The sequence below is a fragment of the Salminus brasiliensis genome, chromosome 18 (genome assembly GCF_030463535.1).
Source record: "Salminus brasiliensis chromosome 18, fSalBra1.hap2, whole genome shotgun sequence".
In the NCBI taxonomy this organism is placed as follows: Eukaryota; Metazoa; Chordata; class Actinopteri; order Characiformes; family Bryconidae; genus Salminus; species Salminus brasiliensis.
In genome coordinates this window covers 21890024-21960801 of record NC_132895.1, presented here as the reverse complement: position 1 = coordinate 21960801, position 70778 = coordinate 21890024, and the positions used below count along the sequence as shown (strand labels likewise).

The window sequence follows — 70778 nt, the reverse complement described above, 5'->3', positions numbered from 1 at the left end:
CCATCTGGTTATCTGGTTAACACGTATACCAGTATTGGGGATGTTTTTGCTTGGATGACCAGCTTTTAACCATCATGACCATCAAAAGACCAGCGTAGACTTTCTAAAACCTGTGGTTCAGCATATTGCAGTTATGCTTTTTATTATTTTACCTTTAAATTCTTTAATCATCTTATTGGTAATTTAATTGAAAGAATGAAGAGATAGAAATATCATAAAATTATTTATTTATGGCCCACAAAAAGTAGACCCAAAGTCTATTACTAACCTCCCAAAAGCTCCATGGCTAATGTGATCCCACCATGCTCTTGATTTGTATTATTTTTGAACCATTTGTTTAAAAAAAACAAAACAAACTGCTTAAAATGGGAGTGTGTGTGGATGGTAGTTTTTAAAATTTTGTCTGCAATCACCTCTGTTGTGATAAATATTGTATATTGTGGCCAGCCCTATTGAACAGTGACCAGTTGGATCTAGATTAGAAAAAACTTTATTAGTTACTCCATTTTAACACTGTCCTGCCTGAAATGGCACTCGCACATTGTATGATTTAATGATGTATGCTCTCTGTTATAATAAACAGCATAAGTTGACACACTGCAACAGTAAAAGTGGTGTTATGCCATTAGTGTAGTGTAGTATAACCCACATACAGTGTGCAGGAGTCAGACCTATCAGTAGACACACTAAGGCTTCTTGTTAAGTGTAAAGCCTCCAGCAGAGGGTGAGCCAAAGTAGTTTATGAGCTGCATTTTTCATCATGTTGCTCTGTATTGCTGAGTTTCTCTGTTTAGTCTCTCTTGTACTACTTTGATCATAATCCCCCCCAGACTAGGATGGGTTCCCCCTTGGAAATTTTTTTTTGTCCCGTAGTGCTTCTTCCTCATGGACATTATCCAGATTTCTATGACACTTAAAAATGCTTTCAAATTAAAATTGAATTGGAATTGCTAGTCCTCAGGAGACGAGAAGATCATGGCTGCTCCAGGATTTTTGGCCGAAGGCTCGCAGGTTCGTGGTGGTGACCCGTACTACACAGAAGTCATCAGCCAGAGGATGCGGGTGCCAGAGCGGCTGAGAGTTGGCCACGGAGGCCTGGCAGAAGAAACAAGGCCCGAGGATCTGCTTGCTGTCTACAGCATGCATGTGCCAGACAGATTAGCCTTAACAGGTAAGACAGCTCTACACAGGTGAGTTGCAAGAAGCACGCTGGTGTTTTTCAGCCTAATATTATGCATCTGTAGCCGACTATTTTAACATATCTCTGTACTTATATATTTATAGGGTGATTTCAGCACAGGTTAGACATTCGGTAAAGTGGGCAGAATCAGCTTTGTTGCTGGTTGAGTGACAGCAGCCAGTCAAATAACAGTAACAGTCATGAACAAATAATTACCTCAGTGGTGCCAGTCAGTCGGTGTTTGTCGTTGGCTGCACTCTTCTTGGTTCTTTTGATGACTTGTTGTTTCCTTGTAAACAAGATTGCATAACGTACCATCTGCAAGAAATTGTTCTTTGAGAACCTTTGAGAGGCCCCTATTTTTCCAAAGAGTGTGAGCATCATTGTATTTCATTGGTAAATCTGCCAAAAGTGGCTGACTTCTGCTTAGTCCACCCTAATAGAAGCCAGTGGCCAGTTTTTTTCCTACATTGAAATGAATGTCAGTGATAATTGATTTATACACCGATCATCCGTAACATTGATTTGATGATTGATTTGAGCAAGATGTCTTATCTGGTATCTGGCTAAAGTGGCAGCTGTCTAGGGGTGGGTTATATTAGGCAGCAAGTGAACAGTCAGTTCTTGAAGGCATTGTGTTAAAAGCAGGAAAAATGGGCAAACCTAAGGTTTCCAGTAAGCAGTGGTCAAGATCTACGAGAAAGGGACACTGATGCAATTCATGGAGGCCCCACATCACAACTTGCAGGACAATTTATAGGTCTGTTGCCAGCGTCTTGGTACCCCCTTCAGGAGTGTTGTGGAGTCCATGCCTTGATGGGTCAGAAGTATTTTAGTGGCACTTGGGGGGGCTGCACAATATATGTACTGCAGATGTGGCACAAAAAAATTAGGCTGAAAATGCTGAAGTATTTCTGTGGTTTAAACAAAGACTCTGGATAGGGATTGAAAAAGCCAGTACCCGATCCATTACAATATGCCTGGATCAGATCAGGACAATCCTACTGATTATGCTCCTGTTAATGAACCGCTAAACAGTTCATTGTTCTTATGTACAAATAATATCCACGATTCACAGTTTATCCCAAAACCTATAAAATTTTAATCATATTTGTACTGTACTAATAATGAATAAACAAGACAATTGTTTGTTTTGTAATCATACTCATAACCAAAACAAATCACTGAAGATTGTGTTGTAGATGCTGTACCAAGATATTGTGTTTTTAACATCGACAGATGCTCCTGACCTCAGTCCACGGCCACTCTTCTCCAAGCAAAGTGCCACATCAGTGTGGGATCTGCAGCGTGAAGCGTGGGATAAGGAGGCACAGATGCGAGATGCCGTTCAGGTAACCTGACTAAGCAAATGTGAAATGTAAATCTCTCTCTGGCTCTGCTTTGTCTTAATTCAAATGACCCTTCTGAGATAAAGATCCCTTTTGTTTTTTGAGGTTGTGATTTAGAATGTCTGAAGACAATAAGCCAGTGTTTTGTAACTGATAAGCATTGTGTTTAATGATGACAGTATTTGCTTGCCGTCGTTTATCTGTTTGTATCCATTGTATTCCGAGCAGAAGGTGAGTTCGCCTCACTGGCCAGACTAGTTCTCAGACCAATAGGCCATGTACTAGATTACTGTATTGTAGGAGTGATTGTAATTAGTCTTAACAGCTGTATTACTCTGCTGTATTACTCACAGAGTCCACTACGCAGGTCATACAGTGACCAGACGTTTGGCAGAACCCCACCTGGAACCCCCACGCACTCCAAACAAGCACAAGCACTACACTCTCCTTCTGTGTAAGTATAACAAAAAAAAACATTGTTAAACTGAATGTGTTAAAAATCCTCATCCTAAAGATCTTATTCAGAGCTTAAAATGTTTGGGTTAAAAAGAAATAGAAAATTTTATTTGTTTATTTATTTATTTATTTATTTATTTTGGCTTCACCTAGGGCTTGGCAATATGGTGATATTTTATCATACTGTGATACATTTTGTTATCTTGAGGCACAATATGCTTTTCTAAGCATATCAAGGATACTGTTGGTGCTTAAAGAACACCGACCAACTGCAGGTTTCATTACAGACAGTGTAATTAGACTGCTTTAATTAGATAAAGAGCAGCAGATGTTGAAGATAAATCACTCTGTTCAGTACAGGAGAGTATCTGATTAATAGTTTTTAAGACTATGTTACTGTTACTGATGTATTTGGTATGTGGTTACATGTATTCTGATAAATATTGTGTATTGTAAAAATGTCTTTAAATGTCATGATACAGTATTTCTACCATATCACTCAGCCCTAGCTTCCCTCCTTTCCTGATCCAAAAGCAAGCAGATGTGTGTAAAAGTTACACATTTTAGGCCACAGAATTTGAAACTGTGCCTTCATTTCGTCCCAGATCGGCAGAGATGTTCACTAGCAGGAGAAGAGTATTGTAACGTGGTCCTCTGAGTTTGAATGCTATTGGTCCTTTCATTATTATACAGCCACCAGCAGAGGGCGTGAGTCAGCTGGATTAATGTGTTACAGCAGACCCACTGCTACTTTTTTCCCCCTGAGGACAAATTGTGATGTTTTTCTTTTTTTTTTGAGGCAGTTTTTATAAACAGGCTGTTCTGGACATCTGGCTGCACTGTAAAGTGTCTCGTTTAAAAATCAGCACAGGCTGAAAACACTGTGTGACTTTCTCAAACATTAGCAGAGTAAAACATCTGCAGTCTAAACAGGTGGATATATGTAAAAGCATAATACACTCCATTGGGGAGTGATGAGTCATTTTAACAGTGTTTATGTACTATATCAAACCAGTTTATTAAAAACTAAAGTAAAATTAATTATTTAAAGAATGAATTAACTAATTTATTATTTAATTAAAATTTATTATTTATTATTATTTATTTATGGTTTTTATGTAGGTTTTTTTTCCCCATTAAATAGTTTTTGTGTGCACGTCTAAGTGCATCTAAGAACAAGGTCATCTACAGCTTAAGAACACCTCTAAGTGTAGGTGTACTCAGTTCAGTCCACCGCAGTCTGGCAATTTCCCTGTTCAAACACACCTGAATAAACTCATCTCTTAATTGCTGGGTCTAGTTGGTGTGTTTAAGTAGGGAAATTGCCAGACTGTGCTGTACATCAGCCCCCTAGTGCTGGAGATCAGGTCTGTTGTGTCAGTGTTTGTGTAGCATAATACCAGTGTGTCTTAGTTTTGCACAGTTTCTTACATTCTCTGCATGACAACACAACTGATCCAGCTCCTCAACCAGGGCCTGATTTATAACTCTTTTCTAAGAACAATCTTGCAAAGAACAAAAAAGATGTTCATAACACTTTTGGGGCGTGGGCTTACTTTTCTTAAGACACACTTCATTATTTTCTTATGTAATTATGTATTTTTTACTTCTTTTTTGTTTACAGCTGATCATCAGTTTTCCCATACTCATGCACAAAAGTGTCTCATGACAGAAGTTACGTTAGTTATTTCTCAAAAAAACAACAACCAACCAACCAAACAAAAAACAATTTTCTGAACTTTCCTCTATTGGCTCTTAAATGGTCCCTTAACTTTATGATCATCTCACACTTGCACTGAGGGGAGGTCCGCTTCTAAAAGTTTAAATAGTTGGATTACTAGAATAAATGTTAATAATTTTACAGGAAAAAAAGTGGACATTGTTCTAGGAGTACTTTGTGATATTTTGTTTTATCATATTCCAAGAAGGATTTTTTTCTCTGTTGGTGGTTTCCTGCATTGATGCTTCTTGGTCTTAATAATTGACTTTACTGAATAATGGAAAATTAAAAATGCGTTGTTCATGATGGGATGTAAAATAGACCATAAAAAAACATTACATTACAAATGGCTCTATAAGAAATGAGAAATATCTCAAGAAAATCTTGATATTTAATTGATGTCATTTATTTATTTTCGGAGAATTGCATTTAAGATCACTAAGTCTGTGACGATTCATGTGTTTTAAACTGGAGAACTGTTCACCGCTCAAAGGATCCCATTGTCCTCGAAATTGAACATATCCCTAATAGGAAAACACTGGTACATGTCAGTATCTTTATGAAAACTGCGTAAACATCCTTCTTAAGAATGAGGCCCTTTCTTATGAACTCATAAAGCTGATTTCCCAGAAAGGGATTAAGTCTAGTCTGAGACAAAATTTTACTTTCAGTGGAGAATCGCCATTCAAAATGCTCTGTAGTCCAAGACTAGCCCTAATCCCTGTTCGGGAAATCGTCCCATAGTGTTTATCTTAAGATCCATCATAAGAGGTTTTTCTTATGAAAGCTTCTGTAAATCTGACCCCAGGTGTGTTGAATCTTAGAGGACTGTGTGTCCGGTAGAAGAAACACTGTATTACCTGGTTAGTCTTAAGTAACAGCGGTGCTCCTTTTGTGTGTTCTGCCCGTGCACCCCTACCCGCCCTCAGTAGCCGCAGTGCTGGAAGAGCGCCCCCTGTACACCCAGACCCACCCCTGCCCGAGCCCCTGCAGTTCTCAAACGTCCCGCCCAGCCTCCTCTCCCCACAGAGCATGCTGCAGGCGGCCAGGCAGCTGGGCCAACAGGCCTCAAAGAAACTCCTCCAGACTGTCACTCAAAAATACTCCACCAGGTGAAATGCCTCCTGACCCCACCCTCACATAAGCCCCCATCCCCACTTAAGCCACATCCCATTCTAAACCCAACCCCTTGTTGGCTTGTCCTTGTCTTGGCTGCAAGCAGGCTGTCGTGGTGTGACTGGCTTGTTGTTGTGGTGGTGCTGCTGCTGCTGCTGCTGCTGACTGTTTCAGACCTAGCTTATGCTCAGATGGTGAAGCTTGAGCCAAGCCCAACGAAAGCAAATGGCTAATTAATGCTGTGTGTGTGATGACATCATGCTGGGGAGCTTAAAGCTGTCACGTGCGATTGTTGGACCTGCTGTGTCATTCACTGCTTGCCTGGCTTTTGCTCAGTTCACTGCTCTTGCTGTCCTCTAAACAAGTCAGTATGGAGTCTGCGCAGCTTAGCTAGGTTGCTAGCCCTTTGCCTCGCTCGCTAGAGCTTGTAGTTCAACCCGTGTGGCAGACTTGTAAAAGGTTGTAGTTCAATTGAAGCCCTTTCCTCTGGGCTTTGGTCTGTCTCTTATGTTTGAAGGTTCGGTTTCCCAGAAAACCCTCCACCTCAGCCAGTCGAGGTCCACAGTGATCAGACCAGGAAAAGGTGATGGAGTCTTTTAGATCTGCATGTGGATAACTGGATGAATGTAGATGAATGTACTTATTACTATTTACAGTATACTATTTATTTATTAAAGCAATGGTTCAACTGGGGGACTATTTCTTTGTCCCCTTACCCCAAATGTAACTGATTAGCCATGTTGGTGTCTGAAGTTTGCTTGTTACGTTTAGCACTGGAGCTACAAGGCCAATGCAGCTAATAGGAGCAGGGTTGGGATGGTTACTTTAAAAGTGTATTCTGTCAGATTACTGATTACCTCTTTAACATGGTGATTATAATGTTATCCATACAGGTCTGAGATTATTAGACGAGCGCCGAATTCAGTGAAAAACCGTAGTTAACTTAGTCGCACAGACATGGTCAATCCGGATGGGAATAAACGTTAAAAAATGTAATAAAGATTGATCTTAATACAATAATAAACTTTGCCTCGGAAACAACATTAATCCCTCTTTGATTAGTGGTTCTGAGCTGTCGTGGTTTTGTATAGAACCATTGCCTTTACTAAGAGAAAACTCAATGTTGAAGGCAGGCTTTTTGTCTATTCTTTTGACCCGTGTAAAACTAAAGTAGCAAACCTTGGACACCAAACATGTCTGGCTAATTGATCACATTTGGACTCGGAGGAAACTTTTTTAATTTATTTATTTGTTACTGAACTATTGCTTTAAACCTGTGGTCATGTTGTGTTCTCTGAATGAATAGCCTGAGTGCTAGACAGCTGTGTTGGTTTCGCTGTTGGATCTTCAAAGGTTGTAGATTTTACTGTGTTCTTACTGTCTGTTGTAGTCTCACCTACCTGTGCTCCTTGATCTACTAAGTGGTCCACTAGTTCTGAAATAGAAGTAAAAGCAGTGCAGTAGTTAGCATCAGGAGATGTAAAAGAGCTTTGATCTGATTTCCAACAGCACCACGCAGGAGTCCTGGCTCAGTCCTGAGGAAGAGAGCGGGACTGCGGTCGAATTCATCGTGCTTCGCAGACAGGTCAGTTTCTACAACCTTACACAATGATGACTGCACTCGTTTTGCAGTAGTGTTGATTCACTGCCTCAAAAGCTTCGGAGCACCTAATATATGTGGACGTGCTTGCTCAATAAATAATCCCATAACCCCTACACTACACATTATCTCTTTGTTGTGAGGTCAACTGCCCAAACTTATATAGGCGTCATGAAAAATGCCAGACATGGGCTAGAGGGGTATGAAAGCCTCCAGTATTGAGCTGTGAAGCAGTGGAACTGTGTTCTCTGGAATGATGGATGGTGCTTCATCCAGTACTGTTCTGATGAGCTCTTGTCGTTGAATGCAATCAAATGCTTAAAGCAGTGCGCTAAAATCTAGTAGAAAGCCTTCCCTGGACAGTTGAGACAGTTACTCCAACAAAAGCATGATATATACATATATACACACACCTTTGATTTCAGAAGACACAATGAATAAACAGGTGTCCCGATACTTTTGTCCATATAGTATACATTTAAAGTATTATACTTTAATGATGTTTTATCAGCAATATTTGCAGTCTTAGTTACTTAAACATATAATTAATCTTAATATAATTCATAAGCAATTATTCCAGTTGACTTGCCTCTGCATGGTGTGATGCAATTGTGCGTGTGTGTGATACTCTAGGCACGCAGTTCACACAATGCTAAATGGTGGCTATAAGCTTTCATTACTGAGTAGCTCAGTTTAGGGTAAAAGTGTGTAATTGAGTTAATTTAAGTACTTTTTATTGTTATTATACTTCTACACAACAAAGTAACCATGCTGTGGCGCCTCTGAAGTAGAAAAGGTTGCACACGGGCCCAGCAGTTGCCACTTGGCAGACATGGGCCTTGATTTCACAACCCTGTGGTCAGCAACCCAGCACTCTAACCACCAAGCAAGCACTGCCATTTAAAAGTAACAGCAAAGCTAAAACATGACTCAGACTATTTCAAGGGGAGGCAAAAAGAAAGTCCACAAAGTTTTGAGGGGCTTAAGATAGTTAAGCTGGACAGTTAAATGTTGGTCCTGCAGTTCACAAAGCAGCCAGAAGAGGGTGCTAGATTATCTCTTATAGTAATATGCTGATAGCAATCTTCAAAAAAGCCTTCATAGCCTTCTCCTCGTGTTCTTCTGGCAGGTGGTGAAGATGAGCAGGCGGATAGCCGGCCTGGAGAGGCAGAACGCTGAACGCAAGCAGAACGAACTGGTGCTTCTCTCGCTGCTGCTGTCTGCCTGCCTGCTTAACGGCTGGCTGTGGATGCGCAGATAACCCCTCTGGACTCTCTGGCTGATTAACTCCACTCCTCCACTTCCTCTCCAGCAGGCAGGGCCCGGACAGAAACCCTGCTACTAAATTAAGCACTTATACAGTACATAGCGTAGGACTGCCCAGTAATGCGAGGGAGGTCTGAATCAAGATGCACCACAGGCTTGCGTAAGGGTGAGTGAAGCTTTTTCTGCAGAAGCATGAATTGTGAGGAAAGGCACACGTATACTTTCATCTCCCCTCTCCTACAGTAATATTCTCTGACAGAAAGCAGGCACTTAGTTTTCACTCATATCCGTTCATAAGCAGTGTCCATGCTCGCTCTCTGTGTGTCAGGCTGGCCTGTCCTGACTGAGGCTGTAGCAGTTGGTGTTTTGACATTTGATTTCATCAGTTGTACGAATTGGGACACATTGGGAAATTAGCAGAGGGAAGCACATGGTCATGATTATTCACACGCTCCATAGTCAGACAATCTATCTGTTTTTTTTTTTGGACTCCGGATAGCCAACGGATGCTAAAGTTTTTTTTTATATCCATGCATGAAGTTTACTGGTTGTTTTGTTTTTGTTTTTTTTTATTATTGCTGGACTGTTTGTAATGTTATAAATAGGCTATTTAATCCCGTTAAGTAGGAAAATCTTGTGCATTGGAGACTGTTGCATGCCTTCCTTGCAAAGCAGTTTTTAAAATTTCAGGCAAACAGAAACACTATCAGCTGCTCAGTATATTTATTTATTGAAAAATTAAATAAAATTTTGTCCAAAAAAAAAAAAAAGTTATTTGGAACGTGTTCAGGAGTATAAACCAAAAACATGACAACTGTATGAGATGATTTTGTAAAAACAGAATATTCGATTAAAGAGAATACAATGGAATTACACATGAACCATGATTGTACAGTAATATCATTGTCAAGCAGCAACTAAAGTACACACTTTGTGATGGAAAATACTACGGAACTGAGGGAAAAACATTCCTCACCAGGAGAAGGGGGATACAAAGGCATAAGAGATGCTGTATAAAATTCAAGACTAACAGGAAAAACAGAACCTTTTCCTAGATTGTCCTGAGCTGGACTAGAACGTTCTCCTCTTGAATCACAACAGAACATCGGAACATTGTTTTGAGCAACACTCGAGTAGCAAGACCATGAAGACGGATAACACGCAGTGACCGAACCTCAGGTGGGACCACGGGGGATTTTATTTATTTATTTATTTTTAAATAAACCTCCACCGTTTCAGGTGGTAGCAGCTAATGTCAAGGTTAGATAATTTACTGTAGCCTTATTATTTATTATTATTATGTACAGTACAAGTAGATCACATTTATAAAGGAGAGGACTTATAAAGAAGGCACTTTTCTTACAGAAATGTTGGTGTGGTTCTGTTTTTTTTTTTGTTTTGTTTTGTTTTTTTTCGTCCTGAACATACTTGTTGCTAAAAACGTACTGTGCCGTTCTAAATGTGCTCACGGTCACTGTGTCCCACCCAAGACTCAGTCCACAGCTCTTAGGTCCATTGTCCTATTTCTGTGCCCAAACAAAGTTAGAGGTGCTCTACAAAACTACTGGAAATGTTTTAGCGTGCAAGTTCTAGAAGGAGCCTAGAACGAGGCATGAGGCACATTTCAACCGGAGTTGGGTTAATTCTGCTGGAATTGTTGATATGCATCCATATTAAAACAGGAGAAAACTTCAACTCTTTACACATGACAGTCAACTACTAGGCAGGAAATGTCAAGTACCAATTTGAGTAATACAAACAGGGGGTCTCCAATTGCATACCAAGGAGCCCTTTACTGATCAGTTCCTTGCTGTAGACCTCTGTCCATCCACCCCCCCCAAAAAAAAAAAAAAAAATCAGCCAAGTAATCTGAAATCTCATCGCTATTGTGCCAATTTTTTTTTATACCCATTCAGATTGCAAGCTACCAAACCCATATACACACACACACTATCCCTGTCACATGCAATGCATCCAACAAGGAGGCTGACGCACACCTCCTCCAACACATGTGCAGCCAGCCACCCCTTTTCCCGAACTGCCACTGATGCACACTGGCCATCTAATGTGCTGTGTGTACCGGTGTACCAGCGCCGGCCAGCATTGCACTGGTGTGATGTGGGGAGAAGGCGCCATCTACCCATTTTGAAGAGAGCACGGCTAGCTGCACTCTCTCTCTCTAAACCCTGGGTCCTGATGGCTAGTAATCAGGATGACCGGGATTTGAACCTCTGATCCTGTGGTCATAATGACAGCTGGAACACGTATTAAGAAATGCTCCAAATGAATCTGGAATAAAATCTTTTACACTGAATGACCCCCCCCCCCCTTCTCCGCTAAGATTTAGAGTTTTTTGCACAATAGCGTCAATATTCAGTTTCTGGATATGATTAGTTTATGGATTTAGGTATAAGGTATTGAATATTGAATCCAGAACAACTGATAATTTAGTGTTTAGTGGTTCTTCATTTTCAGCATTTCTAACTGTCTAAATTCATAGCTGGACAGCTCAACATTGATGTTTAAAAGGTGGCAGGGAAAACTGCTCCTAAGGCACTACTTAAGCTACTTAAGGCCTTTCAAAACCTACTCTTAATGTGTGTCGAGTTACTATGCACAATAAGAGAGCGAGGTATTTCAAAATGTTGCTGAAATGTTTGAAAGTGTTTTCAGTGCCTGTGGAGAGCTGCATTAAGGCACAGCTGTATTTGCAAGTACTTACTTACTGTAATTGTGTTGGACTCTTAAATAGGCCGACCAAAATCTTCAAAACAACAACAAACACACATTTCTTTGGTCTTGTTTTTTGAAATGATGGCTTAAAAAAATACCCAAAACTTTTTAGGATGGACAGCTTCATGAATACAATTTCAACCCCCCATACTGAGCCAACAGCAGCTTTCTATATTCAAACCAAACAATACTGATCCAGTCTCACAGCATTAGTTCCATTTGGCAGACAGTGACATGCAGTGAATGGACGTCGGTTCTTGCTCAGTGGCAAAAAGTTGGGATGACACTTTTTGCCCTGAGATATTAAACAGTGATCACTGACTAACTAATGATCATATCTGCTTTAAGGCATGTATGAATTTTTCCTGTAACCTTTGGTCAGAAGCTAAACGTCTATGATGTGTTTCTTGGACAACGGAGAAAGTGAAAACACTGTGAAATACACCTCGATCTCTCATACATAACACAGCTCTGGCTACAACCAGATAATGCAGTCATAGTAAAAATGACCAAAAAAAAAAAGAGACTGAAATGGACAGAACTTAGCAAAGCATGACACATTAAGACCTGTGGTGCTTTTCATGAGAGGCAGCTCAAATGGAATGAAGGACAATTGGTAGTGCTTTGTAAACCCCAAACCCATGAATTCTCTCACATCACACACACTTACACAAGCCAACCCAAAACCAGTTGGGTCATTTGACTTTTTGCAAACACAGCAATGCAAGATCCTGGACCACAGAGCATGATCCTGTTGATCCAGTAGACCTGTCTATGCACTGCCCACAAGAGTTCAAGCTTTACAGCACTTAATAGCAAATAGCCTTTTACAGGAGGAACTGTAATGCACAAGTCTGTAATGCAGTTTTATTAATAATGCAGTGCATTGTTAATATTTCATATCATGTCAAATATGGTTCCTGTTTGTGGAAGTAATGGTAGCACTGTAGAAGACCCTGCCTGTTAGCAACACAGACTGGCTCCAGAGAAGCATTTATAAAATAAGAATAAAAATCAAGTAGAAACAATAAACAAACATTGAGAGATCGCAGGTTTTACCAATCAGCCATAACATTAAAAATACCTGCCTAACAACGTGTAGGTCCCCCTAGTCCCCTAAGACATCACTAACAATTTTATTTCAGCAGTTTGTGCTGCAGCAGCTCCTCATCAATAAGGCATGACCCTGTCGCCAGTTCACCAGTTGTCCTTCGTTGGCATGCTTTTGGTAGGTGCTGACCACCATGTACCGAGAGCACCTCACAAGACCTGCCATTTTGGAGATGCTTTGACCCTGCCTTCTAGCCGTCCCAATTTAGCTCTTGTCAAAGTTGCCCAGATCTTTACACTCTGCTTTTAGCACATCAGCTTCAAGAACTGAACGTTCACTTGCGCGCTAATATGTATATCCCACCCCTTGACAGGTGTCACTGTAACAAAACATTCAATGTTCACGCCAGAGGTTTTAAATGTTATGGCTGATCAAGTGTGATTGGCCAATCTCTCTCTGGTTGGGTAAAAAAAAATGCTAGCCAGTAGGGGTTTCGGTCAGCTGAAGTACCATAATTGGAAGTGTTCTTCTCCAAGTGTGTTCAGCTTTCCAATCATGTTGCATTAGCGGCAGTTCGGAAAGAAGAGGAAGCGGTGGCTAGCTTTATGTGACTTGGCCTTTACGCTCCGAATACTGGTGGCATCAGGTGACTGGAGGGGTCCTAGCTACTGAGTGAAAATTGAAAATGACTAAACTGGGGAAGGATCACCCCCACTTGGAGATTTTTGACTTACTGACAAATTTAACATTAAATAAATAGTGTTAACTTATTTACCTAAAAATGGAGAAAAATGAGAAAGTACATTTTCATAATTTTGATATCTGAAATGCTTACATTTTCCTCTATGAACAATAACATTTTATACTGAAGTAACACAGCCTGTACATGCTGACCCTACTCTATTGACTAAACAGAAATGTGTTCGATAATTGAATTGAATTGAAATGTCATATGCCATTGTAGGAGTGTAGGTAAGATGTGCAGAATTTGAGCATTTTTGGCAAGAACTCGATTCGTGAGCTACAGTTCATAATGAAGCCAAATCCGTTTTCGGTCAGTGTTTGGCAAACCATATTAAAAAACAAACAAACAAAAAAAAGATAGAACGCATCTGTGGGCAAAGCATAGACAGGTCAGTTCTCTTCGACGTCCCCTTCCTCCACTCTCCAGAGTGCCATTTTTAGTTCACAAGCCCCTAAACATTCAGTTCTATCTTACATGTCTTACAGTATATAGATACAGTATTTACATGCAACAAGTTCCACTAGTTACCATACCATCTTATACTCAAGTGCCAAGATTGTAACATTGGTATATGTGCACTACACAAACAAATAATCTAGTAAATTAACATCAGAAGGTAAAATGAAAAACAGAAAAAAAAGGAAGAGGCAAAAAAAAGTAGTGCAATAAATGCAAAAATCGGTTGCCAATACATTTGGTCCTAAACTCTGGAGGAAGAAATCATCACCAGAGAATACTGTACAAAACGTTAGTTAATCATAGCTGGCACTGTATACTGAGGCTTTCATCTGTACAAGGTGTAAAATAGCACTACAACTGTAGTGCATTTCAACACACCATTAGTGTCCCCCAATAAAGACTTGATAGAAGAAATCCTTCACCTGTTGTACGTATTTGTGTGTGCGTGTGTGTGTGTGTGTGTGTGTGTGTGTGTGTGTGTAAAATATATATAATGCGTGTGCTTTACACAGTTCAGATGAGTATTTCCACCATCTCAATGTCCACGTCCTGCTGTGGCAGGGGCTGAGGCAGGGGTTGCTGAGGAGGAGACTGTACAGGGGCTCTTCTCTCTAGAGTGCTGCTGTGGAACACTGGAACATCTGCAGGGACAAAAGCCACCTTTAAACTCACTCAGCTCTTGAATATTGACTAAAATATTTGATGTGTCCAACTGTGCGCCCGCTGGGGAGTCTGCGTGATGCTACGTTAAAGATGTAAACCATGCGTTACCTGCGATGCGGTCAGGGATGTACACAGGACTCGGACTAGTGATGCGGTTGTTTGCTATGCTCTGCAGTGCGGGCGTGCTGGGTTTGCTGGTCTCCTGGCTCTTATCCGTCTGAGTGCAGCTGTCCCTGCTGCCTGTCTTAGAGTGGGCGGCGGCCGGCATGGGAGTGGAGGGCAGCACGGGAGATGGAGAGGAGGAGATGGACTCGGTCCTCAACGAGTCGCCCCGGAACTCCGGCCCGAGTAACACACCTGAAACCAGCAGCGGTGCTTTTAACAGTTTGTTTAAAGAACAACATTAAGGGTCGTCACTGAACACTACTTTATCATCTACAGTACTGTTTTAGAGGTTCTGACATCCAATACTTTATGGCATTATATATATATATATATATATATATATATATATATATATATATATATATATATATATATATATATATATATACATACACACACACACACACACACACACACACACACACATACATACATACAGGGACACCTAGCTTTTCAAAAATTTGGTTAAAAGTACTCAATGTTTATTAAATTACATTTTTAGTAGGAAGAAGTTTTGCCATATTTCAGAGCTGCAACGTTACTGGAGTATCAAAAAGCACAAGGTGTGCGATACTCCGGGACATGGCCAAGGTAAGGAAGGCTGAAAAATGACCACCTTTGAACAAGAAACATAAGATAAAATGTCAGGACTGGGCCAAGAAATATCTTAAGACTGATTTTTCTAAGGTTTTATGGACTGATGAAATGCAAGTGACTCTTGATGGGCCAGATGGATAGGCCAGAGGCTGGATCAGTAAAGGGAAGAGAGCTCCACTCCGACTCAGACGCCAGCAAGGTGGAGGTGGGGTACTGGTATGGGCTGGTATCATCAAAGATGAACTTGTGGGACCTTTTCGGGTTGAGGATGGAGTGAAGCTCAACTCCCAGACCTACTGCCAGTTTCTGGAAGACACCTTCTACAAGCAGTGGTACAGAAAGAAGTCTGTATCGTTCAAGAAAAACATGATTTTCATGCAGGACAATGCTCCATCACATGCATCCAAATACTCCACAGCGTGGCTGGCCAGTAAGGGTCTAAAAGAATGAATGATAAAAAAAATGATGACATGGCCCCCTTGTTCACCTGATCTGAACCCCATAGAGAACCTGTGGTCCCTCATAAAATGTGAGATCTACAGGGAGGGAAAACGGTACACCTCTCTGAACAGTGTCTGGGAGGCTGGGGTGTCTGCTGCACGCAAAGTTGATCGTAAACAGATCAAGCAACTGACAGAATCTATGGATGGAAGGTTTTTGAGTGTCATCGTAATGAAAGGTGGCTGTATTGGTCACTGATTTGTTTTTATTTTGTTTTTGAATGTCAAATGTTTATTTCTACATTTTGTGTTATTAGTTTACCTGGTGAAAATAAACAAGTGAGATGGGTATATATTTGTTTTTTTTATTAAGTTGCCTAATAATTCTGCACAGTAATGGTTACCTGCACAAACAGATATCCTCCTAAGATAGCCAAATCTAAAAAAACCCACTCCAACTTCCAAAAATATTAAGCTTTGATCTGAGTCTTTTGGGTTGATTGAGAACATAGTTGTTGTTCATTAATAAAAAGAATCCTCTCAAATACAACTTGCCTAATAATTCTGCACACACAGTAAAGGCGCTAGCATTACTGCTACTGAGTGCTGGGGTTAAGACCAGTTACCAACACAGCTTTGTCTGGTGCTAACTATGGTCGGCAGTTAACGCCCTGGCCAGTGAATGTTGTTTATGTTTAATGAGACTACCTTTTAAAGGTAAATATGTGTATAATAAAGAAATGAGGATTGATCAAATCAGTAATACTCTCCTGTCTGCTCATAGCAGGTGCCATAAAGTGATTTGCATTCACTGACATCATTACAAAAAAAAGACACTTCTACAAAGTCTAGAACTGGACTTTTTTTTTTTTTTTTTTTTTTTAAAGCTTGGTGCTGTTCTCAGGAGCGCCCTCTAGTGTAGTCATTCTCCTCTCAAGTTCAATAAAAGCTGTTGGTTTTGTACAGTCCAAATATTTAAAAAAAGGCTGAGGTCAGGACTTTGGTATGGCCTTTCCAAAAGCTTATTGCTGGCCTGCTTTTTCAATTCCACAACCACCTTTGGGTTCATTGTCCAGTTGGAACAACTGTCTAAGCGTAAACCGTTTAGCTGATGGTTTGAGGTTACACCTCCCAAAGTAATGATTTTGAAATCTGCAGTTGTTTAAAAATGGCTCCAAGAGATCTAAATCCACAGTCCTTCTCTGATCTGCACTGAGCTCCTTGGACTGTGTGTTGGTCTATCCAATACGTCCTGCCCTTTTTTGTACTGGCACAGTGAGGCTACCAGCTGTAGTCAGGTCATGATTACTACCAAGTCGAGAGGCCTTGACAACACTTTAATTGGACATTTCAGCACCAATGAATGAATAAATAAGTGCCTATAAGCATAGTTCCCATCTCTTTCTATTACAGATGTGTATTATACACTCATTCCACCAAATGTGCAAAGAAATGATTGAAAGCCCAATATTTCCATGACATTCAAGTCCATGCTGATTGTATGTAGACTTCTGACCACAGCTGCTGTCGCTGCTGTATGTACTCTGCAGGTCCTTTTTCTTAACCTTAACAACCAATGTTAGCTACTATGAAAATGTCAAGGTCTCCTAAAATGTTGAAGAAGCAGCGTCTCTCTTTCCCCATCTGTCTAAATTTCACTAGAAATGTTCCTCAAATCACGTTCCTCAACAACTTCAGAGGACGCACTTACCCAGACTGCCCTTCCAGCTGCGATCTTCTCTGCGCTCCTCTGTGATTGGGCTGCTGCCACTCAGGCCAAGGGAATGCGAGAGCAGGCCAGAGCCACTGGAGCCACCTGTGCCCATGGCAATAGACATGAGGGATTTGGAAGGGCGCATGGTGGACGGCCCATCGACCTTGCTGCCAGGCTCCTTCCGCGAGCGCTGGTGCAGAACCTTGATCATGGCGTCCTTCTCAATGATCTGCGCGTGCAGGTTCTTGATGCGGCTCTCCATGTCCAGGCAGCGGCGGTTGGCCATCAGGATCTCTTCCTCCTCCTTCTGGATGCGTGCCTCTACCGAGGTGTCGTAGCTGCTGCTGGGCGAGTGGCTGATGATGGCTGCTGAAGTGTCCCTGCCGGAGCAAAGGGGTAAAAGCTGCAGGTGAAGAATTGTACCTAAGCTCAGCATTTAAGACAATTTATCTCGGCAATAAGACATTTCTTCTTAAAGCATCGGAACAAGACCTCCAAATCATTATGGCCGAACCACTGGGTCAGTGTCACATCACCTCATGACATACAGGACTCAACTGCTGTGTGGTCGTGTTACCTCTGTGTTGCGACGGAGGCAGCCGCATCCAGAGCAAACTGTCTCATGACGCTCTCCTCCAGGTACTTCTGCTCCCATTTGGTCATGTCAGCCTCCAGAGCCAGAATCCTCTCCTCCTTCTCCCGCAGGTGCTCCATCAGAGCTGTGGTGCTGTACTCGGGGCCCACTGGGTTTTGCGGACCCCCCTGCCTCTGTGGAGTCCAGAGAGAGAGAGAGAGAGAGAGGAATGCTTCAGAAGTGCGAGTAAAGCACTATGGCAGCTGGAGTAGCTCAGCCATTAGCATGAGGTTCATTTGGCCTCTCCGGGTTCGGAGACATTGCAGATTCATACTGGACTAAAAGCTCGTCTGAAACTACGTAATCACCAAAACCGGTTTGTAGGGCTCAAGGATCTTAAGGACCTGTTCCTCAGAAATGTTCCTAGTCCTAAAGAAAAAACAATGGCCGTGTCACATTGCAGTACATTTATCAGATACTGTACAGCTTCACACACTGCACTGGCTTGTTGGAACAAATGTCTGGAACGAATGTTGCATATCAAATGTTTCTATTTAACACAGAGCTCATCCATCTCAGTTGCTTGAATAAAAGCAATGCCATGTTTCCAGGCTTGCAGCTTTTCTCCCTAATGGAGAGCACAGCTGTTTGCTCTTCCTCTTCAATCTCTCTGTCTTAGACACACACATACACACACACAGAGGGTGAGCTGCAACCTTTACCCCAGATTATGGGTCACGTTAAAAAACACAGGTGGACGTTTGTATTGGACTCAGAGGAAGAGTGGAGTGGAACAGGGGAAATGAAACATCTCCAGCTCCTGCTGACTGCAGCTGAGCCTTTGCCATGCCTGCTGAACGGTTTAACACAGGGAAGGGGGAGGGGTGGGGTTATACCCACATTCTGTTCCACCAGAGGTTATGGAAGCCATGACCGCACTAGAGATAATGATCAATAAACGAACGATTGTTTAGCCCCAGAGGATTGTAGAGCATTGAACATATACTGTATATACACTGTATATATATATAATTTGTGAGGATGTTTTGATCTAAGAAATAAGGCAATGTTAAATTGTGCTGTGTGGTGCTTTAACTGCCTCCTTGCGGGCCTCCAGTTCTGAGATATTCGTGTCTTGCAACACAGGTTCACAGTTTAAGGTCTATGCACATATTGTGTTTGGTGAGATATTTAGGCAGGGGACCGTGTGTGCTACTGGAAAAGCTTCAGATGTTCCACCATCTCTGCTCCCAGGGCGCCGTAGCAATGGCTGCCCACCATTTCGAGCATGTGTGCACACTGTCATTGTGTGTGTTTGATCTCTGGCGTGTATGTGTGTGTATTTCTTGGCACACATCTTAAAGCTAGCTCAAGACAGAGTGCGGATTCTTAGTTATGAGTTATGCAGGTTTTGTGTGTGTGTGTGTGTGTGTGTGTGTTTATTTTTCACCTGTTGCATCCTGAGTGACTCCAACTCTCTCTCCAGTCGTGTGCGCAGCCGGTGCTCTAACTGCTCTCTCTTCTCACATGCAGCCTGCAGCTGAGCCAGAGCCTGTTGCATCCGCTCCACCTTCTCTACGTAGACCTGCTTCTTCTTCAGCTACACACACACACACACACACACAAAGAGAGCACACAGGTAAGACCCACCACTCCTTCCTCAACTCCTTCCCCACCTTACAATAACCCCCTTGTGTCCTTCAGACCCCTCCCCCTCAAAAAAGCTCCTTTCAAATCCAGCAGAAGCTATAATTGTAGCCCAAATGAATGGTCCGATTTAGCTCAGGGGGCAAAGCAACACAGAAAAAGGAGAGAAAGAGGACAAGTATGCAGCTCCTGTTTAGACAGGGCTGGCCTGGCCTGGTTGGTGTGTGGGTGGGTGGGTTTGGTGTGTGTGGGGTGGGGGGGGGGGAGGGAAAGGGGGGGGGGTTAAGAATTCAGCCATCTTCAAGTCCTTTCATGGCAGACAACTCAAGAGGCTTTGTTTGGGGAACAAGCGGCCGTTTGTGACCGGGCCCGGAGGAAAGTGGAACAGGCCGGTGCATTTTGGGACGCCTTTAGCACAGCGGCCAATAGGCCATCTGGGGCTCAAACGGTGGAGGCCAGCCACGCAACCCAACTGTTCCAAATACACTCACAGACCTCAAGCTCATGAGAGTCAACACTGCTCTAGTGGAAGGTTTTCTCTTTCCTTCTGACTCTCTGTCCGCCTCTCTTGCTCTCTCTCTCTCTCTCTCTCTCTCTCTCTCTCTCGTTATCTGCTCTAGCTGTGGCTGTTTGGCAGTTTGGCTTTCGGCTGGATTTTCGGAGCTTGTTTGGATTCGCAGAGGGTCGTGGCCAGCCGCTCACTCGAGCTTGAAGATTTTAACTGTGGCTCGGAGAAGTTGACGGGAAAAACTTCAAAGTCATCGTTGGCGGGGAGGGTTGAGCCAAGGTTCTGTTGTGGTCAGTTTCAGGGCGGAGGGGTTACCGCTGACTTTGTGTAAATGTCAATTTAATGAAGCTTTCAACAGAGCATCAAAGCACCAGCGATCTGCTTTATTAAATGGCGTGAACAGAAAAACGGCGCTGCTTATACTCTCAATAGCTGTCCAATTCATTAGAAACATCTCACAGGATCCAAAGAGTAAAACGTTCAGTTTCTGATCATCCAAAAACTGTGAAGAAGTAAACTGAAATATTAGAAGGCCTCTCTCAGTACAAGTCATGGAAAAGGTACAAAAAAACTTCTCTTTTGCATGCTCTTATGACTCAGCAAAGTATTAGGCGCACACACACACACACACACACACACACACACACACACACACACACACACACACACACACACACACAGCAATGAAGCAAAACCCTAAATTCCTCAGAGCTCCTCTGAGATCCTTCTCAGCTTTAAACTGAACCAGATATTACAGCCTTTGGCTAGAGGGTGAAAAGTGTCCACAAGGGGGCCCATACACACACACACATACACACACACACACACATACACACACACACACACACACACACACACACACACACACACACACACACACACACACACACACACACACACACACACACACACACATTCTGACAGAGACCTTGGAGGCACTCAGCAATAATTGGTCCCAGATTTAACTGAAAGCATACCACTTAGTACCCTCACGCGCTGTAGAAATATGCTGAGGGGGCCACAGTCGAAAAGCAGTGAGCTCACCTCCTCCTCTAGTTTGACCACTTTAGCCTGAGCGTTGTTCAGCGCCTGGTCGCGGATCTCGATGTGCCTGCGCTGGTCCTCGTTGGTGGAGCGCAACGCGTTCAGCTCCATCTCAAGTTTCTCCTTTTCCCGCTGAGTCTCTTTGTCTGTGAAGAGACCCAACGGTGACATGACAATCAGCTCAGTTTGGGAGGCTTTTCCAGCCTTTTTTGAAAGCACTTTAAGAAGCTGACAGTACCGTCCGTTAAAATGTACCATCCTGATGATCCAGCAACCACTAGCCAGCAGTGTGCATGATAATATATATTCTCTCACTCAGGAAAAAAGCTTGTATCTCCAAAATGTTGAATGTTGAATTATTAGTCTATTCTAACTAGCTAAGGTTTTTCTTGGGTAAATAGCAAAGCACTTTGTAAGTCGCTCTGGAAAAGAGCGTCTGCTAAATGCCATAAATGTAAATGTAAATGTAAAATGTCAGCTTCACAGGAGAAGGACAAAGCTTCTTAACTTTCAATAGAAGTCAATGTAAAAACATTTCATTTCAAGTCATTTTGGAGCATTTTTATTGGACCATGCATAATCAGCTTTTGATGCAACATAAAGAACAACTGCCAGATTCACATTATGATAAAAGTGACTATTTTCCAGTATCCAGGATCTTTGTAGAGATGTGCATGGTTTGTTACTATTCATTAGGTCCATTGTTATGGTTTAACCTAAAATGGTTTACTGGATTAGTTGTCTAAATGACCAGTACATCAGCTGATAACCAATAGAATGAAAATTGACAGTCCTACACAACAGCGTCCAGGAACGGTACAGCAATGTGGTCACTGAGTGTTTTTTCTCCTCCGAGACGGTTTTCAAAAATGTCTAGTAGGTGGACTCACTCTGGGCCAGAAGCTGCGAGATGGTTTTGCGGTTGTCCTCTGTGCCCTCACACTCTTTGGCTGCTAGCTGCTTGTTGGCGGTCTCCATTCGTTCTGCGATTGGAAGAGAGACAATATTAGCCATGAAAAATCACCTTATGGTGAACTCTTTCAAAAACACTAAACAATCATGCATTATAACATTACTACAAATGCCAATATATACTAACTGTATGAAACCAGAAAACTTGATTGGCTTCTGTAGCTTCTGTGTGGAAACTAATGTGTGTGGAATCTCAAGCAGAGCTTGTTTAGCAATGGGGAAAAGCTGTGGGCACAATGAAAAATTCTGAAATCAAGTATTACTGTATCAATCAGAATTGTATTATATACACACCAAATGGACAAAAGTATCTTTTCTTTTAGAAATAAAGGGTATTAAAGACAAAGAGCTCCCTGGTCCTGCTTTTGTTGGAGTAACTGTCTCTACTGTCCAGGGAAAGCTTTCTACTAGATTTTGAGGCATTGCTGTGAGCATGTGATTGCACTCAGCAACAAGAGCGTTAGTGAGGTCAGGATGTTGGATGATCACTACCTCACCTCATCCCAATAGTATTAAATAGACTGAATAGCACTACCATTCAAGAGAGCACAGTTCCACTGCTCCACAGGTCAAAGCTGGGGGGCTTTAAGCCCCTCTAGCCCACGCCTGGCATTAGGCATGGTACCAAAAGGTTCATGTTTATCAGCTCTAGATATTCCAATATTCTATTGGAAAGACTTCTTTAAAAGAGACTAGACATGCGGTGTGTATGCACATTTGAGCATCTGTATCAAACTTAGGTGCAGCCTAAAATAGCTGAATGCATTCATGTAAAAGGGGTGTCCACAAATCTTTGGACATAGTGTACTTTATTCAGGTAGACTATACCCACATATTTGAATCCCATTGAATCCCAGGACTGCACCTCTCTCTCTTTAACGTTCCCTTTCCTTTACAAACATTCCAGAGCTTTCTCTAGACCCCTTCTCACACATAAAACGCCACTGGGGCCGGTTGCTCAGCAAATTGGAAAAACATAAATACAACAATAACTTTACATGAGCCCGATTCCCACAGAGGAGACCAAGTCATAATTCAGTAAGTGTTACGTGAAATAGAAGGAGGAAAAAAAAAAAAGATGGCCTCAACAAGAGAGCCATTATACCGAGGGGGCTGCTGATGCTGTTTTTTTTTTTGTTGTTTCGCAATAGCAAAACTTTCATCAAGGAAGCAGGCCAAACGTTAAAACAATATTTCCCCTGTGTTAAGTCAACTAGGCTCTATGACGAGTATTCCAGAACCAAGTGCCTTGCTCTTTAACATCCAGGTTCCATAATATGCAATGGAAATTTCAAACTGGAGTTTTGGGGAGAAGAAAAAAAAAAAGAAAGATGTGGGGGGCTCTTTTTCCTTGTGCGCTGGCCAGAAAGAACGAGAAACATGGAGAGGCAGAATGGATGAAGAGAGAGAGAGAGAGAGAGAGAGAGAGGGGGGGGGGGGGGGGGGGGTGCTCTGTGATTTTGCTGTAAAACTCTCGGGGCTCCCTGTGGACTGGAGTCTGGGCTCACTGCCATAAATCAGGGATTTCTCTGTTCTCTGCTGCTCCAAAGAACAACTATGAGGCAGAATGGCAGAGGTGGCCACACTCAGCCTGGTTTAGCCTGTTCACAAGCCCTGAGCTCGCAAACAGAGGAGCTTTTGCTTTGGCTTAAGTGCTTAAAAAACTTTTTTTTTCCCCAAGAAAAAAAGGAACTGAAGTGAAAATATTTGACTAGGTTGAAATGGTTGCTTTTGACAAAAACACAAATATATATATATATATATATATATATATATATATATATATACCTTTGAGAAAAATAATGTAGTCCAGGCCAAATTCCACTACATTAGGTACTTCCCATATAGAGGTTTACCAAGCTTCAGGGTTATGAAGTCCCCAGACGCATTTCACAACCCTTATCGGCTTGGTTATTCGGCTATGAATCCTAAAAGGCATCATTCAGAAACTACTATGAAAATAATAATATGCAAGTTTTACAGTTATGGCACACAGCGTAGCTCTCCAAGCTGCCTTGTGAGACCACAACCCCCTCATGCCCTGTCAAACTCAGGCTCTAAATCTACAGCTGGATGAGATGTCTTCTATACCATCATGTTGACCAACCGCGATAACACTTTTCCATTTTCTCAATGTATACACATACAGTGAGTCTGACTCATGGCATCCAGGACCAGGACAGTGAACTGCTATGTATAACATTCACTGTGTGCTGCAGATTATTTAAAAAAGAAGGCCTGGCTAATACACACTTACTTCACAAGGCTATGTAAAGTTCCTTTGTAATTCTAAAACCGAAATCCCTCCTGTATCTCACCTCTCAAGTCCCTGTTGAAGTCGTGCAGCCTGCGCACCTCCAGTTCCAGCTTGTTCCTCATGGTCTTCTCCAAGGCCTCCCTCTTAGAGGACGATTTCGCCAGGTTCTCGTAGGCCTCAGACACCAGCTGGATCTCAGACTCCAACTACAGAGAAGAGGATGTTAGTAACTGTACACAATAAAGCCTGCAAACTTAATTCATTTAACCCTTTAGCAAGCACGGTCCTGCCAGTGGGATTTGCTGTATGGTCCCACCGGTGGGATTGGAATGTTTGGCATAGAGCGTTCAGCTTCGAACGGGACGCTACAGTCAGATTTAGTCCACGTAGTTCTTCTCTGACACATGCAAAGTCAGCCAGCGCCTCTTTTTCCAAACTGCTGCCGATGCAACGTCACCGGGCAACCAACGCATTGTGTACCCAGCTCTGATGCATCAGCCAGCAGACGCCAGTGCCGGCCAGCATTGCACTGAAGGGATGTGGGGAGAAAGCACCATCTCCACCCTAGAGAGAGCAAAACCCACTGTGCTCTCTCGGGCCCTGGCTAGCAGCATGGCCAGAATTCGAACTAGTGATTTTTTGGTTATATTGACGGCACCTTATTCCACTGGACCACTTAGGCCCCAGACCCCCTTGTTCTAACCTGACCCAGGACACAGTGTGTCCCTAAAACACTGCCAAAACACACACACACACACATCTGCAATCAGTAGAAATATGCATCAATTAGCCAGTCATAACGGCCACATGCTTGCTCGTCTAGGCTCCATGTGCTTGTTTAAGCTCCATGCTACAAATACATTCCTTTGACGTATTTTCCTCGTTATACACTAAAGCAGTATAGAAATGTTCTCATTTATCAGCTGTGACTGTTTAATTAACCATGTTGTCACATATAACCTCAGTACCATTCAGAATTCAGAACGTGGTGATTTATGTCACCGTAAACAAACAGCGCTGCACCAACGAGGCTGGAGTTAATCACCAACTACTAACTGAAATTTTCCGTTCCTCCTTAAATGGTGCAGGAGCTATGCGCACAAGTATGCAAGCGTGGTGCTATTTTAAGGTGGAATTTTAGCTTCATGCTGCAAGATAAGCGCACGGCAAACTTGGTGGTGTTTAGAGCTTTAAAATGTTGTTTTTTTTTTTAACATTTTATCAGTCAAGTTAATACATCAGTTAAAGTCATGAAGTGTCACCACTTTATTAAAATGTCCCACAAATGGCTATTTTATTATTATTAATAATAATAATAAAATAATAATTATAATAATAATAACAATAATAATAATAACAATAATAATAATACAAGAAGAATAATCTGATCTGCATAGTTACTGCCTGGTGATTCCCCACACTGTTCTTCCAATGACGTACAGCAGAGTTGCTGAGTAACGCTCAAACTCCAGAACTCCCCACTGCGCTCGTGCCAAAAGCACTCGGTGAGTTCACGGCCAGCCAGAACTCCCTTCCGAAAGGGTTAACCATCTGATGCAGCAGTTACCATCAGCACTGACAAAATGTAAGACTATGTTAATGATGTCTTAATTATTTGGTAGCTCAGAAACATAAGCAGAGAAATTATGTTGGAAACGTGGATTCTAAAACCTCCAATTAATACCACGTCTGTGCTTGTAGGTAAACGAGGAGACATTGTATTTTGATTTGAATAGATAAAAAAAAATTGTTGTGCATGCTGTCTTGCAGACTTGTGGAACAAAAAGCATGCTTTCCATTTTAGTTTTCAGGTTTTTGGCTTTTTATGACTCTGAAAATGCAAACAGTCTATTTACTACATGTCCGTGTAACTGATTGTGCAGTTCAGGGAGTAAACTTAGAGCTTAGAGGTATCTTTTGGATCCTAGCTTTTAGAAACTAGCTATGGTATTGTAAACAGTGAAGCGCTTCTGTAAGACGCTCTGGATAAGTGCTAAATGCCTTTAATGTAAATGTACATTTATAAAAAAGTAGAGTTATAAAAAAGTAAAAAAAAAAAAAAAGACCACATCTGATTGAAATGCACATTTGTTTCACCGCTGTATCCCTCTGCTGACTACTGGTTGCTAAGACACAAGCAATAAAACATAATAATAATAAAAAAAACATGGCACAGGAAACCACAAAATATTAAAAACATATTTGACACTTCTTTGCTCTGCTCCCCAGTTTTTACTCCCACGTGAGCATGTGACGTCATCAAGGATAACACGACAGCTGTTCTGTTACTAGGCAGCCAAAACACACACTGGACACCCTACACTCCAACGTTTCCTACCTTCTGCAGTTTGGACACCTTCTCTCCGCACACCTCCATCTCCTGCTTGAGGTGCCGGTTTTCCTCTGTAAGCATATCCACCATCTGCTGGGCACGGGCCAGCAAGGCATAGGGGTCGCCCTGGATGGAGTGTGGGTGAGGGTAGTGCTGTCCAGGGCCCTGCTGCTGCTGTTGTTGCTGCTGCTGCTGCTGGGGCCCTTGTGGGTGAAACTGATGCTGGTGCATGTGGAGGCCCCTGGGAGCGGAGCCGTAGGGGTCGTGTGGGAAGCCGTGGCCACGCTGGTGGGGTGGGAGGTGACCTGGCCCGTACGGATCTCCCTGGTGTGAACCTGGTCCTTGCGGGCTACGCGGCCCCATGGTGAAAAGTGGCTCCCCTTGGTGGACCATGGGCGGCAGAGGATGGGAGGAGGCCAAGAGGCTGCTGAGGGTGGAGGACTGGGCGCGGGACAGCGAGCCCACTGAGGTGACAGAGGAGGTGGGGCTGTGGTGATGGACGGGCCTCTGAGAGTGGACTGAACTTTCCTTACTGGAGCTGAGGGCAGAACAGCCAAACACAAATAGGCTTATTCTTTACTGCTAATGTTAGGGGTATATGATAAGCAATACATGTGTGTAATTACATTATTATCCATTATATCTACATGATCTACATGACACACAGTTAGACAGTAAAGCATATTAGATCTCTTTTCCCTTACCCTGAATGTACTCAATCAGTTTGCATCTTCAGTTTTGCACTAGAGCTACAATCTAATACAGACTTATACCCACCATTTAGTATTTCCAAAAAAACAAACCGTGTCGAGTTCTTAAGAAACCTTTACCAGCCTGTTTATGTGGTTTCTGAGACTGATGAGTTTGGCATTTAGTTCATACAATGTAACTAATTGACGATAAGTCAAGAACATTAGGCTCATAGCCTCAGTGCAAAAGTAAAGAAGCCAGCTTTGCGCACTGTAGTCTTACTGACTACATTACATTTGATTTGAAATACTATGAAGTGATGTGTGGTCCCATATACAGGACCCTGCGACTCCTGCCACACATGGCAGTCTCGTTTAAATAAATTAAAATAAATAAACATATAAAAAAAAGACTGTCAACATTCCTGTTTCTATGGAACATAATAGGAAAACAGTCGTGCTGTAACTTGTAGTGGTTGATTACTAAAATTCGGACCGCATTCTTCTGCAGTGTGACACACTGGCTCTACGGTTATTGAATTGAAGGAAAACAGGCAAAACTGGCTCTTCCTAAAACGCCTGACAACATGTTCTAGCATTTCAGGGAAAGGCCATTCAAAGGGGAATTCAACCTTTCCCAACTTCTCAGCCCTATGAAACATCTGGGAACTGGACACATGAATTAATATTTACATACACTATTTACATCTGGTCCCTAACTGCTCACTTTAATGTTGTATTGTCATATTGTTTCTGACTCATATGTGAAAAGTATATGGTGGCGTATGCATGATCTGACGTACAGGATTGGGAAACAGTGGTCTGAAACATGACTCAACAAATCATTCAGGAAGTGGAATGGCTTTAAAGAAATCCCTTTTTAAGAGTTTCAGTGCTGGAAACGTGAACCCCACCAAGATATGAAAATGCACTTCGAATTTAAATGTCACTCTGGGTTACTCTCTAATCTCACGCAGTTCGTCTAAACGTTCACTTAGCAGAGCTTCATATTTAGCCCAAGAATGAAAGAGTCAAATTACAGCTCTTACCCAGGTATTTCAACTGAGCTCTTTGTGTTTCTCTGGTTTGTTTCGCTACTAAATCATGATAAAATTTGCAAAACATTTGCACATAAATAAAATTTGTAATTGTGCTGGTGTAACAGTTTGTATGGGTGCATCCACTTGCCACCTCCAAAACCTATGCAAAGCATGTTCTTTCATATCTGCTGTTGCAGGGTAGGAGAAGCTTTACAAAATTCGGATAAGAAAGTTCACCACTTGCGCTCACCGGAAGGATCCATACTCGGGGGGTGGTTGGTATCGGACGTGAGGCACCTCGGCTCTGCCCTGCTGGCCTGAAGAACGATGATCCGGGAAGTAGTGCGCCGTCTCCTGGTGCTGCGGCTGGTGGTGGTGCTGCTGTTGCTGGTGCTGCTGTTGTTGTTTGGGTGGTGACGGAATGCCCTTGAAGGGATAGTCTGGTGGAGGGCCCCTGAGACCTGCTGGTTTATAGTAGTCTCCTGGGGGCCCAGGCGGGGGAAGCTGAGGGGAAAGAGGGGCGCTGGTGACTGGAGCATGGGCTTTAACGCCACTAGTGGCCAACGAGAGCTGCATGAGCCTTTCGCTGAGCGAGCGCACGTGGCCCTGCTTCAGGTCCTTAAGCCCGTCATCCTGGTGCACCTTGCCTGCACTAATCCGCTGCACCGCGGGCCGGCCCTCCGGGGGCCGCACCTTGGGGTTGGAAACGCCGGTCACGTAGAAGGCGGCGCCAAGCTGTGGCTGCTGCGGCTGTGGAGGCTGGTGGCCACGGAAATACTGCGACTGCACCTTAGCCTCCTCGTAGGACGGTAGATCCTCGGGGTTTGGCCCTTGGCCGGTGATGCAGCCTCCACCGGACGTCCCGCCGCTTCCTCCTCCTGCGCGGGGGTTGAGCTGCTTCTCCATGCCGCTGTCCGCCTGCAGCTCCTGGCCCTGCGGCTCTTGCCGTGCAATGTGGGAGACCATGGAGTGCTCGTCCCCTGGGCCACCTGGACCCGGGTATCCGCTCAAAGGACCTTGCTGCTGCTGCTGCTGTTGTTGTTGCTGCTGTTGCTGCTGCTGCAAGGCGTGGTAGTTACGGCTTTCGCCATAGCGCATCTGTTCCTGCAGAAGGCGCTGCAGGACGGTGTGACCTCCTCCGCCACCGCCGCCGCCGCTGGCTGAGGTCTCTTCGGAAACGGAGGCTGCCGCTGCCGCCCTCATCTCCGACTCGCGTGGGCCGCCCACCTCATGGAAGGAGGAGCTTCGCCCCCGGTCCGTGCTCCCTGCAAACGGCGTTGAGAGCAAAAATATTCAACGGACGAACCAGGTGGCGATAAAAAGGTTCAATAACGGGATGGCAGCATAATGACAGTTCATGTTACGTGTGGCCAACAATGATTGGAAATGGAAATGCAATGAATGAAATCAAAAGGTTTGCCTTAATCCTGTGCTCTGAACATATTGCCCCAACAATAAGTTCAGACCCCAACTGCCCCAAAGTCTTAACGCATTGATCAGCTGGGTGAGATCACAGTTTTAGTTAACATGCATTCAGAGGCTAACAGAAGACACTCTTCTTCATGGCCAGAATTAATTCATGCAGTTTCGGCTTTGTAAATGAACTGTGATTGTAACTGTAACTGTAACTGTAATCTGATTTGACTGTTTAGATCCTGATTATGAACGTGATTACACCCAGAGTCAAGGCACTGAGGTCCACCCAGCAGGCCCTTTAACCACCAAAATAACTCTTTATTCTGTAAAGCATGCAGTGCAGGTAGCTGATCATCACTATTATGTCCAAAACCAAAGCTCTAAACTGGCCTAACCTTTAATTAGTGAGCTCAGGACATCCAAGACATATTTACACATTGCATATTGCGATTCAAGTTATAGTGAAGTGTTAAAGCATACAAAGTCATTAGGAGGAAACCATTCTATCTGACTTCATGTTGCCATAGCAATTGATTTTTTATTTATTTATTTATTTTTTATATACAGCTCCCGTTCCTATATGAACAAAGCCGGAAATCATAGTTAATGAATAAAAAATTACTAATTTAAGCCATTTAGCAGACGCTCTTATCCAAAGCGACATCCAGAAGTTCTTAGTCTTCCATTACACGTGTACTTCTTGCTCTAGATAGAATGGTTTCGTTTATTGGCCTTGCATGCAGTTTGCAGTCTAGCGGTTAATGAACCATCTACAAAGTAGAGAAGGGGAACTTATTACATCTATTGCTTTCTGATATTCTCCGCATTCTCAAGGAGGATGAGGCTTTTTTCCGAAACATCTGTGGTAAATAAATAAATGTACAGCAAGTCAGGAATGGGGGCCATCGGTGTACTGCTGTTTTCCAAGAAGACAGGGAGACAGAGGGAGGGAGACAAGAAGAAAAATGCATTTCACAATGGCATGCTTTGCCTCCGCCCCCACCCGCCCACCCGCCCACCCTCCAAAAAAACAAAACCAAAACAAAACATACTGTAACTTCCACTTCCTGTTGCTCTTCCCACAACTCTTCACTCCCCCTCACTGCCTCCCCCTCCTCAGAACCAACTACAGAGATGGCAACAGACAACAGATGATGACAATGAAAAAGGTTAAAAGGTTAAAACAGATGGAAACATTGTTGGCAATCTGCAATGGATACATGGTCATAGTAAAGAGAGTGAGAATGTGATGAGCAACAAAAACAGCAACAAACAAGTACCAACTGTTTCTGATAAAAAGGCAAAAATCACAGTAACTGCACTGTAATACAAGAGAAAGGTTAGCATGTTCGTTAGTTACACTTGCATAACAAGGCATAACCAGGTTTGCTTTGTTACGTGTATTACAATGTGGTTACTGGTTAAAATTTCAGACTTCATATGTTATTATATATTAGTTACTGACAAACCAACCTATTCACATTCATATTTAATGATGTAGCTTTTTAATTCACTAAATGATGTATGATCACGACTACAGTTTATTCTATGGTGGCTATACATTACTATTAATATTATTAATAGCCATTACTAGTTGTCGCCGTATCGCAAAAACCTTGCATCCCCATTTCTGACAACCTTTGAATCTGCCAGCTGTTGTTGGCATTGTGTCGAATGTTCATGATGAACGGACCAATAGAAAAGCTCCAAAATGACTTGGAATAAACCTTTTATATAGACTTCCAGTAAAAGGTGAGCAGTTTTTTTCCTTTTCTGGTAAAGCTGGCATTTTGGAGATACAAAGTTTTTCATGTTAAAGCGATGATATGCTCTTTGTACTGCTGGCTAGCTCATAGAAGAATTACTATTATTTCCCCTTATATATTCCATTACATCTCCAATAAGTGTTATTTCTACTAGTTTTTAAATGACTGGTATCTGTAGTCAGTCCATACACAAGGTATCAGTATCAGTATTGGTATCGTTAAAGGAAAACAATGGTATTGAGCCACCTCTATTTAATTTAATAAGAACAACCTTCACACCCTGTTCAATATAAATGTGAAATCCTAGAGGACAAAACAGAATTTAAAGGAAATGATTATTAGTATCATTAGGACATTCTTTAACGCCTAGAATATGCATGTGGTAAACAACACTCATTTAAAATAGTTGAATTAGGAGACTTATAGGAGACGGATATGCTGGGACCTCGTTTACTGCTGTCCCACTACTTGTCCAGTCCTCCCAGCCCGAAGTGCGTCCAATCCAGCGTCCCTGACCAAGTCACCTACCTGTGTAGCTGCTGAAGTTGGAGTCTTGGCTCACTGGTGGCTGCTCATGGTGCTGGCACTGGCCTGGCTCGCTCTCCAGAAGCTCTTCGAGGCGCTCCAAAATGCACAGGCGGTCCGCAAGCTCTCGAACGCCCAGCCACTCTACAACAGGAAGGCACTCTCACCAGCTAGAACAATGGGGGTGGGAACCACAGACAACTAGAGGGGCTTTTTCGAGAATATTGGAACGGGTGGGGGGTCAGGAATGTGGACTACAGGGGACTAGGAGTATGTACATTTCCTGGCTGTGACAGAAGCGCAAAAAGAGAATGCCCTTGTTTTTTCCCCCCCTTCACGGTCATGAGAGACCCCTGCAGCTGTGTGGTCGGGGCCACGGCGGGACATCACCCTCAACATCTGAACTCAGGCCAGTAAGAGAAGTTACGAGTCATCGTGGGTTAAGACTGGAGCGTGACTAAGCAAGACTGGTTCCAGATCAGTCGGTATGAAGAGAGAGAGAGCAAGAGAGAGAGAGAGAGAGAGAGAGAGAGACAAAAAGCAAGCCGGTGGGAGAAAGGGCTAAATTCAAACACAGGATGTGAGGATGTGCATAGTTTTAAAAGGGGGATTACTCAAGGGGATTTGAACTGCTCTAGGCAAAAATAATACAGTCACTATGGGAACAGTGCTCTACTCAAGCTGGCGTGTAAAATCGAATAGACGTTTTAGCAGGAATCAGTAGAACAAAAGTCTTTTTGAAAGTATTTGGGCTGTGCATTCTTCACACATTAAGGAACATACTATTGCTGTTGCAATAAAAACTACTTTCATTTCTGCCTTTTTCACTTTTTCAGGATCTGGATTTGAATTCCCTGTATAGTATCATTAATTCACTGAAAGTATTATTCAAGGCATTCAAGTATATTGAATATTGCTTCTCTTGATAAAAGCCAATTATTCCAGAAGATACAAGTACATTTCAAGGACAACCACAGTCAGCCTCTGCCTGAACTCTAAATGAATAAACTTATTTTCTTTTAATGGCTTTGGACCACATGTGGAGAACAATCAGAGCTGTCTGATTGCTTCCACCATTAGCAAGTTCCTACACTAAATCTCTGATGACATGGTGGACGTACACAACTCTGTGTCGCCATTCAACATCAACAGAAACGGACCCTTCAGCCCTTGAGGCCTAACCGCACAATCAGCTGGAGAGGGTCAAGGCGGCCCTCCCTTGCTTACTCAAGCACCACAACAGCTTGTTTAACTGCACACACAGATATATACAGAGGTCCCCTTTGTAATTACACACACACAAAAAAAAACCTTGTATCTCCATTTTTGTCAGTTTTCACTATTTGACATAAAATCTGACACACAGCTGTCCATCTTTAAAAAAAAAAAAGATTTAAAATGGCTTTGCCTTCCACTAAAAGTTAAGAGGTTTTAAATAATTAATTTTGGATATACAAGGTTTTTGTATGACATGAAATAAACATCTTAAAGTAGTAAACATCTGAAAAGTAGTTCCTGGACTCGTAATAATGCCTTTGACTTTTTTGAAAGGTTCTTTACAGTACCAAGTTCAGAAAGCCTTCAATCAGGCAGAAACCATTCAAATGGTTCCTTGAGTTGCCATAGTTCTATTCACAACCATTGCTTTTACTAAAACAATCTTTAAAGAACCTCTTTATAAGCCCTTATGCAGGTCTGGACACTGCAGAACAGGCCTAGAGTCGCATCATTTTGCAAGGAACAAACACACAGACTCAAATACATGTGGCACACAAGAATGATTCAAGCAACTAATCATCCCCTCAAACTGATGAAAAATGACACCCAGATGGCTCGTCTCCCCACACCCCCAGCGGCTGACGCTCGAACTCAAAGTTCCTTGACTGTTTCAGATAAACCGTTTCAGATAAACTGTTTATTCTGCAGCCAGAGCAGCCCGCAGTGAATTCTTGGAATCCGGCATTCCGTGGAGTCCACAGATAGGTCTCCATACGCACGCTCCTGAAGGCTCTGACCCTGTAGCCTCGTCGCGGTTATGTCAGTGACACACTGCGCTGACAGTTTAAGTACAGGCCGAGGCATGGAGAGTGTCAGGCCCGGCACTGAGGACGACAAAAATGGGAGAATGTTTACCCGTCTGCCTCCCGTCTGTTTAGACAGAAACCCCACCAATCTGCTGCCCACGGACAGAGAGATTTATCCCGGCGTTTTTCTTTCTTTTTTCGCCGGTTTAAAGCGTGTTTGCGCTCGCCGTTACGGTAACTGGATCAGCGACAATTTGATTGTGTGGAGCGACAATTTACAGAGCGGCTTAAACCACTGACTGATCATTTTACACAAGCCAAAGCCATCAAGCTTAGGGCACGTTTACAAAAAGTTAATAACTGCTGTATTTCTTTAGTTTCTGCATTCCGGATCGATTCCTTTAGGCTCAGGGTTCAATTACCCAACGGCAATCCTCCCTAGCGATTTGGGAGCACTTCCATGAAGAACCCATGTTCGTAACAGACATATTGAACCTTTTTAAGCTCTAAAGAACCTTCAATTGACTTAAAGGCTCTTCACGATTACACTTCTACCATTACAAACCCGGTTCTTCACAGAACAAATCCAAACCCACATTCAAAGCAAGCAGAGGTAGCACTCACAAGCGGCCAATATTCCCCTGGTCAAAGGTTCCCTCAGATCCTTGCCAACTCCACTTAGCGGTCGTGAGCGAGCGTGCCGCCTCTGGTTCGAGCCGCTCTTCCTTTCACACACTGATGGCACTGCCGTTTGCTGCGCTACCTGCCACATTCCTCCAGGTGTGGCTGTGAGGACAGGTGAGCCTGGAGCGGAGCCAGGATCCTCTCCACACCCTCATACCAACCTGCTGCTGTAACCACTGCTGCCAAAAGGCTCCATGATCACTCCTTGCTACGTACTGGGTGTGAGATACACATCCCGAGATGTGACCGATTCAGGGCCGGAGAATTTCATCAACAAAAGGAGAACTATCGAAAGTGAATAACCAAGGTGTGTTCGAAGTAATTAGCCAGGCTTAGCCAATAAGGTCACACTACGTGAGGAATGTTCTTCTGTTTACACAAAGTCTGCGAATCCAGTTTGTTGACACACAATGAATAAAAGCAGCTCAAACACAACCCGATTAAGTTACTAAAGAAAAAAACTGATCTAGGCCAAACAGAAGAGAGAACATTGTGATAACTTTCTCACCCTTTTCTCACCAGTAGTCCATCCTGCCTAGATTACATTAGACTCTACAGTACGCTGATAAATGTAAACAAACAAGGATTGTTTATTTTTTATATCATGAATTAATTATTTCTCATTAATAATGTCATAAATAACAATTGTCAGTGTCGGAAAGGATTAGTACTGATTTGAGGTTTGAATGTGCACTTCTTGTTTTGACATCAAACAATAATAAAAACACAAATCATATGGATTCAGTATGAACCCAAACCATTGCGGTACAAGGGTCACGGTTTGGTGCATGCAGGAAAATAGAGAATACATGATACACACCATTACTGTAAATACGGTCATTTTGCCAGCTTGTGTGCCACCCATGCTGTGATCCGTTGGATCTGCATGCTATTGAGAGAACTCACCTTTGGATTGGATTGGAAACGACTGCAAATTAACAGGTATTTCACTGCAATTTTGCATTTTGGCTTTTAACATCTTATTTTAACTCATGAAAAATGGTGGACTGGACAAGGATGATGTCCTCTGGGTTTGTTTGGGGGTGTGTGCGCACCTGGAATTGCATTTACCATGCATGTTTACACTGTACTAGGACTATACCACACTGGACGGAACAAACCATAGTCTTATGTTTTTTTGGGGCTGTATCCCATTGTACCAAACCAGACTTTTGTGTACCCGTACACCCCTTGGATCCAAGGGTTGAGATCAGGACTAATTCCGGCATATTTTAATACCCAATTCAGTTTGGTTTCTTTGTTTTTACCCCTGTGCTGCTGTGTTCCAAGAGCATGCTCTGGACGTCCTCCAGGCGCCATTAACAGACATTCACAGTGAGGTACAGGTTTTCAGATGATAAAGCTGTTTAGATACAATGGGGTATTTCACACACTAAAATTGCAGTCCTACACATTTGAGCGGATTTTACTGTAGAAACCACAAGCCGACAATGTTGGTCATGTTTTTTAGCCTTCCCCTGCCTTCTGGCCAATAATCACATTAGTTTTAAGACAGTTTAGACAGTGAATGAAAGGATGCCATGGCTGCTAATTGTCAGTACAAGGTTTGAAGAGTCCAAGAAACTACAAAGACTGCTGTTGGTGTTGGCAGATGATCAGAATTAGGGTACTCTGAGACTGGATCAGGATATACCAACACACAGCAACAATTGTTCATCAAACAATAATTACCATTAATAACAAACAGAAATTCTGTTCTGACTGAAATGTTACAGCACAGACTTTACCGAGCTATATAAATAATTCACAGACAATTACAGGCTGTTGTTGCTGGCGATAGCAGTAACCTCTTCAGGTCAATTCGGTCCATTAGCATTCTGACCCCAGCACCAAATACATCGCTTGAAACAGATAAAAGCTGGTAAAGTCAAATTTTCCCCTTGGACAGAACCTCCACCTGCTCTGCACAGTGAACTAATGTGACGGCAGGTGATGGAGATGCAGTTCTCAGATATGGGGTGCAGGCACCTGGCATGCTTTTCAAACTCCCAGTAGCTGCTCCAGCCCTATTTTCTCACTAATCGCCCCAGCTCCCTCAGATCAAATAGCTGCCCAGGGGAGCCAAGAACAACACGAGCGCTGGGCACAGGTGTAGGCCAGCGTTGGCCTCTGCTCAACCTATCAGAAAGAGGAAGAATGGAAGAGAGAGGAAGTGAGAGCAAGGGCGAAGAAGAAGAAGGAGGAGGGCCACACAGGCTGAGAGCGCGACACAGAGCCAGCAGCTCCGGAGGGGTGCCAAAAAAGCCTGGGCCACATTCTGCCAGACAAGTTCAAAAGGCAAAAAGAACAGAGGGCGAGCTACTTCCTCTGGAAAACCCATGACTTTAAAAGCAATAAATCAGCCATGACAAGAGTTTTAAACAGTTTTCGGCTGTAAAGAGTCCTTCTGTTTAGCTTAGATCGTGACTAAAGTGCACCGATAAACGAGAACAAACAAGAACTGTTCATGCAGTTCAGCACAGTTTGATTTGAATGATGATAAAAATTGGTAATGATGATAATTACTCAACAATGATCATACATTGCTAATTCTCCTGCCTTACAGTACAGATCTACTGATGTGTAAAGGCAGCACAGAGCCAGGTTTGTGATTGTCTTCATGCCATCAATCAAACTGCCCAGCTATTTTCATTTGTAGTGGCGAAACCTAGAAATTATACTCAAATTGCTCGAACCGTAACCTGGATTTAGCGACGGTCCGGGACGTTCTGAATGGAGCTCGAAGTTGTGTAAATATTTACCCTTCATGCACAAGTTTCCCAGGGCCCCCACGCAGACGGTGTTTATTCTAGTAATACGGCAGGAATGCAGCCCGGCACAGACTCAGCGCAGTTCTGGAGCTGGCGCTAAGTCAAACGGACCCTGAGTAACATCACCTGACAGTACAGTCCCTTCCTGACCTAATCATTACAAGACACTGCAGGTTCTCAGTGTTCCTTCATCCCTGAAGTTGGATGAAGTTTAAGACTCAACGCAAAGCAGCAACGCAACACAACGGCATGCGTTGCATTTGCGAGAAGCAGCGGGAGTGATCATGACGACTCTGGACTCAGCAGCATGACTGTAAGCTCTTCACATGTTTGTTTGGTCACTGAAACCACTTCTAAAAATACCCAATAATACACTGCACTCACGTGGTCTTGCATTGCGGCAGCTCATCAGTGTATGAGTCAGTGAAATGAATGCGAACAATGCCTTTCTGTGCAAGGAAGGATCCTAAAGCCCACTGTAAACTGTGTGACTACTGCAACCCTAGTCTTTTTTATTGTAAGTCACACTGTGGGACATCAAACATGCGCATGAACGCTGCAAGTCCAAATTCAGACCTCGCAAACTTAGGAGCGGCTCAAAAACGAGCCTTTAATAGAATACTACTGCATTCAACATGATTCAAAAGTACAATATTCGGGATAAAAACCTCATTAGTGTCTCAGCCTAAATGTTTAGCCACAAGCTAACATACCAGCAACAAGTTAACATGAAAGTCACAATATAATAATGTTGTTCTTTTTGCAGTTTTGTTGTTGCTGCATTACATTTACAACAAGACTCTAAGCTAAGTTGAAGTTGTCCTCTCATTTGAACTTTCCGTTCCACCTTAAATGACGCAGCTGTTACGTTTTGCTGTTGAAACGTACACAATGTAACAGCAGCACTGTTTAAGGTGGAATGGAGAGATCAAATTAAAAAGCCAAATTCAGCCTTGTTTTGGCTGCTAGCTCTTTTTTGTTTTGTTCACTAATGAACAGGACATCTAGGGTATTTTTCAAAAATACAGTCACAGGGAACAGTAACACTGCAAAAATGCTGTAAAAGCACAGGATATTGCATCACGTTTTCACGGTCCTTCGTAAAACAGTTCCACATTACAAACTCTAAATGGTTTCGTTAGCCAACGTTACCTTCAGTAAAGCTCCTCACCGCCACAGGCGAGAAATACGTCTATTAATGGCGCAGAGAGAATAGGTGCATGGGGGCACTCTGCCAGAACAAAACTAAGGATCGGCACTGGATCGTCTTTAAACATTCATTTAGATTAATCTCAATTTGTTTAAAAAATGCCTGGCCCTAATCCCTAGGTCGCATTTCCTCATCACTACTGACCTCTATTTGACCACTACTGACCTCTAACACGAGTTTCACAGATAAACAAACTGGTGCCAGCTACATTCTGGGATTTTGGCCTGAAATATCGGAAATTGTGAACGATGTCGTACAAAAGACCAAAGACCAGACTGTAACTGATGACTGGAAGTGGATTTTCAGTTACTTTCGATTCTGAAAGAAATGCACGTTGTTTTAGCATCCTGGCCCTTACCAAAAAAAACGTTTTTTCCAAAAAGTGCTTGCCGATCTCATCAAAGTTTGGACAGGCCTTCAGTGATGACTGCATAGCAAAGGAAGGTTAGTGGCAGCAGTCTTTCACAAATTAAAACCATAAACAAAAAGCAGCTACCCTTAGCTACCCAAAAATAGCTTGTTTTTGCTCACAGCACCAAGTTCTGTAGTTAATAACTGTTAGTTCAACGATACCATAGACTCCTCAGAAACCAAACAACCCGGTGCGCAGTGTAAACCCTTTACTTATGCATCTACATCACACCTGTTAGTGTTTCCATCAGATATACTCTACCTTGTAGACACAACCCTATATTCGCTTTAAACGCCTTTTGAAGTATCGAAGTATTTGCTGTATTCCTGCCAAAAGACCAGGATTTGAGAAGAGCCCACATCCAACTGAGGCGTAGCCATCTTCTAAAGTAAACAACCGATGCCTATTGTCCCAAAAGTTTCCACTGGATTTGCACTTCTGCTGTAACTCAATGAGGGAGCTTTCACAAACTCATTCCTCTCGTCCTGCTGACCTCACTCTACACTCGGGTTTTCCACTCCATTGTCCTATTTCTTCTTTTCCCGTACAGTAGGTGAAACAATGCACCTTGCCTCAGGCACCAACGGTAAAAATGCTTAACGTTAAGGAGCAGTAGGGGCACATTCCAGAAGTCCTGACGCAGCAGCCTGAACACCAGGAGAGAAGGATGGAAGACGCGTGTGACCTCATGGAGCCTCTGCTGAGGCGGAGAGAAACTTTTTGATAGCAGAAACGCCACCCCCACCTTTCACAGGCACTGTTTACATAACAGTGGAGCATCGGTGGGGCCTTCCAAAAGGATTAATGAACGCCAGAGAGCTCTCTTACACATTCAGAATACTTTTATGCTTTTTGCAGGGCATAACAACACTGACAGCACTGTTATTGGAGGAGACCTAGAGAGTTATGACAGATGTTACACAGAGGAGAGAGTGTAAGTAGGAGAGAAGTATTACGTGGAAGTCATGAGAAACTGTAATAATAAGGAAGAAAACAAATGACAGTATACTCTTGAAAATGAGGGTGCCAAGAAGGGTTCTTTAGACGGAGAACACAGATGAACCATTTATTTTGTTCCCTAAAGAACTTAAGGGAATGAAAAGTTAATGCCAAATGTGGAAAAGCTAAAGTAAGTGAGAAGGTACACCGTAAAAAAGTATAACATTTGAATTTGAAACCTTCATGGAACCTTTTTCCTCTAAAAAGGGTTTCTTGACGATTCCTCAAATCACCTTAAGAGGTTCTGCCACACTGAAAAACCTTTCTCAAGAAACTTATACTTTTAACACTGGAGTTAAGAAAGAGAAGAAGGGGGAAGGTGGGGGGGGGGTCACTCTGATTAAAGTTTAAAATAATAGTGCGAGAGCTGGGGAAGGAAAGAGATGGGGATAGATAGTGTAGAGAGACGGGGAAACCGAGAAACACATGGCAGGAACAAAGCAGGAAATGCAGCATTCCAATCTGGAAAGGTCTGGCGCTGAGAGCGTGGAGAAAGTGTAAAGCGCAGAATCCCTCGGTGTCCATTACGGCCAGCTCGGCTCAGGGAGATTCTCACACTGCCAGACTGGAAAAGAAGTAGGCCAAGAAACTTTGACACATCTGCTCTCTTTCTCTCGCTCTCTATTTCCATGTTCATTGCTCTATGTCTTCTCCACCATAATCCGCCTTCCAGCGTTGGCCGTGATTGATTTCAGGGGATTGTGTTCCATTAAACATGCAAGGGACTTGATGGAAAGTCTCTGCTGAGAAAGAGCAGAGGACACGATCTGAGGTAGGTATAACTAGCACAGCTAGTGCTGTGCTTTTACTATCAAGGCTTGGGGGAGGGGGGTCTCGTAGGGCTGAATCTGCATATTCGTTGAATATGATCTGCATGGCATTCTTGGGTTGAGGTTAATGCCATGGATATACCCGCCTGAGACAAATCCATTGGCAAATACGTTCAGAAAAAAAAAATGACTCAACAACAGTCACCATGAAGTTTTTAGAAAAGGTCAGAGCACATAAGAGAGGGCGTTCTAGAAAAGAACTGTGGAATAATAAAGTCTGTAAATCTGCGCACCATTACGGTGGAGAGAAAAATCCAGTATGAGTAACCAAATAACTCCCTCCATTTCTTTTCTCCCTTCATTCCCCAACTCCAACAAGCTCGCTATAATGTGGTTTTCTCCCCCCGCAAGTCCCTGATCCAGGCCCAAGTATTCGGAAACACGGCGTTTTCCCCCCTCGCTGCCCCCCGCCCTCCCCAACCCCCCTCCTCCCACCCACTCGCTCCATCCAAAGCCTTAATGGAAAGCATGTGGTGGAGAGATGAGATTGCTGCTTCATCTCTGTCACTGAAGCCGTGCGCCAGGTTTCTCTCTCTCTCTCTCTCTTTCTCGGCCCCTCAGCTCAGACCCTCTTCCCTCTTGTTCCTTGCCAGAAAAAAAAAAAAAAATCCACTAACGCAGAATTTATGACTAAAATGATCATTAACAAAGTGACTTGTGTATGACACAGATGTGCAATACAGTCTCAGTGAAAAATGCAGCAGAACCCCAAGTGTTTACAGTGAGGCCCTGTTGATGCACTTTGCTCCACAATTGCACACCCCCACTCCTAGCACCACCCGAAACCACAAACAAGGAAAAGGGGAAACTGAAACTGCCTTTGGCTGGCTCACTCTGACAGTGGCGAAGGTATGCTAGTTAAAAAAACTTCCATATAGTTTACGTTTGGGTCTGTGATGAACTCAAACTAACCATGATATTTTCCTAATGTACACAAGTAAATATATATATATAGCGTACGTATTTTATTTAACATTTTAGATGATGAATCCATAATGTGGTGATTAATTCACACGAATAATCTGTTCATTTTGCAGCCCTAACTAATTTCGTGATGTCATGAACCCCAAGATGAACCCATAAATCGGCATATTCAGTGAACAGCGAGTCAACCCACTTATTCAGGCAGAAGTTATGAGTGTTCAATGACTGTGGAAAACATGGACAGCGCAATGTCTGTCAAATATGAAGCAACCACAAGTCTAGCGCCTCTACTGGCGGTAAGATGTGTAGCTCCGCCCATCCTCATATGTTTCAATGACAAAACAGCCAATTTTCCATCTCAATTTCCTCCTCTGAACTATCTTTCAGCCTCCAGGGTCTAATTCCAACAGAACTTAACATTTCTCTTTATGCGCTGTAAGCTCGATGAAGACGGTCTGAGACATGCTTGGTCTGGGAGAAAGAGGCGAGTCTAGCAAATGAGGAGGCGAGTCTGGCTACTGAGCAGACTCTGGTTGCAAATCTGACAACATGGCGAACGGTTTTGGCTTTCTATAGAATGGAAGGGAATGTTTTCTACAGTCACTGGGTGGGGGGGGGGGGGGGGGTGTGTGGCCAGGATTAATACAGTGATTAAATACAGTATGTTACTGCTAAGGGCAGATTAATAAAACAACAGCCTGCTTTCTTATAATGGGTAAAGAGAGGTTGGAAAATGATCATGTAAGTACATGATCAACTATGTCCGAAACCTTTCACACAACAACTGAAAAAAAAACTAAGAAAAGTGAAGCACAGGAGCTTTTTAGTGAAACCGCGCTGCTACTACAGGCTGAAAATAAGTCACACACCTGTTGGAAATGGATACAATAAACTGAAGATCTGTATGTTTGTCCAATTGGGTACTGAACTGTCCCATCTTCACTTAAATCAATGTGTTGAAGGACTGGTTTACCTTACACACACACACACACACACACACACACACACACACACACACACACACTCACAAACTCACAAACTCTACCATTCATTCCCAGAGGAAAAAAAAGAAAGAAAGAAAAGCTAGGTAGCTTCACAGCTAGACCTAGTCTGTGTCCTGGAATCCACCCTGCAGTGACACATCCTGGCAGAGACGTGATTAATGCTTTCATGGGTCTACGTGAAAAATGCTGAACCTCGCCTGTGTGATTGTGTCTGAAACACGGTGACACATTCCACCGCAGATGTGTCTGTCTGCACAGCCTGGGGTTGAGCAGGCGTGCGCTGAGCCACATGGCTCTTTCAGGAGGCGTTGGGTTACTAGAGCTCCTGGGCAAGAATGCCGATAGGGCACGCTCCATCCTTATACAGCTCCTTTCCTTTCCAGAAGACAATGCCTTGTGTCGGAAGACTGCAACAAAGACCTTTGTACAGAGCTGAGGTGATTCCGATGTCAGCGACGTTAAGGTCAAAGCCAGCGTGCAGGAAAAAGTCTCAGAAGAACTAATCCCCAGATTCTTTGGCTCTTACTGGAGCAGACCTGAGTAACGCATATTTTGGAAGCATGTGGCTATGTGTGTACACAGGTTTAGCAAGAAAGATCCTCATTCAGTCACTGGGATACTTTCAGACGGCTTTGACTCTGGGTTACACCACTTCTCTCTAAAACACAGCCTCATTGTAAAACTTCAATAGCGGGAGTACAGGCTTTTGGTGTTGCAAAAGCTCAGTGGAAAAAAAAAAAGAAAAAAAAAAGAAGCGGCAATCGGGTGATTTCTAGGCTGAGTCAGCAGGCAGAACTTTGGCCTCGCGCAAGAGAGAGGGAGAGAAAGAGAGAGAGAGAAGGGGGGCAAAGGAAGAGGAGAGATGGAAAGAAAGATGGGGGAGAGAGGAAAAGAGAGAGCAGGAGAAAGAGAAAGAGAGAGAGAGAGAGGGAGAGCTGACATTCCTGCACTGTGAGTCAATGCCGCTAGGCACTTTTCTGGCGGACATTCACTACCTCTACAACTAAACAAAGCCCCAGCTCACTCGATGCACTGTTCCGACGACAGGAAGAAGGAAAAGACAGCCCGGCTGCACCGCGTCCCGATTATAAAGCTGTGGGTTCCTCCTGATTGTGCCTTGAGCAGTACTTTGACCGATGTCCATGGCAACCACACTCTTGAAAGCAAAGGTGCCAAAAAGGGGTTCTTTGCATCAATGGCAGGAAAGAAGCACTGTTAGTTCCCTAAAGAAGCTTTCAATGGGCAGGCCCTTTAAAAGACTCCTCTCAGTTGGAACAGAGGCGGGCAGTATGATGATATTTCAGTATCAGGATACATGCTGTTATCGTTATTAACAATATACTAATATACTTTTCTGAGTATATCAGCAGTTAAAGAACACTGACCATCTGTAGGTTTTTGTAGGAGTCAATTGTGATGAACTGGATTTAGTGCAGCAAAGGGTGAGAAAACGCTCATAGCAGGGCTTAAAATAATCGACTGGACCATTTTGTCTGCGTGCATCACGAAAAAACACCCACCCATAATCTGACATATAGACAATAAATATATATATATATTTATATATATATAGGTCAAGTTAGACCCATAATTATTTGACATTAAAGCCTTACATCACAGTTGAAATAGGTTAACTACGCTGCACCACTCTCTGAAGTGTTCTCCTAAGAACCAAAAGTGGTCCCTCTAATTGGTTCAATCCGAAGAACCCTTTTAGGCACCTTGCCTTAGTAAGAAAGTTTCGTACCCTCTAGCAGAACAGAGTCAACAAAGCCCACTTACAGTTAAAATGAGGAACTAAACTGATAGGGAATCTACTCAATAAACCCACCATAAAAGCGACGGCTGTTTGGAGCGGTTAAGAGGACCCATTACTTTCACCTAATAAAGAGAAGCACCCGGGCCTGCCGAGCATTCCTCATAACTTAATCTCTTGCTTTGATTTCCAATAACACATGACTGCATTCCTGCCCTATGTAACGGTGCGTGTCAGTCACACACACACACCCCCCCACCCCCCAGCATTCCTCAGAAGAGCATGGTGACATCCGTCAGCAGTAGCTCCACTCACTCCCTCTGAGGCCCTGTTAATTATTGAACACCTATCCCTTCATTAGAAGGTCTACTGAAGATATGCCCATTTAACTGCTTGTGCGGTCAAACTCAAAGGCCTGGATGCAAGATGAACAAGCCCAATCTCCAAGCCGGTGTCCAAGCCTGTCTCCAAATCAAGCACTGCAAAGAATCAGGGTCAGGAGAAGAGGCCTTTGAGAAACAGCAGCAGTCTGAAGTCTTGAGGGTAGCTTTAGGTACATGGCAGCTGCCAGGTTCAGCCTAAAGTTGTGTGTGGTGGTGCTGACCGGACTAGTAGTGGGCTACAGTGGCCCACAGCTGCCTTGTAAAGAATGGGCCAGTAAAGGAGACAAGCCTAAGCTTACACTAATAGCCAGTCACCCATCCATCCATCCATTAGGGTAAACGTGCTGGTATTCTGCCACTATTTAGATGCTCAACAGTAAACAGAAAGAGAAAAGTCAGCTCATCAAAGTTTTCTTTAACTACATCTCTCACCCATCATGTTTCTGTAGAAATCCTGACTCTAGCAAAAGGCTACCGTTTTCATTAGCATCAATCTTTCTACCAAAGTCCTCCCAAAAGTCCTGGTGTGCACAAGCTCTCAGCTCTCATTTACCTTCATACAGTCCAGCTCCTCTGCAGGCTCCCGGCAGCTTCCCCAGACTTCATTAAAACTCTAGTCGAGCCGATCCCCTACTCGTTAAGCCCAGCGAAAAAAGTTAGGATATAAGCTCGGGCGAGTCCGTCGGTAAGCTGGGCGCTCTTTCTGGGTCTTTTCTGACAACCTTTCATGTTCAGCTCGCTGGAAAGCGCCGTGTTTCCGCGGTGCAGAGCGCTATGAGGGGAATGCATGAAGATCAGCCCGGGCATCTAGTTCTAGTAGAAGGCCCAGCCCCTTTCTTAGAGGCCGGGGATGTTTAGGGGGCTGGGAGAAAAAAAGCCCTCCTCTCTCTCTTTCCCTCGCTCCCTCTCCTCCTCCAGTGTGTGTGAGTGAGTGTGTGTGTGTGTGTGTGTGTGTGAGAGAGAGAGAGCCACTGCTCTGTTTGGCTCTTGGCGACGTCGCTCAAGCATTACATAGCAAAAACGACAAAAGGCTTTTGTGTGTTTGAAGCAGGGCGCTCGCATTGCTCTACTCCCCTCACACACACACACACACATAAAGAGCCACTGGGTGTCTACACTTTCACCCAGTGCTAAACCTGCTGTGCACTGAGTGACCAAAGCCGCAGCATTCCTCATCCAGCTATTCACTGCTGATTCTAGGAAAATATGCATTGTCTGAGCTGTTTCATAAACTGTGGCAAAGCCAAATTAATAAAATAACAGCAGCATTCTGGAAAATCTGTCCAACTTACAGTCCTAAACAATGTGATTTCATTAAAATTATGAACATATTTATATTAATATCATTTTATTGGGCAGCAGATATGGCCCGAATGCTGTATTAATATTTATAGGGTTTGCATTTACGACGCCTGGAAGTTTGGGCACCCCTGGTCAAAATGTCAAAGTTAGTGGAAGATTAGCTGATCTCTGAAAAGGCTTTTTAACTGAAAAGGCTTAAAGTTATGAACCGTTCTTTGCTATATTGTGAAAAAGGGAAAAAGGGAAGGAAGCAGCATGCTTTTATAAAGGTCTCAGATATGAATAAGCTTGTTAGGTCTATGGCTTGCCCGCAATCCTTACCAAGACATGACTGGCGATGCAAACTTTTCATGGTTTATAAATAGTCTGATTCCTCAAATGTTGTATCAACCAGCAGACATGAGCTCCTCTACGCAGCTGCCTAGAATAAGTCATTGATGACCCGAAAGCAGAATGCCCCAAAGGCGCATCCTCAGTTTGTGTAATGAAGAACTGGCAGGTAAAATAAGAGGCGGAGGTCAATTTGAGGTCTGAAACATCAAGAAAAGTTTCTGAGAGAACCTTTAGTAAGATTGTGAGCTTGAAGGCTAATGAAAGCCCACATTGACTGCAAAAGACCTTCAGGTAGACTAGGCAGACCCTGGAGTGGTGGTGCACTGTTCTACTGTGCAGAGACACCTGCACAAATATGGCCTTCATGGAAAAAATCTCTCCTGCATCCCCACCATTAAATTCTAGGGCAGCTGAAGTATTCAAAGGAACAATCTAAACAGCCTCATGCGCTCTGGAAACAAGACCTGTACACTGATGTTAAAAGAGAACTTTTAAACATTGAGTAAAGGTATGGCTGGAGAAACATGGAGAACGTGCAGAATTTCATGAAAAGGCTAGAGCAGAGGCCGGAGGCTAAGAGAGCACAACTGGCAGTGCTCTCTCCGGGTTGGTAGATGGCGCTCGGCCCTCAACACTCTTAAGCGATGTTGGCTGAGACGGGCCTCTGTTAGCTGGTGCGGTGGAGCTGGGGACTCGACGCTTTCCTCAGAGCGCGTCGGCTGCCTGGCAATGCCGCATCGGCATCAGTTCGGAAAAATGTGGTGGCTAAATTTGCGTGCATCAGAGGCGACGTGTTACGTCCATATAATCCTAACGTCGGAAGCATTGCTAGTGCTAGGGGGGAGTTATGAACGGGTGGATTAAATGGCAAGATATATAGAACAATGCTGTTCATCGGTCTAGCCACAGAAAAGACTACCCAGTAAGCACGGTGCGACTTATTATTGTAACATTAGCCGGTATTTTTTATGTCGCCGCGACAACAAAGCACTTCAACATGAATCTGACTTCACAAAGGGGAAGTAGGATCCTCCGACTAGCATGTGAATGCAGCATAAGTACCGACCATGCAGGGTGCCCAAATGTTTCGGGCCTTTTCCCCCTTTTTTTTTGGGTATTTATTATTGGAACTGTAATTACTGTAAACATAACAACATAAAAAAGTCATCTGGTTTAAAGTACTCTTAAAAGACACTGTCACTTCATCAAGGACATCACATCATCTCTTTATATATATATAAATATTCTTCTAGAAAATAAAACAATTACTATGGTAAAAATATTCTTGTAACAGACTTCACCATCTGGCCTTTTTCAAATTCACTGAGATTCTCTTGCTTGCCCATTATCCTGCTTTCGACAGCTCAACTTCAAGAACTGACTGTTCACTTGCTTCCTAACATGTATATTACATGTACAGTATATACCGCAACTCCTGGATGGTATTTCTAGGAATTAAGCCAAGAAAAAGGGTTAATACTATCATCAAAGAAACACTATGTAGCATTTTACCTTAAAATAACAGCTTCAAAATCATGCTAATGCTCCACTGACTTGTAACATGAAGAACAGCGGCTACTACAGGCTCAGCACTCTGCTGACTGATGTTAATGTAGGTGAAGCAGACAACACTTGTGAGAGCTGTGTAATGATAAATAACCCGAGTTATATTTGTGTAAAATCCCATCCCAATATTATGTTATATTATTATATTATAACATGCTTCGTTCACTTTTACTTCTGTATTTCTCAGCTCGTTTATAAAAACATGCCTTTTAGTGATGGCTCAACGCGTGAATTACATATCCCGACTCTAGGGGGAGCCCAGAAGCAAGAAATGCTAATTTTCCATAGTGGTGCTTTAATATTACCTAAAGTGTTTATTCACATGCTGAAATTATTAGATGTGAAATATGCACATGAATGCATCTCTGCTGTCTTGGACTATGTATGCTGAGCATCTCTTCTGCTGTAGATAATTTACACAGACCTACTTCATATATATATATATATATATATATATATATATATATATATATATATATATATATATACTTACAAAAAAACAATGCTGGCATTGTTAATACCTTAACACTACAAGGGTTTATTCACAGGCTGAGTCAGCAGGGGCCTCAACAGCTAAACTGCCAATGGATTATTCCTCATGTGTCAGTTTCCTAAACACACCTGAAACCTGGTCTGAATTATATGGCTGACACTGATGAGTCAGTGAAGATCTGTTGTGCCCATTAAATCAGACCAATGTGAGTGAATCAAGCTGTTAAACTGAAAGCCCATGACCTGCCCAAAACAGTAAATTATGATAGGATCTGTGCTCAATGGGCATTTATCTCTAAAGTGCTGACGTCCACAGTCTTACACCAAAACAGCACATGACTGCCTTTCTGAAAAATATGATACTGGCATTAAATCAATAGTGTGTGTGCTCAGGAAAATCACTGGTTGAATGTGAAAGGTTTAGTCTTCAGTTCAGGCATTAACCCCCCCCCCCCCAAAAATCACATTTAAATAAGGGAATAAAAAGCACTGCACTGACTGACCAACAAAACGTATACTTAGAAAGCTTTTAAAGTGAATCTGGGTGTGACATTTAACGTCCAAATCTCTTTCCCAAACATACTTGAAAGGCCTCTGGTGCACGCACACACACACTATGTGGACTCAAGCATGGCAGGTTGAGGCATCTACCTAAGTACCATTCCCCAAAGAAAAGACAGTGGCCAGGATGAGTATTGTGTATACTGCTCTATGACACAACCACAACCACACACACACACACACACACACCCTGTGGGTAATCATCAAAGAGCTCAAGAGCTCAGAGCTCTGAAACAACTCTTCTCAGGATGGATTAACTCCTCTGTGGATAGACGTACGAGCTAGAGAACCGATCGAGTTAAAGAAAATACAAAAGTCACCTAAGAGTGTATCAGTGATTTCCAAAAGCTCCAGTCCCGACACTCCATTTTCTGTGAAGAAAGAACAGGAGTTTTTCAGTCACATATGAATTACTCATACTGTTAGTGGCCACATTATGCACAATACTCGAGCGCCCCCTTGCGTTTACAGGTGAAACTGTTATTTTGTTAGTTTTCCTCGTGTTCGGTCACTTTTCCAGCTTGTTCTGCCCAGATAACACAGCTGTCCACAGATATACTTACCTAAAAAGCTCTGAGCGTGATGAGGAAAGCCAATGTTCCTCATCCACGTCGAGACCTCATCTGGTTTCCAGTCCTCGATTGAAACCATGGCTTCATTCGCGCCTCTCACTCCTCATATCCTTCCTGCAACACAAAAGCAGTGCCTTATTTAATTCGTCATGCTTACAGTCATATTTCATTCAAGGCTCATATCACAGACAGACTTATCCCAAGTAATACACAGTCATACCACTACATGCACGGGACGAATCATCTCCTGTAAGACTCGACTGAACAGCCAAAGGCAACCGCTGAGTCGACACAGCGCCCAGCTAAGGCTACTTACGTTCAACAGCTGGGTGGGCAGAGTTGTGCTGAACCTTAGCAAAGAGCCGGAGCCTGAAAACGTCGCCAAGTTAGTCTTCCCAAACTCCCTAAACTGCCTACCACTGTTTAAAGCAACCCCCATCTCTTTCTGTCCCTGTCCCTGTCCCTCTGTCCCTTTCCCTCTGTCCCTCTCTCTCTCTCTCTCTCACTCACTCACTCACTCTGTCTCCCGGCGCCTTTTCAACACAACAGCACGAGCCCTTTGTGTCACGCGCCCAGTTGTTCTCTCGATGAAAGGGCAGCAGTGGAGGACCCAACTAGCTTGGCGTTCAGAGCGTTATAAGATGCAGGACTACCTGCATTAGACAGATAGATTGCCATTCTTTATTTGTGCTCACCCTTCTTACCTTTCTTTGTTTATCTTTTCTGTAAACCCGCCTTCTTTTCCCCTCTCCCAGCTGTTCAGCGGCAACCTGTTATCACAGCAGCTCACCTCAGCAGGTGAGGGCGGGGCCTATTAGGCTGCGCTCGTTGCATTACTGGACATGTAGTCCACCGCTGCAATAGCTTTCGTCAACAACGTTTGTCAATCCCCAAAATAGAAGTGCTCTATACTAGAGGCTGTGAATTTTGATTAATAGTTAGAGAGAGTTATCTAAAGGTTTAATGCTTGACGTTCTATGTTTTCACACTGTTTCGCACAAGCTGGCACTTGTAAGAGTGTCCTCTTACAAACGCAAAAAAAATCCATATTAATAAAACAGGCCAGTTCCCTGTTTTTTTGGCCAAACCCCAAAACTACTGTTACCAAACAGTTTTGACTTATTTACACTCTCCAAAATTTACCTAGGCTGCACCCAGCCGACTGGCACTAGAAGACCTTCGTGGCTAAACACAATGGCTACTCCGGGAGAATTTTGGAAGCTTGGTCAAAAAGGCTAAGCCCAACTGTACATATTCACGCAACTGCCAGGAGAGAGCTGGTGTAGTAAGCAGGTGTTAGCCTGGTGCTGGGCTAAAAGCTAACCCTATCAGGTGAATATTCACATGTATTAGCTTGGCTAACTGGCTAAATTAGTTAGCATTTGTACTGAAGCCGTTTTTGTGATGGATGCTCTAAACTGTTTAAACAGCGAAATGTTTAGCATTTTAGTCATGAACATGAGAATCAACAACATTAAAGATAAGTGTGAAGTAAATATTAAAGTCAGGTTGCAGTGGCTAAATACAATGGCGCTTGGAAGTTTGTGAACCCTGGTCTGCATAAATTTGACTTTAAAAATTATTACTAGTCCTAAATGTAAATAAGGAGAACCAGATCAAACAAATGTAGACTCCCAAAGTCTTTGCTGGTATAATTCAGAATTTATAGTTCCATCATTGATGGCATGCTGTCCTGACCCAGACGCAGCAAAACAGGCCCAAGCCATGATACTACCACCACCGTGTTTCACAGATGGGATAAGGTTTTTATGCTAGAATGCAGGTTGTTTCTTTCTCCAATCAGAACATTTCTCATTTAAAGCAAAAAGATCTATTTATTTATTTCAGAAAAAAAAACACAGCACACCCAGAGCTTGGCCAGGTCACTGCTGGCATTGTCGACATTCCCTGGTCTCTCAAATGGGTCTACTCACCAGTAAATATTCAGTAAATCATAAAGTTTGAGTTGACCTAAACATGTCTATATTTTCAGTCAGAAGCAGAAGAAGAATCCACCTTCTGTGGATGATATAGATATATGAAACTGAATTAATATCTGAGTGTATCTGATATTTTATGTTTTATTTTGTCTACTATTTTATTTTATTATTTATTTAGTTTATTACTTAATTTTTATCATCTTAAATATTCACATTTTATTTTTATATGAAATATTTATTATTATTATGACACTGAAAGCTGCTATATAAATGCATTTAATTTGATTGATTGATATGCACTTGCATTGTCTGCCAGTAATAGTGACCACCACATGGATGTGTGTGCATGTGTGTGTGTTTTCTCTTTCTCTGTTGATTTCATGGACACAAACACAGCAAACCCTGAGGTCAGCCAGGCCAGATCTCTACAGCCACCACTACGACTCATGGTTTCAAGGGAAATCATCACAGCAGCTGCAAAAGCTGATGAAATCCCCATGACAACCAGTAATATTGTTGCAGAGATCTCCACGGTAATGGCTGAAGCTTCAGCGTCAGTAGAGGTTGCCAGTGAAATCTCTGTGGCAACTAAAGAAACCAAAGTGGTTTGTGTAATGACCCCAGTTACCATGAGGAAGCAGATGGTCAATGCCAGTCCTACTGGAGGGGACAATGAGGTCACCTGGCCAGTGATGCAGGAACTACAGGAAAAGAAACAACGAATGTGCAGGTGTCCCAATACTTTGGTTCATGTAGTGCATCCAAGTGTGTGAACTAGTGTTGAGAGTTCATTCAGCTTTTGTTGGAGTAGCGGTATCAAAACACAAGCATGCATGCACATTTATTGGGCTCAGATCTCAGGTCTTTCAATCTGGACCTAGAATCAAAACTCCAGTTCTGGATTTTGTTTTTGCTGGACGTTAGGGGAACAGGTAATGTAACTAGCCACATAGTGTCCACTGTAGCCACATAGTGTCACACCTACCAAGGATTACAAGGTCCAGATTTAAAGAAGTAGATCATTTTATGTTGGCATCAATAACCTCCATTATGGCCCAACCAACATTTTAGCTGAAATTCTGGTCCTTGAAATATAATGGTACTGACTGTCAAGCACCCATACTTACTATATTTTTTCTATAATAATAGTATATAAAAAAGCCTGACAGTTGAGGATTTTACTCATCATCCTCACACAGAAGCCTAAAAGTAACACCACAGGGCCCGCACACAGGAGACAGGGTTTGATTTTCCAATCAGGCAAAAACTCTACTTCTATAATATGGCCCTCACATTTCTATAGAATGTGTCTGAATGCAGTGAAATCCTCATAGCAAATGTTCCAGCATTTACCATGTGACCTTCTTGGAAGGGCAGAGGATGTTACTGCAGCATATGGCAAGCAAACATTGTCTCACCTGCTATCTATAAACTTTTGGCCTACTCTCAAATGGTTCTTCAGTTAAGGCAGTTGTTCTAAATAGCACAAAAATAGGTTCTACTGTTATTGTCAAAGAGCCTTTTCAGTACTATAGAATAATACAGATCAAAGAGTATTGTATACATCAGATATGCAAATAAGACAAATATTTAAGGACAAAAATGTACATTTTTCTCTTTTATTTAAATTCCATGACAGACTACCTGGGTCTTCTGGTCAGCCCATCTGTGAGAACCTACTGAAGAGAATCTCTTACAAGCAATAGGACCAGGATGACAAGTGCATTATGAAGGGGGAAAGTGTCTGCAGTTTCACGTACAGTTTCAACATCTGTGAAGAGGCGGCAAATATAAAATATACATTCTACAGTAACATCAAACACACACACGCCACATTTTCATCTTTACATGTTTGATGTAGGATATATACTCTCATTAGCTCTACGAGGATGACACAAATAGACATACATAAACTAACACTTCAGCAGGTGAAACAAATGACAAATGCCCTAAAAGGAGGCGTAAACCTAGTAACGGCACTAAGCTTCAGGTATCATACTCTCCTTATTGGACGAGCAGAAGGACCAAGTATGCGGTCTGTGTGAGTGAGGCCTCCCAGTAGGCAATACGGTAATAATACAATGGTGGAGTAACTGAAAATTAATGGGGAACCAGCGAGAGAGTCCAGCACAACACACAGTCGGCCGTTGATGCAGCAGAGAGATGGGTATTCGTCATTTGCGTCCCTGAAAGGTGATGTGTCGAACAAGCGCCGAGTGAGTGAACAAGAGCGACAGCCTCTTCAGGGTAGAGCACCCCAACGTCAGCAGACTAAGCTCCAGGTCTTTATACGCTGCTGAGAGCATCCACACCAGGCAAGACTTTACCTGTGGATAAAGGAGAACAAATATTTGTACATCTTGCAGTGGCATCACACATGTTGAGATGCAGAGTAGCATTACACAGCAACATTTTGTCCCAATACAGCTGGTTTCATTTATTTTTTGTTTTAAACCTCTCTGTAAAGATCGCAGTCCTGTCTCAAGAGCCTACTACTCAGCCCGAAATAAAAAACAACAAAAACAACCCCTCCCCCCCGGAAAACCAAAAAGTTGCATTGCTGTTTACAGCAGCATTATGTAGTGATTTGTATTAACACATTTGCAACAAACATGTTAGGTAATTATTAGGCTCCTTGAGCAGATGAGTCTCTTAATGCTTCGTAATGGGCAAAACCGATCCAATCCAATCTCTGGGTTTTTTATACATATTACAGCCACACAGTTTAGAGCAGATGTGCTGCTGATTAATACTGAAGTAAAATCACAATATTTTTAGTAACAGGAAGGAAAGTTAAACTGACCCTCTAGAAGCTCCAGACTGGCTCCGCCTCCTGTGCTTACATGGCTAACCTTGTCTTCGGTGTCCCACTTGGCACAGCAGGTAGCTGTGTCTCCGCCACCTGAGAACATGGGGCACAGAAATGTAATTATATATATATATATATATATATATATATATATATATATATATAAATATATAAACAAACAAACACACACAAAAAACATCCCATAATGCTTGTGTATTGACAGTGTCCAAAGGTAGCAGTAATTAGCAAGTCTTTCAGTCTCATAATTCTGTAAGACTGAAAGACTTTATGCTAATTACTGCTACCTTTGGACACTGTTATTTTAATAATTTATTAATCTTTTGCCATTTTGAGAGACATTTGTGCCTTTATCACATTGTATTTTATTAACAATAACCACATTTGTTGTTGTAATAGATAGGCTATGCAAGGTTTTGAAATTTTGTAGACACCCCTTCTAAAAAAAATTAAGCTACTGCAAGTTGCACCCATTGCTGACACATTGCACACACAGCTTGTCTAGCCCCTGTACAGAAGTATCTAGTTTTGGGACCATGCCTAATGCCAGGTCTGCACTAGAGGTGTAAAGCCCCCCCCCTCCAGCATCGAGCTGTGGTGCATTGGAACTGTACAACAATGGTAATTATGGTACACTGAATATTGCAGTTATTTATTGTTTCTATTTTTTGTATTATATTACTGTGCTGTATTGTGCAGTTGCTACTGGCTGCTAAGTGTCCTTCGGGATCAATAAAGTATCTACATTGTATATGGAACACACACACACACACACACACACACACACACACACACACACACACACACACACACACACACACACCTGCTGCCACCCAGTGGTTAACAATCAGGTTAACCCAGAATATGAGAGCTTTGATAAAGACAATAAAAATTTGGTTCCTAAACCAGGACGCACATCTGATTGGGTCAGGCTGTACTTACCAATGATGGTGATGCAGCCATTTTTGGTCACTTCCACAACTTTGTCCATCAGATTTTTGGTTCCCTTAGCAAAATTCTCCCACTCAAACACACCAACAGGTCCGTTCCACACAATCTGCTTGGCTCTGCCCACAGCCTCTGCATAGAGCTTAGAGCTCTCAGGCCCACAGTCCAGACCCTGAATCACACAAAAAGTACAGAAGGACAGTACAAAAATTAGAACTGCAGCAGAGTATGCCTGTAAACAATCGTCCGCCAGGACGGAACTGGACCATCGTACCATCCAGTCAGCTGGAATGCCAGCTTCCACTGTAGCCGTCCCGGTCTTGGCATTCTCGTCAAACTTGTCAGCGATGACGAAGTCAACTGGGAGAGCGATCTTGACGCCATTCTTCTCTGCCTTGGCCATCAGGTCCTTCACGATTTTGGATCCCTCCTCATCAAACAGGGATGTTCCGATCTGTCCCAAAAAAAAGAATATAAGAATATAAGAATGTGAATATAGTTGGCATTATAAATAAAAATTGGAATTAGAAGCAACTGTCCTTTATTCTACTGGAGTACTGCTTTTGAAAATGTTTACTTTACTCAATGACCTCTCTATGGACCCCAAAAATACCCCAAACATAGCCATTACTCCTTCTGCTTTTGACGCCTTCAGAATAGTTTGCACAAGTTTCAAAGTCCAGAGGATTTGTTCTCCTTTTTTCTACACCCAATCAGTCACTTTAAATTTTAAATCCCACATGTGCTAATTTATTGTTGGTACCAGTATTACCCAAAAATCAACATGTTTTCACTGTAAAATTGTTCAAAACTAAAATATGCTAGTCTTGATTAAAATGTTGAGAAGAAGGTTTCATCTTCTACTCATGTAACTATTCATAGTAACAGAAAGGGTGCCACTGTACATCAGCAGACCATTATACCGAGGTGGTGTGTATGTGTGTGTGTTAAAATTCTGACAAACCTGATAATTCACCTAAATCTCGGCCCACAGAAGTGATGGACACTTACATTTTAATCCCTATGGGCTTCATCCTGAAAGCAGCACTACTTTCAGGTCACTCACCTCCATGTTCTTGAGGACCTTGAGGAAGGTGAAGGCCATGCCGCCCCCAATGATCATCTCGTTCACTTTGTCCAGCATGTTGTTGATCAGCTGAATCTTATCTTTGACCTTGGCCCTGCAATCATCAAAGCACTGGTAAGGAAAAGCGGAACAACTCCATTCGTTTCCCCACTGCAAGTGAGTTACTGGAGTCTTTTAGGGTCCGGGATGGGTGTGAAAGTCAAAATAAAGTTCTGCAGTGGAGGAGTTCAGCAGTCTTGGATGACCGGAGGCTGTTGTTTGTACAGCTTATACATGCGAATTCCGTTAGGTGAACTCTGTCCCTGGAATGGAGCCAGACTCTCCAAACACTGGAGTAATCATTGCAAATTAGTGGCGGCCAATGAGCATGCAGGGGCGTGCTACCCACCACCTCCTGAGCTTGTCCTTTGTGATCACATTAGTTTTTGTAAAGGTACAAATCTTCTATTCTCTCATACCCCCTACCTGAATTCAGTGATCATCTTCTACGATGGGATTTGAGAGCGTAACGGTTTATTGAAAAATGAACTGACTAATGAAAGAAGCTTGGCTGAGAGGCCAATTTGGCTAGGTTCTGGTCAAAAAACAGAACCCCTGTGATAAAGGGTCATTGCACAATAGATCTGCATTGTTCTAGACTTCGACCTTCTTCCAAAAGGGGACACGTGTTCAGCAGCAGTTTGTGCAGTGGTAGGGCCCTGCAGTCTGCTGGACACTTGTTTAGTATGCATTAAGCCAGTTAAGTAGGGCACTGTCACACATGTGGCCATATTGCACAAGCAGATAAACCCATCTATTCCTGGACTGTCATTGATGCTTTCAGGAAGATCTGCTACTATATGGGTGTACTTAATAAATAGTAAACCCTTCACTCTAGTCATTGGCTTGTAATTGGACATCAAAAATGAATGAAAGCTAAAAACGATATTATAATACAATATTTGAGCTTGGTAGGCAAATAGCTTTGTTAATCGATCTTGTCTTTTATAACCTACAATCTATAACTCAATTTAAGTGTATTTATTTAGTGCTTTTCACAACAAATAGAGAGCCTCTTTTAAACAAGCCAGTGGCGACAGTGACAAGGAAAAACTCCCTCAGTTAGAGAGGAACCTAGACTCAAAAAGGGAACCCATCCTCCTAGGGCTGGGCAATATGACAATATTTTATCATATCATGATACATTTTGTTATTGTGATAACAATATGCTTTTCTAAGCAGATGGAGGATACTGTGCCTAACAAATGCCTAATAAACACTGATCAGCTGCAGGTTTCATTACAAACAGTGTAATTAGACTGGTTTAATTAAGACTGCATTCAGTATGGGAGAGTATCTGAAAAGCAGTTTATAAAAATTTGTCACTAATTATGTTTTTAGTCTGTGATTATATGTATTATAAATATTGTGTAAAGAAATTTTAAAATATCATGGCATAGTATTTTTACCATATCGCCCAGACCTACATCCTCCTCTGGTTGACACCAGAAAGCCCCGTAATAAGCAAAACAGGAACTTGCTGAATTAAGAGAGAATCTATAAGGTTTACCAAACATCATGTGTTGAGTATTTGTAGTGGTCAACCACAAATCTTTGTCTGGTATGTTTATACAGGACATCGCCTTTTGATGAGTCTACACTGTTAATGTTTGCACCATCAACAACTTGCACAGGCTGCAATAACAGCAGCGATAATAGAAGCTCTGCTAAAGCTTTAGTCCTGTGGCTGGGGGAAAACTGGTCTAAAAGATTTATCCGAATCCCACTGGTTACAACTCTCCCGCCATCACATGTAACGCTCCCAACACTACCCACCTGAAGAGAGCAAGGCCAATTGTGCCCTCTCTGGCTCCGGCTGCTGATGGCAGGCGGTTATCTGAATAACTTAATGGGCGTGTCCCAACTGTGTTCTACACACTAATAAGATATATACTGAAAATGAATTTTAATAGCATGGGTTTGACAGGATACCACATAATATTAACATACTGATCAATTTCCTACTAACAAGAAGCCACGAAGCGCTGTTTCATCAACATACGCCATCTCAAGCTACAACTATAACCGGATACATTCCTCTTACATTCCTGCTGCACTTGCTTCATTTTTGTATAAATTGCAGGAAACGAACCACACTCAAATATACAGCCCATTCTAAGTATGCATCATAGATTTGGGAGTATACTCAACACTTCTGTCCATACAACTAGTTAGTACTACTAATTAGTACACAATTGGGAAGCCCCCCAATATCTTTCCCACTCCGTATTTGTGTGCGTGTCTCCCTCACCCTCCAAGGATAGCCAGGAAAGGTCTCTGTGGTTTCTCCAAGGCCATGGCAAAATAGTCCAGCTCCTTCTTCATCAGGAAGCCTGCAGCCTTCTGAGGCAGATCCACTCCCACCATGGAGCTGAAGTAAAGGGTACAGTTAGCTTCGTAGAGTAACCTTATCTTTGCAGTTAAAAGTACTGCTTAACCAAACAAGCTAACCTGGCTAATTGTGACTGGAAGCTTACCTGTGGGCTCTGTGTGCTGTTCCGAAGGCATCATTAACGTAGATGTCACCCAGCTTGGACAGGGAGGCCCTGAAAGCATTTATCTCCTCCTGAGATGCTTTGGTCTGGAGGAAAGAAAGAACCAGAAACTTAATGAGCCCAAGCAGTAGTGTTTCTTCACCAGAAATCACTTATAGCTTTGAATAAGCTGTTAAAAATCTGATAGGTGGTCTATTAGGAGCCTTATTCACTTTCAGCCCCTCAACAAAAGACTGTTGAAAATGAAACTCCATCAGAAGGCACATTCATAAGCTACATTTACATTCAAATCAAACCCCAGTGGCTTGAGATCAGCCTTAACTCCGATCAGGTTTCTGCAGCATTTAAGTAGCTAAAGTTCACAACTCTTGAACTCGGCTGAATGAAAGGTCGTGTCTGTGAAAGGTGGGTCCTCATACTCCACACTAGCTAGGAGGTGGAGAAGGGGGCAACAGTGAGAGGTTAAGCAATAAACTCAAAACCAGTGAGCCTACTTTATCCACAACCAAGCGAAGGCCAACGTTTGACAGGTGGCAAGGTCTAGCGTAACATCATATCTTCAACACAGTAAATTGTTAAAACATAGATATAAATATTACCCAACCTTACTCTACAAAAAGGTCCAAAGTCCACTGAGGGAATTATGGTGTACTGTACCATCATTAGAACCCCAGAAAGGTCAGCAGGGCATTTGTGTTTCCTCCCCCCTTACCCCTTCTCATCTCTCCTTCCCTACACTGCATTCCAGTCAGGGCTCCATGGACCAGAAAAGCAACACACTCACTCAAGGCCACCTCGGTGCCCTTCCTGTAAATGTCAAAAGGCCAACCATACACTCCAGTAATGTTGCCCTGCAGCCTTTGCCCTTTGAGAGTGGTAGGTAGGCAGATGATGAGGCTTGCGTTTGTGCAGCATGCAATTCAGGCCTGTTCACTGCCACCATGTTTCTGCTGAGCTGGTCTGCACAATGATTCATTTGATTGGACTGTTCTGCTGACTGGACTAAAGTACCGATAGTGTGAGGGTAGCAGCAGCATCAGAGCCACAGGTGTATGACAGTTAACACATAAAGAAACCTATATCTGGATTATAAACATCAGTTATTCTGGTAAGTAATCTGAATTCTTACCATTACCTGATTTAATTCATATTTTATTATATTTTTCAAAAGAATCATGAAATTAAGGAAAATCAATTTACATAGAATAAACAATAGAATAATTTTTTATATTTCTGTTTAAAACAAGTCTCAGAATTGTATTTTGGACAAGTGTATACACCAATTAGCCAATTACATTAAAACATTAAGCCAGATTGTGTAGGTCCCCTCGAGCCACCAAAGCTGACTCCACAAGACCTTTCTCAGGAATTTGTGCTACTGTAGGTTAGGCTGGGTAAGCCTTCACGCCCCATGTGCATCAATGGGCCTTGGACACCCTGATGCATCCCAGAAACACACCACATCATCTGCTCCATACTTTGGAGATGCTCTGATTTACTGAATTTTATTAGAATCAGTTATGAATCTATTAAAACTAGAAAAAAAAACATAACAGGCAGGATAGCAATCTCTATGAAATGAATATAAAATCTTGCATAGATTTATTAGCCATTCTCAAAACTGCATGTCCATCAACAATCATTTAATTATAGCAAGAACAATGCTGGCTTGTATTTTTCCTCCTTAGACAGCCCCTGCATGCAGACCATGACTAAGCAGTTTTCCCCTGTCTACTGACTGCAGCTGTGATCTTGACACTCACCTTGTTGCCAGCAGCATCTTTGCCCTTGCCCTCCTCGGCCACATGGAAGCGCAGGTTCTCCAGGAGAATGACGGAACCTGCAGGAGGGTCAGCACAGGCTCTCTCCACTTCTGGGCCCACACAGTCTTTCAAGAACCTAACATCTCTGGAGAAAAGGGGTTAAAAAAGCACTTTTAAAGTTGATCATATCATGCTCCTCTACTTATGCAAATGTACTGTTAAGAGCTTTCTGCCCGGTCATCATATCATATTCCAAGCACAATCTACACTACATCTGCAGAGTCCTCTGTACTGTCTGCCCACTAGATAAGAGAGGACATGGACCAGTGGTCATTTTTAACCCGGTCTTTACTACTGTGTACATGACCGGTAAGACAGCTCTACCAGAAAGCTCACTTACTTCCCCAGCAGGGTCTTGAGTTCTGCAACCACAGGCTCCAGAGAGTACTTGTCAGGCATGGGGACACCGTCAGGGCGGCCCAAGTGACTCATCAGCACCACGGCTTTAGCCCCGTTGTCTAAACAGTGCTGGATGGATGGGACTGCAGCCTTGATCCTGCACAGAGACAGAAAGTTCTGGATGTTGTGAACCTTGTATGCCAATTTACACCAGTAAACACTGGTAAAACACAGATTAGAAATGAGAGGAATTCATATAACATTTAAGATTTTATTATTATTATTAGATTTAAGATCTGCTTTACCTCTGGTTGTTTGTGATGACCTTGTCTTTCATGGGTACGTTGAAATCAACCCTGTGTGAGAAACAATATTCACTTAATTTTAATTGGAAGAGATATGGCAAATTAATTGTACATCAGTAGTAGTGTTTTGGCCTCAGTAATGTCTAGTAGGGGTGTAACAATAAATTTGTCTCACGACTTCATTCAGTTCATGATTCAACATAATCACAATATTGTGAACAAAATCTTAATGAAGAAAAGTGATGACCATAACCATGTGACGTAGAACACAGAATATGCTGGTGTGGGTTATGTTGACTGCAAACGCTGCATTCATTTATTGGATATACTTAATAAAAGGCAGGTGAGCACACCCGCCACAATAATGTGGTCACATTTTTGCGTCACAACCTGCAGTCATAAACCCTAATGACTATCAATCTGAACACGTACACTGAAGTGAATAGCCTTCTACAATTCAACAAAATGGTGCTAAATTCAATTATTAAAAAACTGCATACTGCTACACTCTTGGCCTGAAAGAGGTTTTAACAGCAGGCAAGCAACATTATTTTTATTGTATTCAGCCCAGTTTACTTATAAAACAAACAGAGAAGATACTTCTACTATAGGACAGTGGTATTGGTTGCTTACAAACAGGCCACTAGCACACTTTACAACATCTGCTGTTGGTTATGGGTAAAACAATATTTGGGGCCAAAAACAATTATATTCAAATACATTTAATCTCAAAAAGCTGCCGGTTCATGCTAGCTAGTGCTTTGTGGATGCAAATTAAACAGCTTGCCACCCTGAGTGACCGACTGCATCCTTAAGTAAGTGACAAATCAGGTCCGTTGGATTTTTTTTTGCCAAACTACGTCTTGCCTCTTTAAGAAGCAAGACTTTCGCTGATACCATCAAGTCACATCTATAAATTAACATCTGTTCGTAAGGTGATCCGGTCGTGCTATGAGAATTTTGTACTAAACAAGGTCAAAGAAGCAAGGCTTTAAAACAACACCTAGATTAAAAAGGTCCTATAGAGCTTTGTCCATCACTATGGGATTGCGATGCTGACACAGATGCTGCAATGAAAGGCAATAAGACAGAGCCCCTAAAAGCCACGACCATCGTCCATTCTAGGCCGTTTAAACTGGATCAAATATCACTGGTTTTAATATTTGATACTGGAGTACTACAGTAACCCAAAGGAGGCTGTGCTCCTACCCTCAGTTTCTGCAGCACAGCCTTCAGACTCTGTGCCCGTCTGAACTGACTCACTGCTGATCCAGTCATCAGAACAGAAACTAGCAGTTTTACAACTCTGTGACTTTGTGAGTCTGCTCATTTGAGGCAACATTTCCATGATGCTTCTGAGCTACTTTAAAGAACAAGAGGAGTCTCATGAGCCAGTGTGCCTCTTCATGGCTTCGTGGGTCATCTGTATGTGGAAAGTTTCTCTACTCCTCTTATGTGTCACTGGGAGGTCCCACGTACACGCACACCGTGGCACGTTCACACTAGCTCCCTCACTACAGCGGCTTACGTAACACCTAAGCCCCCCTCTATGTGCTTTCTCTATGCATCCATCAGGCTGGTGAACCCAGGCAGAATGAATGCATGAATGATCAGCCCAGTCTGCCATTGAAATACAACACAGGAAAAGCAACAGGAGTAAATAAGGGTGGCATGATGTGCAATGAGGACACATTGATGACAATTAGGACTGAGATCATGTTAATGGCTGTTTCCATACCAGTCCCTTAGAGGTTCAGCCATGAGGAGGCACCATGGAAGCCTATCGATCATGATTTTGCCCTACTGAAGCCTACTGGAGGTCATTCGTGTCTCATGGAAGCCTATAGAAGGTCTTTTGAGCCCAGTGTATGTGCATTTTTGAGTAAAGCTGTTGGATCTAGCCTCCGAAACTCTGATTAGTCAGAGGAGGGTTGCTACAGGCTGCTTTTGGCAGCATTGGTGGCCTTTCCCCCACCTCTGTCCCACCTCCACATTGCTATTATGTAGTATTATGGCCTAAGCAAGCTTAGCTATATTTACGAATGGTAAACGTGCTGAAGAACACGTTCACACCGGCCACGATGGCCCGAGCTATCCTAAAACAGCCTGCTGGTCCTTTTTTTCTTAACCCAGTAATGAACTCGACATTTTTAGAGGAAAGCAGGACACAGTGGAGATGCATCTGATGAAGGACTCGACGTTAAAAAGACTCGCGTTAAGGCGATGTTATGTCATGCTCTTCACCGCCAGTAGAGGGGGCAAGAGGTGCAACTCCTCCTCATTACGGAACAATCTTTACTTTTTCATCCGACCATGAGCACATTAATGAGTGAATTAATAAACATGAGCAGTTGCTGCACGTTAAGAAATCACTATATATATTAATAAAGTGCGCAAGTGGTGGTCTTAAAGGGAAATTGCAAAAACGTGATGCGTGACATGCCCACTTTCCCCACTTCCTGTGCAAGACGTCAACTGAACCGCTACCATTCATTCTGACGGAGTTTAACACGGCAGTGTCTGTAACTCAGAAAGCAGCAGGGCGGGCAGGTAAAACACGCACACACGAAAAAGAAGGCATTACCAGACTGGATGGAGTTATAAAGCTAGCTAGTTATAAAGATAAAAATAAAAACACAACTAAGTGACGAAAGACGTGTTGTAAAAACCAACCTCATGATGACGCGCTTTCCCTTCACGTCCACCTTGTCCAGGGTGAGTTTGTTGGACAGAGACATCTTGGCTGGGTGTTTTCGGCGTTACTGGCTGCTGGCTGGCTGTGTTAGCTGCGGACTCGAGAGCTCGTAGTTCCCGAATGGAAATGACCTTAGCTTCATGCTCACGCACTCGAGGTGGGTGGGGCCGGTTGACACAGCGTGAAGCCTATTGGTTCGTGGCGGTAGAGGCGTGGGCGGGGCGATCGGTCCTTGTCGTTGATTACCGGACGAGCGTGCTGTCCATCAAAACTTCCACGGTGCGTCAGACTGCGTCTACTGAAGCAGCGGTATGCACCTTTTTTTTTTTTTAAACTCGTACCAGTTAATCTAATAGTGTTAAAACTATAATTTTACTAATTTATTGTATTTTAAATAAAGCTTTAGATTATCTAACATTTTAAGTTTTTATAACTATAAATGAGCCCTCACCTTGTTTTGTCCACATAAATAGTAACCTAAAATGCACGCTAGTGCCAACACACAAAAACACTTTAATTCACAAAAATCTATTTGTGCTAAAATATATATCAGGAAAAAAAGTAATATATATATATATAAATAAATAAATAAAATGTGTCAATGCCCGTGCGTCCTCATGGCACGTACTCAATGGCTGTCTATCGTTACAGGCACAATAGCGACATCTTGTGGACCTTCACCCCTTTACAGGAAAAAGGTTCATCATTCTTTCTAAACTCAATTTAGACACCCTCATATTAAACACACCCACTAAAACACCCAAAGAAACATGTATATTTAGTGCAAATATTTTAAGAGTAAGGCACAAATGCTGACCTAGAACTTTACCATATTGATCATCTTAACAGATGCTTTAAGTATTGGACCACAAATAAACCCACCTAATATAATACAATGCAGCAACACATGGTTCATTATTTAATTTATTACATTTTTACAGACATGGCAAGCCAACCAACTGGGCTTAGGTATACAGCATCTCCATCAGAAACATGGAAAAGTTCAGAAAGTTTTGGGATGTTCCGTTTCTCCATTTCCAGACAAAAGGAAAACTGCTGGACGTTGGGTCCGTTACTCCCTCCATTCCTTAGGCTGCACCTTGCCCACGGGTGACAGATTCCATACAATGCCAGTTGATGTGGCCACCTGGGAACACGAGGAACATGGTCATGACACAAAACCAGCATCAAACACTAATCTTCTGGGAAGGAATGGGATTGAATGGGTGGAGGTAGCAGCTCTAGGTAGTTTACGTCTAGGTTGAACACGAGAGAGACAAAAGGTGCACTCACATAGCCCCAGACTGCAGTACAAAATGTGGCACCGGCAATCAGCACAGGCAAGCCATACTTCGCGTGAAAGTCTGGGGATGAGCTTGAGCCATGTCTCACAGCAACCTGACGGGAACCCTGACCTAAAGAGAAGAAAAGGCAAATCCACAGATGATCACGTCTAGTCATGTCATTCAGGAGTGAAGTGACCATGTACTCTGAGCACATGTCTTAGTGGCCCAGTGAGCCATTACTACTAGATAATCAACTAACTGACATTTAACAAGGGCTTGAGTCCTTTAAATAACACCTAAACATTACAGGGACCTTTTTGTTTAATGCAATTATCCATTCTTCCAACAGTAGGACACTAAACATCCACAGTTTGATAAGGTTGAATTTACTGTTTTTTTTTTATTTTTATCGTCAACATGATCAATTATTTTACAATTAATCTGCCAATTGACTTCCATTGAAAATGCTGGTCCTTCCTCCTGTAAAGTTGCCACTTGAAGACAAGGTGTTCGTGTGACAGCGGCCAAATAACAGCGTATACAAAGGACATTTATAAAAATTAACTTAATACATTTGAACTATATTCCCTCCATCTAAACATATTAGACTGGATTTTGACAATCAGCGAGGTAATTTACCATTAACCCATAACTGTGCATCATAACACTGACTGGAGAGTCGCTGTGCACCGACTTCTGCTGTCAGCTAGCTAAGGTTACCAGAGGATACCAGGACCAAAAGAAAACACCACGAAATCAATAAAAAGCCAACAAAGATCCAGGCAATACGGAAAGAAAGTTGAATTAATAATTTCAGTAGGTAAAATATCAGTTATCGGCTCTATTTTGCCTAATTTAATCAAGGAAGCCCAGGTTAGCTAGGTTAGCACTAGCTGGCGCTATCTACATCACCTACTGACAGTGAGCGCTGCCCCCCTTTGCAGACAAGCTAGCTAACGAGGCTGAACACTGCCGTTTTAAAGCCCGCATGGCGTCTCAGCTCCCTTAAACTAATAGAAGAACATGCGTTTGATCTTACCTGTGAGGTTCAGGGCGGCTTTGGCGAAGCGGTACATGCTTGTTGAGTCTGTTTGGTTGGCTGGCTGAATACCCTTGAACGGTCTAAAACAAAATGGCAGATCACTCACACCGGATATCAGCGCGTGTCTTAACGCGCATGCGCGTCATACGCTAGGTTGGGTCGCGCGAAGCTCAGCTGTGCGAATCGCTGATCTACAAATCACCACCACCCGATTTTACGCAGACATATGACTTATAGCACATAGCTGGAACTAGTATGAAAACAGAGCACGTCGCGCTGTAAACTAGTACAAACACATATATATATTAACGGTGAAGTGGTGGTGCTGGATATTCAGTGCGTTAAATCAGGTCTTAAAATGATACTCCCGAAAAAGAGTAGGTTATTTAACGTGGTTTTGATACAGAGGTTAAAGCTAGCGAGCTAGCTAGATAGCTACTGTAACAGCTAGCCAACAGACAGGTAGATCCATGTGACAGTGACAGTGGTCTAATTTCGGAGAGAGTTCATATCATATTTATTTAGAAAAATATCAAATATGATAACGGCTGGAAGAGTAGTCGTGTGATTGAAAGACGACGACGTGAGGCCGTTTAACAGTCGTGTCAGGATGGCCGAGTGGTCTAAGGCGCCAGACTCAAGGCTCAGTCCTTCCGTTGAAACGGGCTTTCTGGTCTCCGAATGGAGGCGTGGGTTCGAATCCCACTTCTGACACATTCTTTTACCTGCGGACCCGCAGTCAGACACTGTGTGTAAAACCTTCAAACGCTTTCTTTACTCATCTGTAAAGCCCAGAGACAGAGATTTGACCTGTTAAGTTTACAGCTAATCTTAATACAGTTAAACAAAATACAACTCAATTGATCCAGGTAGGCCGAAACACCTAGCTACCACCATCAGTGTGCTTCATCTGTACTAGCACATGACTAACCAACCCCAGCTGACAGTGCTTGTTCATAATATGTGGATTGATGCAGTCCACAGAGACTCACATGTTAATAGAAATTAATAGAAAGTCATGACCATAAGTTGCATGACAAAGAACCCATACAAGCAGCCTCCCAAATACATTTAGTCTAGGTTTAATCTGAGCCCTTAGTGAGAATTTCTAGTGGTACCTCAGGACGAAAGACCTCAAAACCAAAAGTTCTAACATTTTTCAAGACCTGTTGCTGGATTACCCTGCATTTCAGCCTTTTCCCACCTCATTTCACATTTCACAACTGAACCCATTCAGTAATCTCATTCAGTAATTAACCCAAAATCTTAACGTTAGCCTGCTTTATCCACCACTGATGTGTGTTTGGGGCCATTGTCCTGTCGGACCACCCAACTGTGCCCAAGTTACATCTGTTACATAGTTAACAGATGAGGTAAACCTGCGCCTTTACTCGTCCATCCACTTTGAGCAATGGACCAGTTCAACTGGCAGCAAAACAGCCCCATAGGACGATTCTACCACCATGGTCCATCTATGGCCATTGTGGCCAAACAACTCCATCTTTGTGTCGGCTGACCCTAAATCTTTCCTCCAGAATGGACACTTATATATGTGGTCAACTGCAAAATATTAGTGGAGGTTTAAGGTATCGATGTTGGAGCTGCTGTTTCTCTCTTGGACAGCAGCCTCTCAGTCAACGGGAAGGTAAATCTTGCTTGCCTGTAGACGTTGAGACTGATGTTCCAGCTGATGCTTCCAGTTCGTGGCAGGCCCGTGCCTTGATGGTTCTTGGGTTGTTGAGTAGGAAAACTCAGCAGCGCTGTCATTGCTACAGGGACTTCAGGTCAGTGTAGACTTTTTGTGATAAATCATTTGTTTTGTCCTTAGTTTTTAGTTATTTAGTTATTTAATGGGTCAGGTCTCACTGACATCAATAAACCGCCTCCCAAAATGAATGAGATTTGGCCTTTTCTTCAGAGGGTTTTCCCATGGCTGGGCAAAAGTGTGTCACATAGCTGAAATAGTATCAATCCTCTTGAAATCTTGAGTTATGTTTGTAGTTTTTCTAAATAAAGCAGATCAGTAATCACTGTGACAGAATTCAGGAATTACAAGTCTTCTCATTACAATCACAGGTGACTAGTAAGTTATAAGTATACTGACTGAAGAGATTTAATGATCCAAGTCAAACATGTGTTAACTAGTAGCATCTTCCCTGTTCTATTGGTGTTGAAATCAATGAGGCGAATCAGTTATGAAGAACTAGTGAACAAGCAGTGGACGGTGGTCTCATAGTGAGGACTGAGTAGCTCTGCCTTGTTATGTCCAGTAGAGGGAGACAAATGTTAACTAGCTGCACAAGGTGTAGCAAATGACCGTTATTTCACCAGACTGGTTAAAGAAGATCTAGTGTTATTACTTTATATAAATATGTCTTTATGTCTACAGAAATAGACTACGGTACCAGTCGAATGTTTGTAATCCAAAAGTAACTGAAAATAATCAGATTACATTATTTTAATATTTTAATAATCCCTTGGATTATGTTACAACTACATTTCTTAATTTGTAACAGAATATATTTTAACCATCCCAACAAAAAAGCTCCTAATAATGTAATAATCCCAGACATGTAACACAATTCTGCACAAACCCTGTATAATGTAATGAGCTATTACAATTAAACAACATGGAAATGCAATAAATCACCCATAATGTAAAAAAAAAAATATATATATATTGTTTAAAAATGTATTACATTATTGACAGAGACCCTGTAATATATGATTAGGTGAATTATTGCCATGTTAGAGATTAAGTGCACAATTTAGTTACATTTCTGTTATGTTATTGAGAAATTATTACAATATTAAGTGCTACATCAGTGAGGCCTGATGCTGTAACTGCAAAACAAGCAATTTTTGTGCAGTACTATTTCAAAACAGTAAAGTATTGGAGTTATTATACTGAACATTTCACATTATTGTTGGTTTATCTCAGATATGGTGTGCACACATCTTTGTTTTGAGCATAACTAGCATGAAAAGAGAGAGAGACAGAAGGGGGGGGGGCATGTAAATATCTAGCAGTAAGGTATGCAGCTGCATGTGGACCAAAAGAAGCGAACACATGCCACAGCCAAGTTATGTGCTTACTTCCTCTCTCATGCCATGCCCTGTCCGCACGAAACACAGGCATGCTAAGAAACACCTGACAGGTGTGGTGCGTGGCCTAAAGCAAGACATCTCTCTCTCTCTCTTTCTCTCTCACACACATGATACTACTGCAGCTTCACTTGACTATCACTGACACATCAGGTGTCTTTCAAATTAGTGTTTTTTTGAGTCTTAGAGAGCACAGTTGGCCTTGATGGCACTACCCCACTTCTCCCCACATCACGCCTAGGCTGCTTTTCCACTGCAGGGCCGAACGGTTCTGAGCAAGTGGTTACGAACTGGGCTGGGTCTGTTTTTCCAACACATTTAGCTAACCATTCTTGCGGCCGCAGATCTGTTTGATGGGAGGGCTTAATGGTGTAGGGATCTGCTGATTGGCTCCATTTACATTGCATTTATGGCTCTAATCCAGAGCGACTTACAAGGTTGCTCGTATTACAGAAGTGGGCCAATGTAGTGTTACGAGTCTTGCCCAAGGACTCTTGTTGGTGTAGCGCAGCATAGTCACCCAGACCGGGAAATGAACCCCAGTCTCCCACACCAACCACGCCCCATATTTGTGTCACCATTATGCTGCAAGATCTTGGGTCTTTATATATATAAATATATATTCAGTACACTTTAGTGCACTGTAGCATAATAAATTTTAACATACTTGAGTCGCCTACGGGCCTTGTCCAACATCCCTACCATGGCATTAGCACAGGCGTTAGTCCTGTCTTGCTCTAGTGGAAGCTAGTATTACCCTCACGAGGCAAACACTTAAAAGCGAGCTGCAGGCTGATGTGTACCAGCTGTGATTTTGTGACTGTTTACCATCTTTTATGCCAGGACCACGGCTAATAGCTATCCTTTAGCATAGTGCTAACTGCATGCTGAAGTCGTCACACACTCGCGTCAAACCCCATTGAGTTAGTTTCGAACATACTGGTTTAAGTGGATTTCAACATTATTTATTTGCTATACTACATCTCATTGATGTGGGGGT

General features: G+C 42.7%; 4 protein-coding genes and 1 non-coding gene across 9 annotated transcripts in view; 2 read left to right on the top strand and 3 right to left on the bottom strand.

Moving 5' to 3' along the window:
- Positions 1–9568, top strand: part of LOC140539800 (mitochondrial fission factor homolog B-like) — a 10703-nt gene extending 1135 nt beyond the window's left edge. Inside the window, exons 2-8 of one of the 3 annotated variants that reach the window (XM_072662570.1) lie at positions 955–1171; positions 2420–2532; positions 2883–2983; positions 5638–5817; positions 6339–6404; positions 7331–7406; positions 8551–9568. In XM_072662570.1, coding sequence (XP_072518671.1) covers positions 976–1171; positions 2420–2532; positions 2883–2983; positions 5638–5817; positions 6339–6404; positions 7331–7406; positions 8551–8682 — 864 coding nt within the window. In that variant the 5' untranslated portion in view covers positions 955–975 and the 3' untranslated portion in view covers positions 8683–9568. Of the gene's footprint in view, positions 1–954; positions 1172–2419; positions 2533–2882; positions 2984–5634; positions 5818–6338; positions 6405–7330; positions 7407–8550 lie in introns of all 3 variants that reach the window. The other 2 variants (XM_072662569.1, XM_072662571.1) reach the window with 2 other exon arrangements.
- Positions 9569–11471: 1903 nt separating this feature from the next.
- On the bottom strand, positions 11472–45891 carry amot (angiomotin). 3 transcript variants are annotated; one of them, XM_072662568.1, is made up of 13 exons: positions 32028–32168; positions 30786–30859; positions 30533–30593; positions 28568–29582; positions 26595–27126; positions 24318–24462; positions 21918–22010; positions 21028–21173; positions 19279–19428; positions 17832–18022; positions 17252–17634; positions 14447–14695; positions 11472–14316 (listed from the first exon to the last, which is right to left on the bottom strand). In XM_072662568.1, the coding sequence occupies exons 3-13, from the start codon at positions 30591–30593 to the stop codon at positions 14189–14191; spliced, it is 3093 nt and encodes a 1030-aa protein (XP_072518669.1). In that variant the 5' UTR covers positions 30786–30859; positions 32028–32168; the 3' UTR covers positions 11472–14188. The 3 variants fall into 3 exon arrangements, with proteins under 3 accessions (XP_072518669.1, XP_072518668.1, XP_072518667.1); XM_072662567.1 differs by lacking the exons at positions 30533–30593; positions 30786–30859 and adding an exon at positions 45575–45891; XM_072662566.1 differs by lacking the exon at positions 30786–30859 and having other exon boundaries at positions 32028–32058.
- Positions 45892–53392: 7501 nt separating this feature from the next.
- On the bottom strand, positions 53393–64482 carry pgk1 (phosphoglycerate kinase 1). The gene is made up of 11 exons (XM_072662382.1): positions 64324–64482; positions 61651–61701; positions 61347–61502; positions 60947–61091; positions 59166–59269; positions 58940–59059; positions 56629–56743; positions 55837–56016; positions 55557–55734; positions 54591–54689; positions 53393–54114 (listed from the first exon to the last, which is right to left on the bottom strand). Exons 1-11 carry the CDS (start codon positions 64386–64388, stop codon positions 54074–54076), a joined length of 1254 nt encoding a protein of 417 aa, XP_072518483.1. The 5' UTR covers positions 64389–64482; the 3' UTR covers positions 53393–54073.
- A 769-nt stretch (positions 64483–65251) lies between these two features.
- cox7b (cytochrome c oxidase subunit 7B) lies at positions 65252–66778 on the bottom strand. The gene is made up of 3 exons (XM_072662098.1): positions 66671–66778; positions 65639–65760; positions 65252–65492 (listed from the first exon to the last, which is right to left on the bottom strand). Exons 1-3 carry the CDS (start codon positions 66705–66707, stop codon positions 65418–65420), a joined length of 234 nt encoding a protein of 77 aa, XP_072518199.1. The 5' UTR covers positions 66708–66778; the 3' UTR covers positions 65252–65417.
- A 499-nt stretch (positions 66779–67277) lies between these two features.
- On the top strand, positions 67278–67387 carry trnal-caa (transfer RNA leucine (anticodon CAA)). Its single transcript has 2 exons — positions 67278–67315; positions 67342–67387. It is a non-coding gene; the product is annotated as a tRNA-Leu (tRNA).
- Positions 67388–70778: the final 3391 nt, after the last annotated feature.

What these genes read in the sequence shown, in the direction of transcription:
- amot (XM_072662568.1), bottom strand. Translation starts at nt 30,593, where the DNA reads ATGTTTCGGAAAAAAGCCTCATCCTCCTTGAGAATGCGGAGAATATCA. An exon ending in CTCGCAGCTTCTGGCCCAGA is followed by an intron (nt 21,174 to 21,917) that starts GTGAGTCCACCT and finishes GTCTCTTCACAG; the next exon opens with ACAAAGAGACTCAGCGGGAA. An exon ending in AGTCACTCAGGATGCAACAG is followed by an intron (nt 18,023 to 19,278) that starts GTGAAAAATAAA and finishes TGGACTCCACAG; the next exon opens with AGGCAGGGGGGTCCGCAAAA.
- pgk1 (XM_072662382.1), bottom strand. Translation starts at nt 64,388, where the DNA reads ATGTCTCTGTCCAACAAACTCACCCTGGACAAGGTGGACGTGAAGGGA. An exon ending in GGAAAGCGCGTCATCATGAG is followed by an intron (nt 61,702 to 64,323) that starts GTTGGTTTTTAC and finishes TTTCTCACACAG; the next exon opens with GGTTGATTTCAACGTACCCA. An exon ending in CTCAAGACCCTGCTGGGGAA is followed by an intron (nt 61,092 to 61,346) that starts GTAAGTGAGCTT and finishes CCTTTTCTCCAG; the next exon opens with AGATGTTAGGTTCTTGAAAG.
- cox7b (XM_072662098.1), bottom strand. Translation starts at nt 66,707, where the DNA reads ATGTACCGCTTCGCCAAAGCCGCCCTGAACCTCACAG. An exon ending in AGCCGCCCTGAACCTCACAG is followed by an intron (nt 65,761 to 66,670) that starts GTAAGATCAAAC and finishes TCTTCTCTTTAG; the next exon opens with GTCAGGGTTCCCGTCAGGTT. An exon ending in GTACTGCAGTCTGGGGCTAT is followed by an intron (nt 65,493 to 65,638) that starts GTGAGTGCACCT and finishes TCGTGTTCCCAG; the next exon opens with GTGGCCACATCAACTGGCAT.